The sequence below is a fragment of the Phyllostomus discolor genome, chromosome 12 (genome assembly GCF_004126475.2).
Source record: "Phyllostomus discolor isolate MPI-MPIP mPhyDis1 chromosome 12, mPhyDis1.pri.v3, whole genome shotgun sequence".
Taxonomy (NCBI): domain Eukaryota; kingdom Metazoa; phylum Chordata; class Mammalia; order Chiroptera; family Phyllostomidae; genus Phyllostomus; species Phyllostomus discolor.
This window is the reverse complement of record NC_040914.2, coordinates 36,561,257-36,632,151: the sequence shown is the minus strand read 5'-3', so window position 1 is coordinate 36,632,151 and position 70,895 is coordinate 36,561,257. Positions and strand designations below refer to the sequence as shown.

General features: G+C 53.0%; 1 protein-coding gene across 1 annotated transcript; it reads left to right on the top strand.

Annotated features, from left to right (window-relative positions):
• The first annotated feature begins 32,583 nt into the window (after nucleotides 1-32,583).
• ARRDC4 (arrestin domain containing 4) lies at nucleotides 32,584-43,804 on the top strand. The gene is made up of 8 exons (XM_028502385.2): nucleotides 32,584-33,205; nucleotides 37,101-37,167; nucleotides 37,410-37,557; nucleotides 39,478-39,580; nucleotides 40,536-40,792; nucleotides 41,331-41,493; nucleotides 41,999-42,153; nucleotides 42,541-43,804. Exons 1-8 carry the CDS (start codon nucleotides 32,917-32,919, stop codon nucleotides 42,595-42,597), a joined length of 1,239 nt encoding a protein of 412 aa, XP_028358186.1. The 5' UTR covers nucleotides 32,584-32,916; the 3' UTR covers nucleotides 42,598-43,804.
• Nucleotides 43,805-70,895: the final 27,091 nt, after the last annotated feature.

Here is a 70,895-nt window from a genome sequence, read left to right as displayed (position 1 = left end):
TTCATAAACAAGGAGGCACCCTGGCTGGTATAGCTCAGTGGGTTGAGCGCAGGCTGGGAAACAAAGTGTCGCAGGTTCGATTCCCAGTCAGGGCACATGCCTAGGTTGCAGACCATGGCCCCCAGCAACTGTACATTGATCTCTCTCTCTCTCTCTCTCTTTCTCCCTCCCTTCCCTCTCTAAAAAATAAATAAATAAAATCTAAAAAAAAAAAACAGGAGGCAAGGAGAACATTCTTGGACTCCAGTCTCTGGCTTAGCCCTGGACTAGTTCTGTGAATATCAATACACTCAGGGCGTCTCCTGGAGACCCAGTGTCCATGCCAGTGTGTGATGGAGGTAGACCAGATGACCTTAAAGTCCCTCATAGCCCTAAGGGTTCATTTGTCTATAAGAATGAAAAGAAATAGGAATCAATTAATTGGGATTAACTAGGATACTATTTGTTTCTAAACTTCCAGTCTTAGAGAGAACTATAGAACTAAGTTTTGAATCACAAGCCTGGTGCTCAGCTGCTGGCCCCTGCCTTCCAAGAGTCCTGATTTCTCAACCAGAGGCGATCAGATGCAGGGGGAGACTCTTGGGGCTCCCCAAAGCCAAAGGAGAGTGCAGGCCATGTGTTGCAATGGAAGAAGAGTCACCATTCCCACTTGGAGGTGGAAGAAGTGAATTCGACTACCCAAGTCGAGTGCTGGATGCCATATTCACCCGGGGACAGACACACAGAAGTGTCTTTGGAGGTGACAACCAGAATGAAGATTTGGAGCATCGATCGAACACACAGTAGAATTTGGTTACGACTCCCGCACCATCTGAGAGAGGGCGAATGATGAAGGTGTCAAATTAAATGACTCTTAAAACCAGTGACCTGTTGGTGTACGGGACACCTACCCGCTGGCCCCGGTAAGAATTAAGTCTCATCTCCCAAACATCATGGACGGAGTGGAGCTTGTTAAAACCAGACAATAACAATTAGTTGTCCTGGTATAAAGCCTACTAATCTGGAGCATAATATTAAGTGATATTTTATGTAATTCATATTGAACACATAACACGAATTATTATTAGTATTGTGGTCATTACTACTTTTTGAGAACTGTGCTAAGTACATTCTAGAAATCATGTCATCTGTTACTCCTAGTCACCTATATGAGAGGTTCTATTATGGGTCTTATTTTCCAAAGGGGGAACTGAGGCACAGGCAGGGGAAGTAGTCTGTGCCTAGGTCTGTAGCCGAGGTGGCATTAGATCCTGGCTCTTCTAACCCCTGCGCATACCAGCTGGGTTCAGTTCCTACTTTCAATAGTAAAGAAATCACAATGTGAAAAATAACTCCAGGGTATGTTTCACTATACTGTAATAGTTACAATCTAATTGCAAACCCACTGCATCGACGTGTTTTGTACTTCTGACCATCAATAAACAAGTGAACTGCTCCATTTCTGGCGAGTCATAATCTGGAAGCATTCATCCATCCGTGTTAGAATTCATTCTGAACTTGAAAACTACAGGCAGGGTTTCTAACCACACAACTTTAAAGGCGAGGGGGAGTGGGCACATCTTTTACACACAGCCCTTTTTTGCAGTTCTGAAACCTGCAAACGACAGAATGGTTTTTCTCCTGCCCCGGTTGCTGGCAGGGCTGCAGCTCCTGGCCGCGTGTGAGAGATCTCTGCTCGGAACAGGCTGCAGGGGCCGCTGCCTGGCTTCCGCCCCTGATGCTTCCAGAACGAGCTCCATGGAAACCAGGCTTGACAGGCTCCTGGGGGGCCCCCTGACTGCCTGATGAAGACATCACAGACCAAACGGAGCATTTAGATGCGGCGCTGGCCGCTGTGCATCCATCCCTTGGCTTGCAAATAGCCCCCTGTTCTGCCGCTGGGTTTTCTCTGGCAGTGCAGGACTCAGCGGAAGCCAGTTGCCAGTGACTTAGTTGGTGGCTGTCTCTCATTTCTAGGTGTTGAGAAATGCTTCAAATTATCACCATGTAATAAGGTTCCCAGGTTGTTCTTTGACTCTGCCTGAGGGTCTGTGTCTGGCTGGGGGTGCCCTTCCCCCTATCCTGTGGGTTTTCAGTGTGTGCTGATAAGTGTGTGCTTTGAACTTGCTAAGAATTACAAATGGGAGCTGAGCTTGTGTGTGTTACATATTATCACGTATTAGGGGAGCAACTTCACCGCAGGAGGCTAAATGGGGGGAGGAGGGGTTCTAAGATCCTACTGGAGGCATTTTTGCCAGATACTGTACTCAAAATAAGAAGAATCTGAGTTTTTTCCCACCAAATTTCTCACCTGGAGGAGGAAGACATTCAGGCACATGGCTTATAACCTTCACCTCCACATGGATGCTTTAAACTTGAATAGACTTTCAAAACCCATATACCTGCACCCTATGGTAAGATTCAAAAAAAAATCTTAAAGCTGTTGAAAGTTAGAAGCTTCTGTCAGAAAACTATATTGGGATTGTACTCAAAAAAGAAAAGTACTTTTTCATTCTTAATGCTGCTGCACTAATGACAAATATGTAATTTCTCAAAATGGTCCAGATTGCCCTGACGGGTGTGACTCAGTGGGTTGGGTGTCACCCCGCAAAGTGAAAGGTTGCAGGTTCGATTCCTGGTCAAGACACATGCCTAGGTTACAGGTTTGGTCCTGGTTGGGATGCTACGAGAGGCAACCAGTTGATGTTTCTTTCTCACATCAATGTTTCTCTCCCTCTTTTTGGAAGGAAGGGAGGGAAAAAGAAAGAAAAGAAGGGGAGGGAGGGCAGGAGGGAAGGAAGAAAGAAAGAAAAGGGAGGGAGGGAGAGTGAAGGAAAGAAGGGAGGAAAGGAGGAAGGAGGGAAGGAAGGGAGGGAAGCAAGAAAGAAAGAAAAGGGAGGGAGGGAGGGAGGGAAGGAAGGAAGGTCGGTCCAGATCCAAGAAAAGGCTGCCTGTAGCTGAGCCCACACATGTATGACGCTGAAAATTAGTCCAAGTACATTTTGAGTCCCAATAGAATCCTTGGTTGCATCAAACACTGAGCAAAGATCTTTAAAGCAAAAGTTCTTTCTGTCCGATATATTATCCAGTGAATGATCTGAGTTCCCCCTTCATGAATACAGCTATTTCCTGCGAGTTCAAACCCAATCATGCTTTCTGGACATTTTTGTGCCTCCTTTCAATAAGAAGGCGACCCATAAGCTCACCTTCCCCGTGCCCACGTTCCAAATGCCTTCACACGGATGGTGACGACGAGCTTGACTCAGAAATGTCCGAAGCGTTTCCACTGAGATTCCCATCTCTAGGACATGTACTACCTTGCACAGGCTGGGCTATAAAGGCAGGGCGTTTTGACCCCCCTGTGATGTTTCTCTGCATTTTAGCATGGTTTCTTACTTGAAATGTGTTATTTGGATAAATTTCTTGCCACCTAAACTGCAAGCTGCATGAGAGGAGGGACCATCCCTTTACCTGCGAAGATGGTACCCCGTGATTTTATAGCCTTCTAGCACCTTGCGCACGGTAGTTGCTCACTAAACATCAGCGGGAGGAAGGACCCAGAAACGGACCCTCTGGGAACGCCTCCTGCGGATGGGGTGGCACAGGGAACAGGCAGGTGCTCATTCCCAATTATGAAAGGCAGGATCGACATTACACGTTCACCAACAGAGGAACGATGGTGTAAACATCCACCCCGTGTGAACCACAGATCACCATGTGTACAGAGACATACAAAACACACACAGGCACCTAATCCTGCAAAAACACCTTAGATAAAGAAGGTATGGAAATAATTCCATGATATTATTACCTGGAAAATGTTAAAAAGAAAAGTTGCCAAAATATGTGTAATAGGCTCCCGTGTTTAACAAGAACAGGCATGTGTACTATATCTTGAACTAGAACACCTTTTTAGGTTTTGCAAACGTCTGGAAGGGTACATGCAGCATGCTCTCTAAGTAATATTTCTGGGAAGGGGAATGTGGTAGAGAAAAGTAAGGAATTGTGCTTCCTTATGTATTTTCCTGCTCCTGATCTTCTTTTTGACCCAGTATAAAAGGTTAAGAAAAATAAATATTATCTAAATGAGCGAATGAATAAAAATGGAAAGAATGAATGAATAAATGAAAGACTGAATGAATGAATGAAATCTACAGAACCAAACAGTTAAACCTGGATGCCTACTCTGGTTCTCAGGACAAGCTGAAGAACTCAGTGCTCTCCTAGAATAAAAACAGGATGGAGAAGACAGCTATTCACGGAAAGGCAACACAGCACCATGCAAATTACCCAACCTGGGAGTCCCCAGACCCCACCCCTGGCCCGTTGGCTACCTGCCAAGCTGCACGGCTACACAGCTTCCCACAGCGTGCTTTTCTGATTGATCTACAGTAAGGTTGGGTGGCCCACAGGATTCCAAAATTCCTCTGGGTTCTAAATGTCTTACCCAGTCTTTTAAGCAAGAGAGAGAAAGAAAAAGAGCATTGGAAGAGATGATGCAGGTCACAAGGTGGGCAAAACACTGAAGATGATAGCTGTGATGCAATTAGAAGACAGGTGGTTAGCAGCATCTGATCATAAAAAAAAAAACTAGGGGGAGAGCTTAGGAGGTTAACGTTCATTGTATACTTTGCTTCACGAGGGGAACGTAGTCTTTCATCTGTATTCAACCCCACCCGGCCTCCTAGGGACGAGGGGACACTCTTTACAGCGTGACGTTTCAAACACCAGATGACGGTGCATTTGGAACGGATTACACATCTGCCTTCCATTGGTGAGCCCTCCCGAACCCACGTTGCATCCACATGTGGCCGGGTCCCATTCTCGGGTCCGGTTTTCTTGCACTTGGGGGACAGCGGGAAAACAGGTCAACCGTTTATTGAGCACAGAAGTCTTTCTGAACATTCTCTCTCTCTTTTTTTTTTTGTCACTTTTCTGCATTGGAAACCAGAAAGGTATGCGACGGTCAGCAAGCCCCGTCTATCGGCGATGCCATCGCGGGAGCGGACCTGAATCTCATCAACTTGGTATGTAACTGCTTGTCTCCGAAACCATATTGATCCATGAATTTCACTCCAAATATGTACAGAAAGAAGACCAGGAGGGTCACTCCGATACAGTCTAATGAAAAGAACTGTTTTTTTTATTTTCCAGCCTCAGCTTCAAAAAAAAAAAAAAAAGGCAACTTCTTTGAATCATGACATCCTATTAGATGCAAAAGGGGCCGCCGGTTTTCATCGTCCCTGGTGAAATTATACGCAGTTCTTTTTACGGTTTCTGACAGAGGGTCTTAATTAGACCTTAGGAAGGACGAGTTCATTTTTTCAGCCAACTTGGAAAGACGCTCTTCCCCACCTAATTCTACCTGAAAATCAATAGACCCAGCTTCGCCTTGAGCACCCCAGAGAGGCACGTCCACCGGGCCCTCCCCCAGGCCCCTGCCTCCACTCTTCATTACCCAGGCGTCTCTTGCTTCCTCTGGCGGAGCTGCAAAGAGTGGTGTGGTTGGCGGGCGCTGGGAACACCAGGGAACAAAAAGTGTCCAAGTGGGGAGGACGCTGGAACGGATGTCATTTTCCCCCTTGAACCGGGAAGCTGGGGGGTTTTGGCCTCCACTGTCAGTGGGGCTGATGGGACGAGGCAGGTGATAGGCCAGCCCGGTGAGCTCTTCGCTGTATACCTGCGGGCCACGCCCTCCCCTTCCACCATCCTGCTGTCCCCTCTGGTGCCTTCCACTGGGACTCCTGCCTCCCCCATTGCAGCTCCCCAGACTCAACCCGTCTTCTTCAGCTGAGCAGAGGGACGCTTTCCTCCAGCCCTACCCACACCTGCCTGCCCTGCGTGGCCCCTACTCACCTGCACAGGCTGAAACAGTGCAACGGTTCGAGTAAGAACTGCTGTGTAAGCATTGCTACAGAGGCTTCTGGGGGTAAAACACACAAGACACCTCTTCCCAGGTCCTGTGCGACACGCCCTTCACTCATTCACTTTGGACCCGGGCACGGCCCAGCACACTGAAATGCTGGATGCTGAGCAGCAATGGACCGGCATTGGCCGCCACCGCCCTGCCCCCGAAATCAGACACTGCGGCGGCTGACAGAAGCGTGGGGAGCCGCCAGAGGTGGCAGGTGGGATAGGCACCTCATCACAGGGAAGGTGGGCCTTTCGACGAGCCGGTGAGGACACCCCACCACTTACCCGTGGAACTGAGCCCACCTCTACTAGAGCCCTTCTGGCTCAGGGCGCAAGGACAGGGGTGCCCCCTGTCTGTCTGCGGTGCCCTGCGGCGACACAGCCCGCTTCTCTCCTCCTGCACTATTCAGTGATTTAAGCCTTTCAGGGATTCAGACACTATGTTTGGCTTTGTCACACATTCAATGCAGTGGGGGGGAAATAAGTCACCACTGGCCTTGAACGCCAGGCTCATACAAGCATGGCTGTTTTCCCAGAATTCTGAACTTGGAAGTGTTTACTCAAGTCTACAGCTAACCCGTGTCCTGCTCACTTGTAATGAAAACACTGCCCGCCCAAAAATTCTACTTGGCCAATCCCCTTAGTCCCATCACCTTTGGGGAAACCCTCCTGATTTTGTTCGGGCCCACTGGGTCCCCAGACCGTTGTCCTGAATTCCCACGTTTCTTCCACGTGTACAATGGACCCGCCCCAAGCAAAGGAGCCCTCCGCAGGGATGCGGTGAATGGGACCTGAGTTATCCAGTTTCTGACAAACAAGCCAGTAGTTGGGCCTATGAACAGAAGCATCATTCCTTTCTAACGGCGTGGGTTTGTGGGGTTTCTCCCGTCCCCCCAGCACACCTACACCTGTCTGTTCACACAAGAGCCTGATTTCCCTCGTTTTACTCCTGTCGGGGCACGTCACCGCCCTTGTCTTCCGGAACCCTGCGGGATGACCAGAAGACCTCACTGGCATCCATACCGTGTCTCCGTCTCCCTGCAGGATTTCGACACATTCTTCCAACTTGTTCGGTGTTCTCCCCCGCCAAGGCTTCTGAAATTCACCTGAGCTTTCTCTGCCATGAACACGGCCTGCCTGACGCCCCTGGTCCCCCTTGTGAATAACAGGCCGTGACCCGTCCCAGCGGCGGCCGCACGCTCACTCGCAGGGCATCCAATCGCAGTTGGACGGCTCACAATGCAGCTGCGAGCGGGCTGTTCACGATCGAATCCTTTGCAGGATTTAGCTCATTTGCCAGTGAATCCAACTTTTATTAATTTTTTCCGCAAACTGGATTGAATCCCAGCGGGACACGGTAATGAGACTTAGCAAACAGTTCGGAAACATTCAGACCCGAGGGACCCGCTTAAACACAGGGATTACCCTTGATGCTACTTTTTTTTTGCCATTAGGAAATCTTAACACAGTGATCATTTCAAGCTCGGTGTTTATGTCATTCACGTGAGTTGGACCCTAATCTCTCCAAATACTTGTGGGCCATTTGGACTTTGTTACTGGCTCGAGACTGAGTGTGTCTCAGCGACGAGGACCTGAATTTTTCATACCACAGATAACACAGTGCTGCGTGCCTAGTGAATCGCTTTTAAATGCACGTGGCTTCCCGAAGGACTGAGCACTGTGTGGAAATAAACAAAGATCACCCCGGGGGGACCAGCAGAGGCTGTGCAGGCTGAGCTCGCTGCAGTGAGGGCGCCAGCCACCGCCACGTGCACTTGGCAGGGGAGCAACGGAGAAAGGCGAGCTGGTCCGTGGCAAAGCTTCACGGTGGGAATGGCGGCGGAGGCTTCGGGTGCCTCCTGATTGGATGTTGTCCGGGCAACGCTGGGAATGGGCTACCTGGAAGGGGGTGTCCTATGTCATCAGTTAGGGGGTCCTGTTTGGCTATCTCCACTCGGTCCCAAATTGCAAACAGGGGTAAGAATTAGGGAAGGTGTCAGTTATGGATCAAATCCTGGCCACCTGGGCTCCCTGTTTCCTGCTGGTCCTGGGTCAGAAGTCTGTCTTTATCCACGGCGAGGCTATGGTCTGTCCACTCAGTCTCTCAGCTGAGACACACGGAAAAGTCTCGCTTAAATCCAGCAGCATTCAAACGGCCAAGCGGTGCCAACACTGATGGGAATCCATACTTCCCATTACTTCCCATCCAATCGGCCGGCTGAGCGTTTATTGTCTGTGATTACGCAATACACCTTATCCCGTGGAGACTATTATGAGAAGAGTAAAACAACACAAAGAAGAAAATAACACCAAGTATCCCACCCCGTTTAAAAGAGAACCCCATTAACGTGTTGAGAGTATTCGTTTCCACCGTCCTTTTGATATACGAGAGTTCCAAAAACAGGGTTGAGCTGGGCACAATTATTTGCAAACTCTTTTATAACCCACAAGAAATGAACGATTCCACAAATGTCCTCTGCCTTGCCGTTGAGCAATTTTCCCTACCACCATTTCAATGACCGTGTTATTTTAATGACATTCAAGTTTCATGTACTCTGCTGATTTGAAGATTTTTACGGTATTTCTAATTTTTCACTATGATGGAAAAAAATACTGCATGAAGTTTTCCTGCAGGTAACTCTTACCATGAGGCTCTGAACCAACAGATTATCAAAAAAAAAAAAAAAGAAAAAAAAAGGAAAGTGTCAGTGTAGGGACTCAACCCAGAAGTGACAGCATAGAGAAGACCCGTGGAGGTGGGTGGTGTCCTAGCTGGGTGTGTCCCACTGTCACCTGTCCCCAGACCCCCTCGCTTCTCTTCCTTGGCCTCCAGTCCCCATCTGTGTGAGGGACAGGACCCCAAGGATGCAGTAACAGCACCGTTTTGCCATCCTGTGTCCGCTGTTCGTGAGAACGGGGTTGGGCCTGGTGACTTGGGGCAGCACCCCATAGCACCTGCTCCCCGACAGGTACCCTTGAACTTGAACCCTGTACGTCTTGGTGGAGGTGGGCAGGTGGCTGCTCTCAGCTGCCTGCTTTCCCCCCTTCCCCACCCCAACAGGCTCATGAAGGTGTTGCAGAGTTCTGGGAGCCGCTTCTGGGCCTGTAAACTTCAAAGGGTGTCGGGCGGCAGCCTGCCTGCCAGCCTGGGCCTGCGGAGCTGAGCTCAGAGGCCGAGTTCCTGCAGCAGAGACAAACCTGCTCTCCGGGGAAACCGTATGACCGCGTTGTTTCCCATCAGGTCCAGACACTCGAGCACTGAGCTCCCCAGGCAGAAACCAGCCCTGCTGCTGTGCCAGGGAAGCAGGCGCATTGGAAAGTTGTGATCGGGCTGGGCCCGGACACGGGTCCTGAGGCTGACCCCTATTCGGGGGTGCCCTCCAAGGAAGAGGATATAAAATGGCTAAAATTAGCTGTATGGTATGCAACACCCAAGCAAGACACGATGCCTGTCTTATGTCTCCTACATCAACCTGTCCTGTCTGCACAGGAAGACACCCGGTCTCCAGCATCGTGTCCTGCTGACAGCGGGCCCAGGGCCGGGTCTGTGTGCAAGAAGGCCATCATCAACAAGCTCCACAGGGTGCCCCTCTCCCCATGCCCACCCTGTGTGCAGAGTGTTAAGGGGGCCCCAGGTAGGGAGACTGCTCTCTGCTGAGGGCGCCCGGGGAGGCGGGCCAGAGAGCGGACTTCCAAAGCAGCCCGGGAGCACACAGAGGGCCATGATGCTCGCCGGAGTGGGGAGGAGCGCTCCAGGCAGAGAGAATACCGGGAACAGAGAGCGGGAGGGCACAGAAGTTTGAACCCGGGCTGATACCCAGAAGAGCTGAAAACAGGAACTCGGACAAACATCCATACACTAGAGTTCACCACAGCGTAATTCACAGTGGCCGGAAGGTGGGAGCGCCCCAAGTGCCCAGTGACACACACATGGCTGAACATGTGTGTCTCCAGATACAGCGGAGTACTGCCTGCCCTTAGACAGGAAGGAAATCCTGGCCCCAGCCACCACGTGAGTGAATCTTGGGGACATCCTGCTAAGTGAAACGCCCAGTCCAGAAGGAACAAATGCTGTGTGGTTCCACTCCTAAGAGTCCCCCCAGTAGTCAAGTTCAGCCACAGAAAGGAGGATGGTGGCTGGCAGGAGCTTGGGCGAAGCAGGGAGCACGGAGTGACTGTCTATGGGGACAGAGTTTCCTCGCTGCACGATGACGAGAGCATGGAGGTGGGTGGTGGGCGTGGCTGCACTTCCCGCCGCTGAGCTGAGCACGTGACTCTCTTTGTCCAATGAATGGGGGAGCTTGGAGAGGGGCGTTTCCTTTGCAGCCAGAACTCTCTAGGGTAACATAAGAACAGACGGCTGCAGAGAAAGGGGGGGCTCCCCCCACCCCAGCACCCCTGTGGAAAGACTCCCCCCGACTGGTGCTCAAAATTTACTCCCACCGCGTAAAGCACAGCACAGGGAATATAGTCAATAATACTGTAGTAACGGTGTACGGTGTCGGGTGGGTCCCAGGTCTGTTGGGGTGATCAGCTGTTATACAGATGTCTAATCACCATGTTGTACACCTGAGCTATAGAATATTATATACTGTGATGTGTAATGGAAAGAATTTTTTTTAATTTTTAAAGTTTATTCCTCAAACACACACATGCACAACTTTCCCAGCAAGGCTGAGACGGCAAGAATTGAACAGAATCAACCTCGAATGTCAGAAGCCCTTCCCTCACGCAAGTGCATCTGGAAGCTAAGTCCAAGGACCCCGCTCGGATTTCCGCTTCCGGCCGAGGGCTTGGCGAGGTCTGCACGCCGGCGGACCCGCGCCCTGACTCATCTCCAGGCTGCAGACGACAGAAGGAGGGGGGGAGTGCACTGCGTTCCAAACTCAGTTCTCCTCGGATTTCATGTTTACAGCCAGGGCTCTAGTTCTAGTTTCCAGTGGCCCAGAACGGCACTCAGTCCCGAGCTCTCCGATGACACCAGCGGACATCGAAGGCGCAGACTCCCTAGCGCGGGCCGTGACGTTGTGGCTCTGAGCTCAGAAAGGCCTTTGCGTGTGCGAGGGAGAGGGGGCCTGCCTCCGCCGCTGTGGAAACGAGAGCCAGAGGAAAGGGGAGTGGGCTCTGGGGTAAGACACAGGGTGCGGAGACAAGTGGGGGAGGAATCCCCGGGAAAAAGCTGCCCACACCCCTGAAGGTGAACGTGCGCACTCACGCATGCGCACATACACACACCTCGCTGGTAGGTGAAATGGTGCACCTCTTAGCTCCCAGTTACACTGCCGGATCTATAGCTATAACGCTAGCTGAGCAAATAAAACCCAGCATTTTTGCAAGCTGTGCAAGGGCTGGGCCTTCGACTCCTTGAGAGCATCCTCTGCGGGCTCCTTCTCCTTTCCAGATGGTACCAATTAAGAGGACGACCTTCGTCCTAACAGATGTTAACCAAAGAAACCCGATCCGAGGCGGGAATGAACAAAACTAGACACAATGACTTGTACCCAAGAGCAGCAGAAGTAAATATCACATGTGCAGTGGACCGATCGGGTTAATTTGAGGGGCTGGTGTGTGGAGCTGCGGCTGTGATTGGCCCCACCCTTTCCCGCGTCTTTGTAATTGGCACACCCACCGCGGACGGAGTGTTTAAGGCGACCTGATCCTGGGAATCCTTCCGCGCACTTCATTTTTCCTCGCTGGTGTTGTGGAGGCAATTTCCGCCTCCGAAATACTTCCCATTGCTGCTCATGAAATAGGAATCGTGGCTTTGTAAGATTCCAGACCAAGAATGATGAGCAACGAAGGGTGAAGTGTGCTCTGTGTCCAGATGTGGCATTTTCTTTCTTTTTAAATAAGATGTTATGTCTTTTTAGAGGGGGAGGGAGGGAGAAAAGAGGGAGACAAACATTGACTGGTTGCCTCCCATACACGCTCTGACAGGGGATCGAACCTGCAACCCAGGCACCTGCCACTGGGAATTGAACAGGCGGCCTTTTCACTTTGCAGGATAACGCCCAACCCAAAGGCACATCTCAGAGCGAGATGTGTCCTGTAGTGGAGGTGACATCCCCTCCGGCACCTGGGCCCCAGACAGGTCCAATTAGGATGCCCCTGCAGAATGGAGAGGCACTCCGCGGAACCATTTCCCGGTCTGAGCTCTAATATTTTCCTGACCAACAGGTGGCAGTAGAGAGACCCCTTCTGCGGGCGCTAATTAAAGAGGAGGGCTTGTTCCCAACGCTGCTGCAAGGAAAGGATTGGATAGCGAGAAAACACAACCTGATTCAAGTTTCTTGGCTCGCGCTGCTGTTGCTACATATGTTACACCTAGCGCTCAGCTATTCTCTCCCCGCCACCTCCTCTTCTTATTTAAACCTTGGGATAAAAATAGGTTCCTTGCTGGAGAGACGTGCAATTAGCAGACCTCCACAACCACCAACTCGCATTCCCAGTCTCTCATTCTCTCTCATATTCTCTCTCTCTCTCTCTCTCTCACACACACACACACACACGCACACACGAGAGCTCGAGCTCGTCAAAGGCACAGATTCCACAGCGACAAAGCCAAGGGGTGCTTTGTGAGAGAACTACCATATGATGGGAACATTTGGTTTCTGAACTGCCTTAAAACGGTGACCTTTTCCCCACTGCCAAATAAACATTCTGCAAGCTGCACTCAGGCAGAACAAAAGGACCATCCGCTCCCCGGGCGCGCTGATCAAAGGGGTGACTTTCAGATCCTGTCGGCATTTTGACCCGAACAGGCCCTTGCTTGAATTTGGAGCAGAGACCAGGCCGCTTTGCTCTTAATGCACACTTCACATTAAAAAAAAAAACAAAATGCCGTAGACGGTATGCAGAAAGAGAGAGAGAGAGAGAATGCAGAACTCGAGTCCCAGGGAGCCCACATGACCAACTCTGGGTGAGAAATGCCGAAGGCGTCTGTTCAGTGGAACCGCCCCAACTGTGAGTAGCTGCAAACACGAGGACGCGGGAAATACTCTCTGCAGCTCACCCAGCACACTGTGCCTGGAAACCCGAGCTCGGGAGCTGGGAGTTGCCTGTTTTGTGGCAGCGCGGCAGGCACCCAGGGCCGCGCAGCTCAGCTCTGCGGGCGCATCTGCCCCTGGCGCCAGTCCCTGCAGGTCCCCGGGCAGGACCTCGCCACCCGCCCTCTCCCCAGCCTATACCCGCCCTGTGTGGCCTGCGGTCACGTAGCTGTGGTCCACTTCTATCACTACGAATTCCAGTGGAAGGAAGGGGATGCTTTAACGTTTGGGTCAGTACCAGACACAGGAGTCAACGATAGCTCTGCCTGCCATTCTCCACTCCCTGTGTCTTGAGCACCAGAAGGTAGAGGTGTCTCTTCCTCCTTGATTAATGTGATCACTCCCCGGCCCACGGAAGTGGCCAGTTTGATGTTGTCCCAACACCCACTGTGGTCGAGTCCCTGTCTTCTAAAAGTGACTGTTCGGAAAGGCCAAGCCTAGTTCTCCTGCTAGTGAGGCAGGTGCCACGCCAGGTGCCACGCCAGTGAGGCAGGTGCCACGCCAGGAATCTACAAATGTTGAATTCCTTCTTCTGCTTCTCCCCAGGGTTCTCTGCCCAAATAAGGACCAATGGCCAATCTGCTAACGAGCGAATATAGCACCTGGCTAAGTACCTCATGCTCTTTCTTCCAGGTTCACCAAAGCATCAGTTCCTCCTAGAAGTTGGTCCCCCTTTCCTCTCCTGAGCCTAAATTAAACCCTGCACCTGAGTATTCCCACAATGCACCAGGCCCGACTCTGTCACAGCAAAGTCGTAATTTGTTGTAATTGTCTAGCTACGAGCCTATCTCCTCTAAGAGGCTGTGAGCTCCTTGAGGAATAATCGGATTCTTTTTCTCTCTTGTCCCAATGTGTGCCCATCCCAGGTGCTGGGTGGATGGACGGAGGGATGGGCATGTGGGCGGAGGGACAGTGAGGTCCCCACGAGAGGACCCTGGCTTCCCCGGGCCCTCAGCCTTGCCAAGGACACAGGTCCAGATCACATCTGTCACGAGGACATCCTCAGCCACAGAGCTTGGGCGATCCTTAAGAATAGACTATTTTTAAAGAAAATGTAATTCACTCCAACAATGGCCCTGGACCGTTATGTCAGGTGTGTTCCCCCTGAGTTCCCCCAGAACCGTCGCCGAGCCCTGCTAATGATGGAAATCGGGCACCGATCCAGTGCACAGCTGCGCGGGAGGAGAAACCCCAGGGCAGTGAAGGCGTCATCCGCTAGACCCTGTTCTGTCATCACCAGGCTTTGTGACAGCGGTTCAAGCAACCACGTGTGAGTTTCTAGACGTCCTCAGGGCCTGCTTCCTTCCCTCTGGCTCCAAGGACAGGGGCGCGGGGGCCTGGACCAGGGGAAGGTGGAAGAGGCGCAGCAGGGGCACAGTTTAAGGGGGCATGGAGTCTGAGAACAGGGCCAGTGCAGCGTCAGCACCTGGGAGCAGGAGCCTCCTTAAATTTTGCATCTCAGGTGTCTCATTGCTTCTCCTTAGTCCTGACACTGCAAATGTAGGTATTCCTCTTCCATCCGCATGGGTTTGGGGGACAAGAATTTAACTTTTCTAACAGTCATGTCACAGAGATTTCTAGGTGGGAGCAATGTGGACTCGGGGGAAGAGTCAGCAATTGTCTTACAAATGCACGGCACAGCCCCTCACCAATTGAGAAGGATACAAGCATCTGAGTGAGGCCCCTTGCCCGTGAGCTTGCCCCTGTCTTCAGCCACTCCAGGAGCACACTGGAGCAGGGGTGAGTGCCCCAGGGCTGCTGTCACCAAGTGCCACAGACTGGGCTTCAACGACAGACACTTAGCGTCCCTCGGTTCTGTGGGCCAGAAGTCTCAGATCAAGGTCCAGGGCTGTGAGATGGAATCTGTCCTGGGCCACTCTCCTGGCTTCTGGTGGCCACTGGCCACCTTTAGCATCCTCACTTTCTCGAAGCATCAACATTCCACTCTCTGCTTTCACTGCCTCGTGGGGCCCCCCTGTGTCATGTCTGTCTGCAATGTCCCTCTTCTTGTACCACCAATCGCCTTGGGTCCAGACCCACCCTGGTGATTCCATTTTAACATGGTAACCTCCAGAAAGACCCCGTCTCCAAATAGGGTCACACCCTGAGGAGCTGGGGGTTGGGACTTCCAGTTGGAATTTGTGGGGATACAGTTCAGCCCACAAAAAAGCACCTGTACTCACCTGTGCACTCTCAAGGCCCCTCAAATTTCATCTTCGTCTGTGAATATCTTTCTACGCCCCTTGTGACCCCCAAACCAACACCTTCCTGCAATCACGTCGTGAATTGTACACTCCTTGTGTGCCCGTCCCCCCACTGGGGACAGCGGAGGACACGGTAGGACACGCTGGCTCTGCCATCCCCACCACAAAATAACCATGAACAAGCCCCTAAGACACTCTCCACCCCCCCCCCCCATTATCCAGCAGCACCAGGTCTAAGTGAATTTCAAAGACCCTTCCTGATCCAAAAGTTCATTTCCCTACTTGCTTCACTACCAGCATCACCTTCTGGGAAAATGGAGATAAGGCACCAAAGCAACTCAGCTCCCAGAGGACTTGCCTTTTCCCCATGAGCACAGAGCCCAGGCCACAGGGCTCAGAGAGAGCATTGGTGCACACCCGCGGCTGGGTGGGGCCTCCAGGGAGGAGACTTGGGACAGCTGGGTGGGTGACAAGGCTCAGTCTGTAGAGGCCACCCGGAGTCCCTTCCGAACACGGGACATGTGGCATCTACAGCAGGGGTGATGACAGTTTATAAGCTCCCCAGGAGAGCAGATGGGGTGTGAAGGGGGGAGCAAAGCAGGGGGCACATTGGACTCCCCAAAAGTGCCGTTGGATTGAAAAGAAACAGCCGGGATGAGTTTGAAATGTGGTTCTTTTCCAGAGTGGCTGTGTGACCTTGGGAGAAATAGTTAACCTCTCTGAACCTCAGTGTCCCCTTTTACAAAATGGGATAATGGTAGCTGCCGCACAGGCCTATTGGAATATCAACTATAAAACCGCCACAACCTGGCACGCCTACTCCAAGAACAGCAGGCCTCAGTATACTGTTCTCGGCCCCTTCATGGCTTCCCTGAAGGAGTGTTTGAATGAGACCCATTCTTACAGAGACGTCCCCAAGGACAGGGGTGGGGCAGCAGAAGGGCGCCCAGGTGGCGTGGTCCTGGCTGCTGTCCATGGTAGCGCTCCTGCTGGCATCAAGGTTTGGGGCCTCTCGGTACAGCCAGGGCCGTGGGCCAGGATGCGAGAGGCTGACTCAGGGCCCTTTCAGAAGGGCCGGGAGTGGTGCACGATTAAAGCCACGGATTCTGAAAAGAGCTCTGCAGTTTTCAGGAAAAGATGTCACAAGACGCCAGTGGTTTCATAAACCCCGAGAAAAGGGGTTGCTGCGCAAGCTCGGCACCGAGCTCGGCCGACGCTAGGTGGCGCCGCCCAGCAAGGCAGCGGGAGGCGAGTCCTCCTCGCGGGGCCGGTTCTGCTGCGTCCTTGCCTTCCCATGTCTACCTGCTGGATAAAACACCATCTTTTCTTCTTTTTTAGCACTTCTGTTTTTTCGAGCCCCAACAAAGATGTAGGGGCAAAATTTGATGAACACAAGTCTCCGAATCATTTATCCGTTGAAATGAGATTGGAAGCACTGGTCACCAGGGAACCAAAGGATATGAAATGATTCTCAATTTTGTGACTCTTGCCTGCGGGTGAAGTCTGAGTTGGACAATTAACATTTATAAAGTGAAAAAAAAATTTTTTTAAAGAACTAGCTAGAATGTCCTCTACCACTCTCGAATGCAGTTCAACAGCCCGCCCTGTGAGCCGGGAATTCTGCTCCCAGGGAGGAGTGTGGTTGAGTCCACAAAATGTGGGCGCGGTGAGAATGCTCCAGGCAGCTTCATTCATAAGAGCCCCGGGCTGGAAGGAATCCAAGTGTCTATCAGCAGGAGAGCGGAGGAACCAATTGTGGTGTGCTCATAACACGGGATCACCCTCGGCAATAAAAAGGGCTGATCTGATCCAGGCAACCGGGTAAGCTTTATGCTGAGTGAGAGCAGCCGGCTACAGACCCTAATCCGAGTCCATTCATATCGAGTTCTAGAACAGGCAACGTCATCGACGGGGCTAGAAAGCAGATCGGTGGTTGCCTTTGGGGGTGCCATCTGCCTGGAAAGGGGCACGATGGAACTTTCCAGAATACTGGACATGTTCTAGTTCTTGATTTGGGTGGTGGCCACACAGGTGTGTACGTATGTGTACCTAAGCATGCATACACTTAGGTGAAATTGGTGTATTTTACCATAGGGAATTATACCTCAGTTGGAAGAGACAGACAGAGGAAGGGGCGTGGAGAGAGAGGAGCCCCACACCTGCATTTCCTGTGCTGATTTCCATTTCTAAAACGTCCCTCAGAAGGAATGTACCTTGGCCCTTGGTAGTGGCAGGGAGGACAGGTAAGAAGACAGGCATTTGGGGCACTTGGCTGGGTATCTGCGGGCAAGTGGCCCAACGTCTCTGATCTTCTTCAGCTGAGAAACAGCTCCCCCACCCACCCACACACACACCCACACATACACAACCAGTGTGGGGATGGTGAGGCCAGCAGAAGCTGTTCCAAGCCGTGGGAACCGGGCCTCCTTATAGAAACACATGGTTGGCATGAACCACTCCACGATGGCAAGATTTTAAACCATCCCGAGCCTGCTCCTACATCCCTTTAAAGGGTTGCTGTCAGCACGGTTTTTTCCTCTCATGTGCAGAATGTGTCCTGTATGTGGCATCTGCCCCTCACCTCCAGTTTTCTTTTTGTTTTGTTTTGTTTTGAATAATGTAGCGAAGGTCATCATTAGTTTTTTAAAGTGCTTATGCTTCCATCTAATGACTTGTCCAAATACCCATCATGTTAACTTCCACTGCGCTCATTAGAACCTTACTTGTCAAGCAGCTGAAATGATTCTTACTGTTTATTCTAGCTGCCATTAAGGAGGAGTACCAGAATTATACATAATTTATTAGTCACATAAAAATAATGAGGGACAGATAAAGTTATCTTCCCTGAAGTTATTTGCGAGGCACAGGAAGGGGCATGTTTACGCAAGGCTGCTCCGGACCACCCTAGCAGCGGAAGCCCTTTCTCAACGTCCGTCACTCTTTCCCCGCCCCCTTCGGGCACTTGGGGTTTTCAGAGATCACCGCCTGACTCTCCCATCGAACCCCACTCTCGGGGCGGATCTGGTGTTGGTCTTCATCTCTCCATGCCAATGGGACCCCCACTTGCTACTCCCCCCGCCCCGACTTGTCAGCGATCCAAGCATTAAAAAAGGCAAGAGAGCTGTCTCTCTCTGAACACCCGGTGCCAAGCTGGCTACGAAGATTAACAAGATAGAAGTAACCAGAGGACAATTAAAATGCGGGTGCAGTTAGCGTGGCTGCCACAGGAGGGCAGTCTAACACGATTCCTGCAAAGGTCCGGGATGCTTGAGGCTCAGCGGTGTCAATTACTCAGAGTTTCAGCGAGACTAACATTCCCAAGCCCACTGCGGAAATAATGCGAAATGTGAGGTCGGGGACACGTCCTTAAAAACAGTGATTGCAGGAAACATGCAGGAGAGGAGAACAGAAGGCCATCAGAACAGCCAACGATGACGAATCCAAGTAAATCATGACATGATGTGAAATCCTGGGCCTGCTTTCATCACAAACACTAAAGAACAAAATGACGGGGTTTAGTTGTAAGTGCCGGGTACGAAGTGCCTTGTAGGCGCATTAAGTGTATTTAAGTGTACAATTAAAACAATTACTCTGGGGGATAAGGGTAGAAAAGGCAACTATCATAAACCTTGGCAAGTGTTAAAAATGAAGTGCATGGCAAAAAAAAAAAAAAAAAAACCCTGTAATTCACGGCCAGAAGTGTAAATTAGAAGGGAAAAGTCAACCACTTTAGAAAGTTTTAAATTAGCTCTTAAATTGTGCCTGGTTGCTTCAAAAAACAGAATATCATCGGGAAACAATGTGTTTTCCTAGATTCATGGCAGCAAAAATATACACAGCTAAATAAGGAAAAAAAATGAATGACTTACATCTAATTTGAGAAGGTAAGAAAACCACCATAAAATAGACTCATGTCACAGATGGACGTGGGAAATAAATGTAAGAGCAGAAATGAAAGAAAATCAAACAGAGAAGAAAACTGAGCGTTTTCTCGGAAAAAAAAAAATACCAGGTACAAAGTTGACCCCAGAAGATGAAGAAAACACAAATAAAACAATAATAGTGAAAAAGCAACAACAACAACAACAAAAGAAACAGAAACTGATGAGTGCGTCCATGGAGACACGAACCAGCCAGAGGAGGTCAATCTCCTGCCCTTTCTACCAATGAGTGACCTTGGCAAAGGGCCCCCCATAATTGATGATCTGGTCCCTTTCCTAATAGGTTCAAGAGAAAAGGCCCTCAAATCAACTGAATACGAGCTGACTGCCTTAAATGAGAAAAGGGGAATGTTCTTTTTCTCTCTCCCATTTTTCCTTCTCTGAGGTCAGCACAGGCTAAGACAAGCCCCGCCCCCACCCCTTGCTGCCTGAGGCCCCGCCCCCTATCCCCTGCGAGACCTTGTGGAGGACCAGAGATCTCTGGGGAAAGAAAAAAACGTAGATCACCATCCCAGCGAGCCAAATCTCCAAACAGAATGCATCACTTTGTTTAATGCAGCCACAAAGTTCCTCCTCTGAAGAGGTGGCATCTGAATTAAGGGGGGAAAGAAAGAAAAGAGCCATTTGGCCATTCGTGTTCAAGTCGCCACGCTCACGGAAGGAGAAAATAAAATGAATGCATTCTGTTCACCTCTGTGGTCGCAGGGTAAACTATCCCAACACGCGTCCTGGGGAAAGAAAAAAGATACCAGCGCACAGGCCAAATCACCGTTCCTCCGCTTCACAGCTGGTCCTAGGCAGGGGAGTGTTAAGGCGGGAAAGAAATAGTGAAGGGGCGTGTGGTTGGCTTGGTGTGAGGTTTCGGGTGATCTGGAAAATTCTAGAGTTTTACTGCTCCGGAAGACAGCCCTCAAATCGCAGGTTATCGGAATAGCGGCGCTGCGGTTCACAGCGGTCCGTTCGCGTTTCTTTCTGTCTCCAAGTCCCCCTGGTGCACCGGCAGCTCACGGGACCACGGGATCAGGTCACCAGCCAGCGCCTGCCTCCTGCCCCGCACTCTTCTCACCCGAGTCTGCAAACCCACCCTCTGCCCCATGAAGAAGCACAACAAGACGCAACACAGTATCTATGCACGTGTTGATTAAACTCTTCTTTAAACCCAATGGCCTCAGCAGGCCTGATTTAGTGTCTTTCTTCAAGAGTCCGTGTGTTTCTCCTGCACGCATGAAGAGTTCCCGCCGGGCCACCGTCTCCCCTGCCTGCCTTCCAAACACACTTAGCATGTTCTTAGCCACGGGAGATGCAACAATTTTGATCTTCTTTGCTTGGCCAGTTTCTACCACGGATGGTAAAAACTCAACTCCCCCAACCTGAGCTACACGTAGGAGTCTCCCCGTGATCCAGTTCTGACCTACAGAGGTTTGGGCCTCTGGCAACCGAGAAGCCAATGCCAGAGAACTTTGGAGACAGACGTACCCCAGCGACTGCTAAGCTGCTGGCCCGATGCCTCCAGCTGCCCGCTTCTAGACTTCTTGCAACCTCAGGAAACCAAACTCTCCGTTTCGGTTAGGCCACAAGCCAACCCCAGACCAGAGGACACAGGCGGTGGCCTCGAGAGCCTGGCTGCATGGAGTTGATAACATCTTAAGCGAGGCAGGTGTCTAAGCAATTACCTAAATAATGGAGCAGAGCGTGAAAAGGAGGAAGTTGAAATAATCGAAAGGCTACACAACACAGAAGCAGAAAGGGAAATTCCCAGTTAGTGACCGGAGCCCAGGAAAGCCAGGGAAGGAACAGGGATTTTCCGGGCCACACCCACGAGGGCCCAGCCAGGGCCCAGCGTGGAGGAAGGGACGTGGCCTGAGGCAGCATGGCCGGCTCCAGAGCCCCCCCAGCTGGTTGGACACCCGGCCTGTGTGGGATGCCCACCTTGCCCTTGGCTCCCACTTGATCTTCGGGCATTGCCACCCAGCCCTGGCAGCCCGGGCTTCCCCACACCCCATCCCGCCTCCTCTTCCTCACTGGGCTCCTGCCAGTCTCCACTGTGTACCCATTCACTCACCGCAAGACACTAGACCAAGCCATTGGCAACAGTGTTCAATAACTGCTACATGAAAATGTAATGATTCCGCCCTGGCTGGTGTAGCTCAGTGGATTGAGCACGGGCTGCGAACCAAAGTGTCACAGGTTCGAATCCCAGTCAGGGTACATGCCTGGGTTGCAGGCCATGACCCCCAGCAACTGCACATTGATGTTTCTCTCTCTCTCTCTTTCTCCTTCCCTTCCCTCTCTAAAAATAAATAAATTAAATCTTTAAAAAAAAATGTAACGATTCCTTTCAGGTGAGTGGTTCTCACCCATAAAGGACTGCCCTGTCCATTTCCCCCTCCCCCCAGGAAATCTGGTAATTTCTGCAGACATCTGTGGTTGTCACAGCCGGGGAGGGGGTGCCATTGGCCTCTGGTGGGTGGAGGCCAGGCATGCTGCTCACCACCCTACACTGCCCAGGCCGGTCCCCGGCAAAGAAAGGTCGGTCTACAGGGACGGCAGTGCTGGGTCTGAGAAACCCTGCTCTTACACAGAGTGTGATGGTGACTCACGAGGCTGCCCACGCGTGGCTTTGTGTCCCCAAATGAGTCCATCAGAGGGCCGAAACGGACGGGCAGCAGCACCCCGAAATGACGAGGGAAGGCCCGAGGTCGCAGTGGCACAAACCACTGCCGTTTCCCCCTGCAGCTGCGTCAACCCACATTGACTACAAGCAGCCCCACAAATGCCACTGAGTGATTCTGCATTTCCTCATATCAGGGGCTTTCGGCCGGTGGGCGGCGAGACACTGGAAAACATGCAGCACCTGACTATGAGTCAGGGGCCCTGACCTCTTCTCCCTGAGGCCGTCAACTACAAAAGTGACCACACGCAACACGGCAATAGCCTTCTGGCGTGAAAGAATCAGAATTGTGCTTTTTTTTTTTTTTGTCGGATCAGCAAAAAATGTATTTTTTGGTGTGCTGCAGAATTGCGGTCATTAAGTTTATGTGTTCCATGAGGTGAAAAGGTTAAAAATCACTGTCTCCTACACACACACACTGAAATCCCTCTAACAAGACTCTCCATAAAATAAATGCCTGCTTAACCAGTGGATGAAGAAACAAAAGCCCATCATCACACAGGGTTCAAATGCATTTTTTTTTACAGTGAAGTTGGCTGGGGAAGAAGACTCTGGTTGAGCCTTTGCGTGCAAGGACACATTCAGAAAACTGTTGTCAGGGCCATATTTACTGTTTCATCTCAAAGAAGCTCCATGCAGTGTCGCAGGTTCGATTCCCAGCCAGGGTACATGCCTGGGTTGCAGGCCATGACCCCCAGCAACTGCACATTGATGTTTCTCTCTCTCTCTCTTTCTCCCTCCCTTCCCTCTCTAAAAATAAATAAATAAAATCTTTAAAAAAAAAGAGTGGTCCCATTTCCACTTAAAAAAAAAAAAAGAAGCTCCACGCAAAGAATAGGAGTCCCCTACAAAAGCCGACTTCTTAGAAAACTTCTAGAAATCACGTTGCACCACAATGGATTCAGCCTTTGTTGAGCAGCACGTTCAGACCACAGATGGGCTAGGAGAACCGTGCTAAATCACAGATGGTCTATTTTTTCCTATATTTCACAAAACGGGCAATTTCTACCATTGTTTTTTTTTCTTTTACGTTTTGCTCTTGGTAATCCTGGAGATTGAAAAAAATATATATACTCAACTGAAAGGAAACGCAGAAACATTTACTTTTAGTGCTGTTTATAATCCTATTCTTCTGTGGATGGAAACATCCCTGAATATTCTTTGCCGTAATTTACTTTAAAAAAAAAAACTTAGATTGTAATTCATTTTAGGTGAGCAATTTGTTTTATGAGCTGTGTGTTTATTTGGGGTTGCACTGTTTTTGTGTGTGTGAGTGTGTTTTTATTGAGTGCAATAAAAGCACTTCTTATCAATTGATTTGTTGTATCAGCAATGGGCTTCCTTCCAGACTGAAACGCGGCAGCTTCCCCGAGGACGTTCCCCGGCGTATAATCTCCCCGCCGACGCGAATCTGGGTTCATTAGGGCCCACGGGCCCTGCCTGGGAGGACCTCATTTCCAGGATTCCTGTTTGATGGCGGCATTATCTTTTCCTGCACGGAGCGCAGGACACGCTTGTCAAATGGGCGTCCCTCTTTTTGCTGGTTCATCGCGTACTCAGTTTTGAATTGTGCCGACTTCTATACAGAGCTGATTCTAAAATCGGAAGGTCAAAAGTTCACTGCCAATGCCATGTGACGGAAAACTCAAACTAGAAAGCTTACGCGTTTTACAAATAATGGGTTGCAATGCAGGGCAGCGACTAGAGGAACTGGGTTGTTATTTGCAGGGTGTTTGAAAAAAAAAACCTGTCTCCCTAGCTGGGGGGCCCAGCTCGTGGAAGCATCATCCTGTACACGGAAAGGTATGGGTTCGATCCCCAGTTGGGGAGAAAATGGGAGGAAACCAATCAATGTTTCTCTCTCCTCTCTGTCCTCCTCCCCCCCCCCCCCACCCCCAACAACCAATAGATATATCCACAGATGAGGATTTAAAAATAAACCTAAAAGGAGACAATTGTTAACTCAAATGTGGATTTCGTACATACCTACGTTATACAAGCCACCTGCCCTCTATCCCGCCTGGCAGGTCGAAGGCTGTCCTTTGGGGCTGGGCTAACGTGCCACAACCCACAGTCCCGGGCACCTTGCAGGGCCTGGTATCAACGTTCTCGAGTCAACGTGGGGTCGCACTAATTTGCGCCTCTCCAGAGTGAGAAGATCACGCTTTCAGCCCTAAATCATGCCGGGGGGGCAGGTCTCGCAGAAGTGCCTGTCCTGCGTCCAGGGGCTCATGCTTGGGCACTTTGGGGACCGCCCCCACCCCCGCCCCGCACGCGAAGCCGGAGTCGGTGGCGCAGGCGCACCGCGAGGGAAGCGCGGAGATTTCGCAGCCGCGGAGAGGGGCGCGGGGACGTCAAACCGGGAAGCGGTATCTTTAGAAAAGTATTTCTTTTGAATCCCCAAACATCACATCTGGCGGCATCAAAGCTGTCATTATGACATAGTATTTAAGATGATTTAACGGGTTATTGCGGAAGACGAGTCTCGGAGTCGACTTAACTACGGCGCGTTAAGAGAATGGAACGATTTACATGATGTTCTGACAAAGCAGCTAAAAAGCTGTTCTGGGTGTTGAGTGGCTTTATGATCTATATTTCTACTGTAGTCAGAATAAATATAGATATGCACCACATAAACGGAATATATAGAAAGACGAGACTGAAAGTGTGGCTTGGCTATAAAACAAAGTGAGCAGTAAATAACAAAACACAGGAAACGCTTTGCCACTGGGAATCTGTGAGGCATCCTGGGCACATGTACCTGTGCGGGAATGCCACCTGCACATGGGACACTAACCCACCGGCCCTTGTTAGCGAACGCCCTGCTGGGCCTCTGCCAGCTCCCAACCACTCCCCCTCTTCATCGCGAGGTCCCTTGGGTGTGGTTGCTTCCCTCTCATGACCCGAAACTTCCCTTCTGTAGCCGCCGCCACACTCAGCTGCAAGGAATAGGCCGGGGTATTTCATTTTGACTCTGAGCCACATGCCCAGGCAAAATCCCACCATCATGAAAGAATCTGCCCTGGCCGGTGTGGCTCAGTTGGTTGGCGCATCATCCACGGGTTCATTCCCAGTGAAGGCACAGGCTGGGTTGTGGGTTCGGTCCCCAGTCGAGTCCCGTAAAAGAGTCAATGGATTGATTGACGTTTCTCTCTCGAATCAATGTTTCTCTGATTCTCTCCCCTCAGGTGGGGATTTTTTTAAAAATGACATAATACCCCAAACAATGTAGGCAGACAGTACTATTTCCATCCTAATAGGTTTCTGAGGAGATTTAAAAAAACTATTTTTGTGATCTCTGATTTTGCAATAAAGAGGTTACGTTTTAAGAAGGGTTCCACTAAAGTCACGTAATAATGCATGGCAGATCCAGAACTTGGGTTTAGTCCGGTCAACAGCAACAAGGTGGATTTTCACTCCTCTGCACGATCACTGCATTGTTGGGAAGGAAGGGAGGAAAGGAGGAAGGGAGGGAGGGAGGGGAGAGTCTCGACCTCACTGTTGCAGGAGCAGCCGGTGCCTTGTGCTCAAATGTGACAATGAGCACCTATCTGGGGAAAAGCTCTGCCCCTCCCCCAGGGTCTCAGCCCAGCCCAGGACAAGACAGCCTCCTGAAGGCGGACCCTGTCTGGTCTAACCTCGGGTGGCAAGTGTGGGTTAAAGAGAGAGAGACAGAGATGAATGTACGAGACAGACTGGAGCCATGCACAAAACAAATGGAATCTGGTGTTTCCATTTTTAAAGAAACAAATGAGCAAAGGCCTTAACCGCGGGACGGAGCTATATTCGGTTCACATTTGAGGGACATAAACTTGAGGAATTCGTGTCTGAAGCATGACCTTGCCCCTGACTCTCCACGATGGACCAGCTCGCCTTAGCACCCCATCGTCTTGAACTTACAGGTGCCCCCGACTGGCAGGGGACCCTGCGCCCCAAAGGTTGGTTTGAAAAGCAAATGTCCTGTGAATTTGAATCTCTGAGAAGATTGCCAGAGAAGACTTTTGATAGCTTTGGGGGGCGGGGCAGGGAGGGAAGAGGGTTAAGAAGCACCAAACCTCAAATCTCTACCTACAGAAACGAACTGAAAGATGGAGCCGTTACCAGGAAACAAGGCCGATGTGGAAAGAAAAAGCTAGATCGGTTGTTCTTAACCCCCATGGGGTCCCAGACCCAAAACCTCATCACCGTGGAGAAGTCGCTGAACATGAGAGACCTGCCACAAAAACCACTCACAAAGCGACTTTCTTACAGGAGTTTCAGAAAAACCCTCCAGCCAAGAACCCAGGCACAACAGAATGCCGGCTTAAGAGCCCCCAGGCCCGGGGAACTCTCCTTTCCCTCAACAAAAACTCTGTGACCCGTGTTTCCGCCCACGTTAGCCGGACTGCCATTCCCATCATCTGGTTCCCAGGGATCCCGCCCACCCTGCCTCTGATCTCAGCTTCCCTGCCTGCAGCCCCCTCCGTGGGCTAGAAATTCCCGAAGTCTGAAAAGACACGGATGCCAACTCTCGCTGCATCTGAACCAGTGCCCACGGCACAGATTCCCCCCAACGGATCTCTAAACCTAGACTGCGTTAGAGGCCACTGCGCTCTGTTCAAGGGTCGTACGAACTTCTTCTCCTCCTGGATTCGGTGCCTGGGTTTGAACCCCGGTCTCCTATGGTGAGTGGTGGGGGTGGGGGAGTGTTCCTTAACCTTCTCTCCACTGCAAAGCAAATGATATCAAATTTCAGAATAAATGGAACTCCAGCAATGGTCTTGATTTCCGAATGGATTAGGGAAAGGAATGATTTGAAGGGGAAAAAAAAAATGACAGCAAATCCTATATTGCTGCTTCTGCACACATGGGCAGGGACTGAAAACCTTGGATTAGACCTCTGAAAGAGACCACACACCCAGTGGTTTCCAGGAAAAGGTTAATGGCATTGTTACCATGATTACCCCTTTTAAAACCATTATCCTCCCGGTTGTTGCGGCTGTATTACCTTCACCTTTCCCTGAACCCACTTGAGCAGCTGTTCATCGCCGCCATAAAGTTTGCGGAGCGTCATCGCGAGAGCAGGGTAAACGCCGCGCTCCATCAATCAAGCCTAAGGGAAAATCCGAGGCTGCGCCGCGCCGCAACGGTAGCAGGAGTTTATTGCGAGTTTCTGTTTTGATTTGTAAATTGTCCTTAAGTGAAACACAGACCTGACGCCAAGGTACAGGCTGGAAAAGCGCCGGGGCGGCACCCCGCACAAATCTGCGTCTCTGCACCGTGAAGAGTGATGGATGGGGGGGGGGCAGACGAGGAAGCTGACTGCAGGCTGGAGAGGAAGGCTCGAGGGCTGCCTTCCCTGAGGAGTGGGCGCCGAGGGCACCTCCGAACCTCCCCGCCCCTGAACCTGCACCCTTCGCTCCACACGGCCCCGGTGGTGCACCGCAGAGGAATCCACGGAGCAAAGGACGGATGTTTTGAACTTACCAGGGTCCAACACAGTTCCAGATTTGCTCTCATGAAGGCATTATTTAATCACGAGGCAATAAAATAGAAAGTTGCAATAGCAGATCTGAAACACCACTGTACAAGGGGGACTAAAAAACACGTGCCTCAATTATAAGACGTTGTGAAATATTTATAGCTACAGGGCAGCAACTGTCAAACTGGTGGGTCTCGACTCAGTGAACACTTTGAGGACAGTCTGCAGCCCTCATAAGCAAGCTGAAAGACCGGAAATCAATGAATGGGACATTCACCCAAAGATGACTTTAAAAAAAGCAAAAGAACAAATCCCAATGAGGTAGTGGAGAGAGAATAAGTATGAGAGGAAAAATTCGTACTTTAAGAAACAGATAGAAAGCCCTGGCTGGCATAGCTCAGTGGATTGAGCGCGGGCAGCGAACCAAAGTGTTGCAGGTTCAATTCCTAGTCAGGGCACATGCCTGGGTTGCAGGCCATGACCCCCAGCAACCGCACATTGATGTCTCTCTCTCTCTCTCTTTCTCCCTCCCTTCCCTCTCTAAAAATAAATAAATAAAATCTTTAAAAAAAAGAAACAGATAGAGATGGTCGACAAAACCGAAATTTTGTTCCTTAAAAAGGTGAATACTCTTTATAAGTGTCTGGCAAGGCTGACCAAGAAAAAAAAAAAAAAAAACAGAGAAGCCCAAATCACCGAAATGAGGAACAGAAAAGAAACATCGCTACCGATGAGTGACAGGTAATCCTGACAGAAGGTACATGTTGGATAACTTATGGAGAGCTATCATGAGGTAATAAGTTTATATTGTAAACTGTTCCTGCACCAGCAAACTGATTCCAAAGCTTCCACCCAGAACAGCCAGCACTACGGAAGGGGAACTGAGGTGGAGGGCTGAAATCGCCCGGGGTCAAGAGTTACTGCAAAGCGACAGTGGTCAGAACAGTGTGGAGTGGGCGGAAGAAGGGACAGAGAGAACAACAGGACGGGAGACAGATCAGAGACACAGACCCACGTATGTACGGGTACCTCATCTTTGACAGAGGGGCGCAGGCCGTACGACGGAAACGCAAGAGAGTCTTTTCAACCAGTGGTGCTGGAACAACAGGGTGGTCACATGCAAATCATCCTCATCATCTTCATCATCATCATCATCCAGATACAGACCCTCCACCCTCCACAAAAAAGAACTCAAAATACATCACAGACCAAAACGTAAAACACCAGCTATGAGCCCCGTAGAAGACGGCATAGGAAAGAGCTGAGATGACCTGGGGTATGGGGACGGCTTTTTAGATACAGCTCCTCAGGCGCAATGCAAGAAAGAAGGTGATTGGATGTCATTAAAATGACATTCTCCCATCAAGCAGCTGGCAGGGAAGAAGGTGGCTGGCAGGACCTGCATCAGCACCACCAAGCAGGAGCACGGGCGAGTGTGAACCTACAGCTGACCTTGGAAAGTGTTTTCCTCTTGGGATACAGCCGGCTGCTGTAAGCCACCGAGCTGGACCTCAGCGGGGGCAGCAGTCTCCAGGCCACACAGCCTCTCGGCTCCATCATGCCGGACCTGACTTGTGTGCGAGGCTTGACAAGGTTCTGAGAAAAGGAACAGAGGCTCACGGGACCCCCAGAGTCCTCGACTCAGACACGGCATGCCACCTCCTACAGCCTACAGCAAGTCCCCGGGCCAGCCCAGGTCCAAGGGCGGGACGTACACACCTCCCTAGATGGGAGAAACTGCCTAGTCACGTTCAAGGGCTGTGGATAAGCAGAGGGGGTGATCAGGTCACTCTGGGGTCAAGCTGTCATAATGGAGTTGTCACTTAAAACAGCCCCCCAGGAGTCCTGAGTCCCAAGTGGCCTTTGGCAGAAGCCAGGACGCTCCGGGACAGCCCAGGAGATGACTCAAGAGGAAAAATGAATGATGTCATGCCGACGACGAGCAGTTTGAAAAAGCAGATCGGGAGCTTTGCTACTTCTTGCCTCTGAGCATCAGAGGGCCAGTGACCCTGAGTTCATGGCCCCACAGTCCCCTTAGGAGGTGCCCCCCACCAGCACGGTGTCCCTCGAGAAAGCAGGAACCAGCCGGTGCCACCAACAAAGCACCCAGAGCTCCCTCAGATGATTACTGGCATTAAAAAAAAATACTTTTAAAAACGGGCCAAACATCCTTAAGGACAAATGCCAACACAAACTCGAAGAGTGGTTCATGCCACAGAAACGGTGCTGCAATGTCATTTTCTGCAAAGGCTGAATTGTCCGGTGGCACCGCCGTGTGGCAGGTCCGCCGCATGCCAGAGCTCTCGAGCGCCAGGAGAGGCCGAAGTGTTTGGCACTTGGACCAAATATTCACATTCAGGCGTGAAGGCAACCGCTTCTCGCTTGCTGCTTTCTGCAGACATATGGCGGCGCCGGGCCCTGTGCGGTCTGCCCGCCCACCGCAGCGCAGTTTCACGGCCAATCTGGGCACGGAGGGCTCGCCGCCTGCCGCTCTCTGCTGGTCACGTGTCCTTCCTAATTCGCTCTACCAATTGGGGATGACAGAAGGCACCGACTCCCTTCTCGGGGATTGAAACCGTGAGCAGTCATCTGTATGCACAGAGTGTGCCCGCGAACTTCGGAGAACTTGGCTTCTGCGGAGCCCGGAGCACAAACGCGGCGGAAGCAGATGCCTTCTCCAAAATATTTACCTGATGGACACTTGGCAGCTTCTAAAATAAATTCACGAGTGGTTTTTTATCTTATTTTATTTTACTAATTTTTGAATGAATCCTCCCCCGATGATATATTTATTGATTTTAGAGAGGGGGAGGAGGGGAGAGAAAGAGAGGGAGAAAAAAAACCACCCATCACTGGGAGAGAGAAATGCCTTCTATAAGCACCCCAACAAGGAATGAAACCCACAACCCATGTATGTGCCCTGACCGGGGATTGAACCCAAAACCTTTTGGTATATGGGACATCATTCCAATCAACAAAGCCACCCGGCCAGGGCTCATTAGCGGCTTTTTAGATTGAAATTCCAGCAGCGGTCAGCCAGGGAGGAGCTTAAGTACTTCATAGGTGAGAGAGTGTGGACAGCCTGTCCATCAAAAAAGTATGAATTCCAATATCGGCACCGCCTCTTACTGTCTGAGTGATGATGCACAAGTTACTTAACCTTTCTTGGCCTCAGTCTCCCCACTGAGAAAACTGTCTAGAATACACACTGTCCTACAGGGTTCTTTGGAGAATAGAATGTAACAATACATGCAATACACTTAGTCCAGAACTTGCAACCTAGGAAGCACTCTAAATGCTTAGTGTTACCACTGTCAGTATCACTGCTAACAATTGAACGCGCAGGCGGCTTCCAGGGCTGGGACAGCGAGGCCCAGCAGTATATGACTTACAGACTCTCAGCAGCAGAGCTAATGCCAGTCCAGGCAGGACTGACACTAGCCCCTTGGGGGCAGTCACCTGGGAAGGTGGCTCAGAGTCCAAAGTCCATCACTGGACTCGGTCACGTGTCACCTTCGCACTCCATCTGGGCTAAACCACCAGTAGCAGAAGCCAAGACAGACTTCAGAAGGAAGAAGGCAAGGACTGGGCTCGGGGCCTCAGCAAATGCTGGAGCGGGGAGCCAAAGGCAAAAGAGCTGGAAGGGCTGCAGCCTGATGCTCAGGTCAGACTGCACTGGTGGGGGCCGCGGGAACTCTCCAGGCCCCGCCCGTCAGCTGGAGGGAGCCAGCTCCCACCAGGGGGCCAAGTCCAGCCCTCCAGGACTGAAGGCAGCACTGGACTGAAGCTGCTCCTTGACTGTGGGGACACCACCATCTCCCTCCCTGAGCTAAAGGGAGGAATGACACCCCAGTGAAGGGACAGCTGGGGCCCACAGTGCCCACCAGCAGCAAGCAGAGCAGAGCTAGAACCTGAAACAGTGACTATCACCTGGAAGGTCCTGTCCATGGCGCCCCGGCCCTCAGGTGACACACAAGCCAAAGGATCTCAGGCTCAGAATCATCAGCAGAACCTTCTAGGGCCATGCCGCTCCCAGTGGTTTTCAGGGAGGGGGGCAGAACCTGCAACTGGTACTATCCCACATTTGGTGCATTCAAACCTATCCACTCTCTCAGGTCCAGGGCTGCCGAAGACTTGAACAAGCCCTCATTTCAGAAACTGTAACAGTCAGAGACTTTTGGCTCATGAGAACGTCCCTAGGTTGGGAGTCAGTCAACAAACATTTACTGGGCGAGTACTGTATGTTGAACTCGGTGACAGGGACCAGAGGGAACAACAATGGTGAGAACAAGTTCTGAGTTCCAAGTGCACGTGACGGACAATATGTAAATAAGTATACAAGGCCAGGATGTGGTATAAAGAAAAGAGTCCGCGTGAGCACACCATGGAAGATAAGAAAACTTTGAACTTGTAAAACCTTATGACAGCTCCACCTTAACTGCCTAAACTCCGGGAACAACAGAACCACCTTTAGTTGGGGATCCTTAGAAAGAAAAGAAATAGCTACAGCGGGCAAGATTTTACATCTCGATGTGAGATTAAGCGCTCCGCAACAGCGCACAAACTCGGACTTTTTGTAAGGGACAACCGGACAGGGTTAGAAACCGATGACCGGTTGCTAGATAAGGAATGGAAGATGAAACAGGAAAAGGAAGCAGAGAGCGGGAAAAGGGGCATGGGCAAGTCATCAAAACACTGTAAATCGTTGCGGGCTATGATACTGAAGTCGGGCAATCTTTCCAGGCGGGGCAGAAACTTGCATGGCAGGTGCTGTTTAGAAACCACCTGATTCGTCACACGACCTTATTTACAGCGAGAAGACTGGCCCGGTCCAGCCATTCCCAATTGAGAGAGGGTGTCACCCAGCGAGAGAACCACAGCCCCAATTCCCGCCTTAAGAAAGCGTGGGAACTTGGAAACTCCGGAGAAGAGGGTCTCAGGAAGCTGGAGGTTCGGGCGTGCCACCTTGCCTATTCAGGTTCCGAGGATTCGGCCCCCAATTCTCACAAGGAAGTGCTGCTGGACTCCCTTTTCCTGCACATCTATTTCCCCTGGGGCACGGCAGATGTAATCATAAACATTGCCGGTTCAGCCACAACTTCTTGTTCTTGGACGAACCCAGTGACTCTGGCGAAGGATCCCACGGTGCCAAAAAGCCCCGCCCCCATTCGTAACCATAGGAACGGAGACACGCCAAGCCGGGGATTCCCGGTTCCGCCCCCTCCTACCAAAGATTGTTTCCCACTATCTGTCCACATGGGCGCACCGCCCCACTATTGGTCAGCGCCCCGGCACTGTGCCTCGCCCCAGCCAATAAGCGGCCTGTGCACGTGCACAGCTGCGTATCCCCATAGGTCATCACTACCTGATCACGCACTGCCTACCTGCCACAGCCGTTGCATGGGTCTCCAATGAAGTGACTCAGTAGCGACTTACAACCAATCGGCACCAGCCAGGGCTCGCGTCCGACCTATGGGCGCGCGCCGGGGGTGGGCTGTCCCGGCCCGGTTCCACTCCCAGCGGGGTTTGTTAAAGCGACAGGAGCCACGGCGCGCTAGGGTTCCTCTGGCCACCGCACAGCTGGCACTGCGGCCCTCCATGTGCGGCTGGCGCCTTTGACAGCGGCGCCACTTTGCTTCCGACCCCCGATCCGGGCGCTGCCTACCTATTTGGCGCGGGCACGGCCGCGTCGCCCGGCGGGATGGGCGGTGAGGCGAGGTCTGCGGAGGCCGTGGGCTCCGAGGGTCGCGTGAAGAGCCTGGGTCTGGTGTTCGAGGACGAGCGCAAGGGCTGCTACTCGAGCGGCGAGACAGTGGCGGGGCATGTGTTGCTGGAGGCGGCCGAGCCGGTGGCCCTCCGCGCGCTGCGCCTGGAGGCCCACGGACGCGCCACTGCCGCCTGGGGCCCCAGCGCGGGCTCCGCAGCCCCGGCCTCCGTCTCGGAGGTGGAGTACCTGAATGTGCGCCTGAACCTGCGCGAGGCCCCGGCCGGTGAGCGCGGCGACAGCCCCGGTGTCCCCTCCGGGCCGCGGGCGCCTCCAAAGAGGGGGTGGGGGGGCGGGCTGGGAGATGCCCACCTGCCAGGTATGCGACAGCGGGCGTCCGGGGGTGGGGTCCGCCTGCGGGGTGACCTGAGCCTCAGTTTGGTCACTAGTGACCCGCGGGTAACAATGCCTGCGCCCCCACCTTACAGCCCGGGGTGGGGGTGGGGGACAGCGTGCGCGTTGGGTGCAAGCCTCTTACCTGGCGCCCTGGGACCTTCCAGGACCATTCTGGGAGGGAGCCGTTGTCAGGGAAACCTATGATGAACAGTCAGGAATCCAGTCCCCTGGGGATCGGGGTTTTGTCCCTTCTGGCCAAAGGAACGGAGGGCGGAACCAGAGTCTGAGGTTCCATGCTCTGGTGCCCCGTGTTTCATGGGCCTCCCCTTCTTCCCACCCTGAATATAGAGGCTCCTCCTCGGTTCCTGATGAATTAGCAAAACCTCTGGAATGGGGTAGTGGGTCCAGAGGGGTAGCAGTTCAAAGGAAGTGCTTCTTGACCATCACACTTGGTGTCCTTTCTCTGGGGAGCACGGGTAACTGAAGGGTTCACCTCTGCCTTACTTTCTTTTTTATTATTTTTTTGCTGCTTTTGTTTCCTTTTCACCCAACCCCCCTCCACCAATAGGCCTTTCCAGACAAACGGTGTCTGGGGGAAAGGTCACCGTTCCTTTCCACTCTTGCGAGGGCCGGTGAATGCTGTAGGCCCTTCCAGAAGTCTCCATGTGGGAACCCACAATACGGGTGCACCACTGCATGCATACGCTGATGCCCATTAATCATCAAATCACTAGGAACGTTGAGTCCTGGCCTTCTTGTATTGGGTGGACGCGATCCTGCCTTCCTTCCTCATCAGCCCGAGAGTAAAATGCACTGTATTTTTAACCCTTGCTGGGCCTCCCACAAAATCAATAGAATGTGCAGTTTTGCCTGGTCCTACTGTGGAGAAGGAGGCTCAAGTCCACAGTTCAGGGCTCAAGGCATGGGAGAACGGAGCCATGCCCACAATTGCTGTGAGGAGAGACACGCTTGGCACCAAAGCCCTGCATTGGAATACCGGGTGCAGGGCGCCGGGGACCCTTGTTACCTGCCTGTGTGCGCCTTCATCGGCAGTATGGCTCCCAGGCCCAGTCAGCTCACACCCGTCCCCAGAGGCAACAGACTACACCGATTTTCAGAGGGCTGCCTGGAGGAAGGGGCCAGGGAGGCAGAAACAAACTGGCTTTTGGCCAGGACTTTGGACTCTGTCTCGGGGCCCATGAGAACTGAGTAAATAAATGTAAGGTTAATAGCAGTTAGACCTGCTTAGCAAAAAAAAAAAAAAAAAAAAGTAGCCCAAAGAACAAGGAATTGCTTTGCTAAAATCTGGGCTAACCACGAGCGTTTCGACCCACAAGTCAGATTCTGTATTTCCTTCTGATGGAATAGGATGTCAAATCTAGACCACTTGGATGGCTTGCTTTTAGAATGGATCGTGACAAATAGTGGCCAAAACTAATGTTTTCACTTTAAAAATCATGGTTTTAGTTGATTTCACACAGAGGACAAAAAAAAAGATCACTCCTGTTATCTGTAGCTTGGGAGGAGTAGCAAATTTGCACAATTGTAGATTCTCAGGGCCATTTGATTCCAAACCCTGAGTTTTAATCACTTGAAGAAATGTTTAGGACACTGAGAGTTGGGGGGAAGTGCAGCTTTGGGGTCTGTTCCAGATGCCTCTGCAGATCACGCTTTGGCATCGCTAATCTCATCCCACTCTTGGCTGTCACTGCGATTGAGCTTCTCCATACTTCTGTTGAGAGACTGTGGCAGCGAGACCAGACAGACCAGAGAGTTGGCTTCGGTCCTCGGGCACCCACCAGCAGTGTGACAGTGCCCGGGAGCCCCTCTTCCTGCCCTTAGCCTGCCCCTAACTGTGCAGGGGTCTCCCAGCCCCCCGCAGTGCAGGACCCTGGGCTGATGAACCATCTCTCTGGGACAGGTGGTCCTCAGCGCAGAAGGAAAGGACTCGCCATTCTGCCTGGGAACCCTTCTAAGTAAATAGATGAGAAAGGGAAAGGAAGAGAACAGCCTCGATTCCAAGTACTGTGACTCACATGGGTCAACCCTCTCCACGGTTTTCCCTGCTTATGTGTTGAGGTGATTGAAAGGCTTGTTTTACACGCCACAGTCCCCATGCTGATCTGTCTGGTCTGTGAGGCTGGAATATCCTCACCCCCTGACCCTCTCTCCCCCCATCGGGCTGTCATGCCTTGCCAGCCTTGACACCCACCACTGTCCTCAGGGGGCCCGTCCCCACCCCCACGGGCTCCAGGCCTCCATGGCCCCCGCTTGTGCACAAGGGTCCAGGCTTCTCCCCCCCACCCCCGGCCCACGGCTCTGTTTGAGGACTAGAGTTGCTGATCCTTCCACCCAGAGTGCCTGCCACCCACACACCCCAAGTTCTGACCCCAGACGGAGACTGCAGTTTCCATCGGTCTGCACCCAGGGTGGCACTCGCACTGCCGTCCAACATGGGCTCACACCCCGGCGGCCTGTTCACTCTGCCTCCCGGTCACCCACCCGTGCACTGGTCCTGTTTGAGTGACCTTGAGTGGCAAATATTTCGTTTACCCCAGTGTGTCCCACACTGAAAACTGGGGACCAGCTGGGAAGAGAGGGAGCCCGTGGGGTGTGCCTGCTTTCTGAAAATGCAAGGTTCAAATGCTCGCTGAGATGGTAGAGGTCTCAGAACTCCAGTATTTAGGTGAAAGAAACGCCCCATTTCACTGGGGATTGCTGCCTCTTAGTTCTGTGCATGAATGGATGCAGTGGGCATCTCCATTGGGTGCCAAGGGACCAGGCAAGCCTTAGAGGGCGTTCTCAGTCTGCGCTGCCCTGTCTCCACCTGAACCACCCGCCCCGAGGGAATCTCGCTGTCCACCGGAGTCTGTGGGCACCAGGCGAAGGGGAGGTTTACAGGGGTCTCTGCACAGCTCCCCAGCCAGCACTACAGCACTGCAGCGGGGAGCTGGCCCTGGGTCCCAACAGCACGCAGGGCCTCTGGCCTCGCTGGATCCTCCTGCACCTGGCCACTCGGCCTCCTCACCATCATCTGGGATAAGCCACTGCGGGAAAGCACGCGGAGCTGGCTGACCCAGGGCGGGAGGAAGGGGCCATGGCCACACTTGGCCAAGCCCTCTGCACCCCGAGTTAACCGCCAAGAGACCCCACACGTCCGCAGACCTAGAGCGGAAGTGAGTTGCTCGTAAGTTACTTCCTAGAGCGGAATTAACTTGCCCTGTTGGTTGGCCGTTCAGTATTGTGCTCAGTCTGCACGGTACTCGGGGTGAAGTTTCACCTCCTTGTCCCCGTCTGCCCGAGGTGCACGCAGTCTGATTTTTAGGGCATATTCAAGAGAAATAGAACAATTTTTTTTTTGCTTAGTGTGCAGTCAAATTTAATACTGGTGTCTGTTAGTGTAATAGTGTAGTCATGCTAGTGTAGGAGTGGACTAAATATGTTTGGGTGTATATATACATACATGTGTATGCATGTCTGTGTGTGTGCATGTATTATGTACATGGGAGCTTTGCACTCTGACACTTTATGGTAGTTACTTGTGTAATTGTCTATTTGAAGACAGAAGCCTATATATGTGTATATGTGTGTGTGTATATATATATAGTTAAACTTGGTACAAACGAATTCAAATTTTAATTCTCTCAATGTCAGTTTACTAAACTTTTTGGAGTAGACTAGATGCGACAGCCAGGAAAACCTCCTTTAACAAACACCCGATTTAGGTGGTGAACTTCTTCCCCTCGTGCCAACCCCAGTTAAGTAAAATGCATTCTCTGTTTCAGGTGAAGGCACCCTCTCCCTACCGCCCGGCAAACACGAATTCCCCTTCAGCTTCCAGCTGCCGTCTGAGTAAGTGGAACCCCCGAAACGGCTGCGATCGCCCCTCCTGCCCCATGTCCCCCTCCCGCACTCGTGGGTGCGAGTCTCTTCTGACTCTGAGGTGGGCGTGTGTGTACCCTGCAGGGCCCCGAACACACCAACGCTGCTCACACTCATTTTTCTTTTCACCAAACCAACGTGTTAGGGGCCTTCCCTGGTTTTGGTCGAGCTGAAAAGGAAACTTAGACATTCACTTCTTTGTCTTGGTTCAGTCTCCTAGTCACGTCGTTCACCGGGAAGTACGGGAGGATCCAGTACTGCGTGCGGGCGGTGTTGGAGCGCCCCCGGCTGCCGGCCCAGAGCGTGCAGCGGGAACTGCAGGTGGTCGGCCACGTCGACGTCAACACGCCAGCACTGTTAGTAAGTTTTCCTGCCTCCCGCCCTCCCTCCTGCTCCTCCTCCTCCGCAGCGGGGCGCATCCGCCGTCGGCCAGCTCGGAGCTCCTCTGTCCTGTGCTCACTGATACAGTCTTGTCACCCACAGCCATTCCCTCCAAACACGTGATTCCGGGTTGAGCGGGTTCCAGATCACGTGTGTCCATCCCGTGGATTGCGGCCCGGCTGTTCTGGGCTGCTTCTGCCAAAAAGTGACACAGGCTCGAATCGCATTCATCAGGCTTAATAACAATAATGCTCGCACGGAGAGGGGTTACTTTTCACCAGCGCGGCCACACTCCCAGGGCTGCGGGCATTCTAAAGTCTTCAATAATAGCAGGTTTGGAGGAGCAGTAATTACGGGAGAGTGTTAATCACGCCCAGCCCGCCATTGAGGCCCGGGCCATTATCCTGTGTCCTTCCATCCCGCGCGTCATTTTATGACATTAAGTAAGTGCGCGCAGCTGTCTCGGGGCCCCTTTCACCCATCATTTCCTTATGACAGATTTGGCCACATGAAAGCATTGAACTTGTAATAGTCCCCAGAAATACTGGAGACTGAGCAGAAAGATGAGGCTTTAAGTAACAACAGAATAGGCAAGATGGGAGCTAATGAGCGAGATTCTTTTATCTCAACCCATATTATCAAAATAATATAAAATTATACCTCATGCTATCATGATAGCTACTGAGACCTAATGGTTCTTCATTTAAATATGAATGAATGAATGTGGGGTGTTTTTTTTTAAACTCCCTAGCAAATACTGGAATAATTTGAACTTTCCATTGTGACACTGATGTTGACAAAGATGGATTCTTAGTGGTGGAGGTTTCTTTTTCTGGCCAATGATTTTAAAGATAAGGGAGGAAAAACGCCCGGAGTTAAAAGTTGCTTAACTCTATGTTCGCACGAAAGTGGAAGAGAATTGACTGTGATGTTTACCTTTAGAGCATGAAAATACAACAAGTACGCCCTGCTGGCACACTTGTGGCCCGAATCACAAAATAACCAGCACCCAGCTGACCTGGTTTGTAGCGGTGACCCGCTTACCACTACAATTGGTTTTGCAATCAGACACGGCGAAGTGTCTTGTATTTTTAAACACTGCTTAGAGTTGGGAGGTTAACTAGGACTAAACTGTTTAGGAGGCCCTCGTGACAAATGATTTAAAGAAATTCCTTTTCTGCCAAAAAGAGATACAGTTTATCCTCTTCTGTCCTTTCTTTAAATAAAAGAGAAAAACATTGGATGAACTGTGGTTTGTAACCTGAGAATGGAAAACCTGAGGTCCTTTCGTTTGAGGCTGTGGGACAAGAGGGAGGGGCGGTGCTTGGGGTCACCTTTTGTATCCGTGACACTGGGTGTGATGTGCCCACCATGACACAAAACCCCAAATCCACTCACAATTAAAGACACTGGAACTATAGGCCTAATAATGCATTTTGAAGTCAGCAAAAAAAGGGGGGAGTTGTTTATTCCACATTTTAAAAATGCCAAAACAAACAGCATGCTCTGATGATTGACTTTTGTGCCATTTCTCCTTTGACCTCATCTAAATGGAGTCTTAAAATAGTGCTTCTGACACGTTAATTGGCACTAGCAGAGTTTGTGATGGCTTTCGTAAGGAACGGTGTGTCATTTCCCAGAAAAACCATGACTGTGGGGTAAAACAGGATGGCGTCACCCTGATTTGAACCTGGAACTTCCCCTCTGTTGCCCTGATAAGGGAACGACTTGGAGTGCGCCGTATTTCAGTAAACACTTTACCCAGTGTGTCACGTGAGAGAAGAAAAGCCTTAACTTGTTTTTCGGAAAGACATTGCTTAATGAAGAATAACAGTCAAGTTTTATGGATTTTCTAGAGCTGGTTTCATTAAAGTTGTCTTCTTCTTTGACATTTTCAAGACGCCTGTGTTGAAAACTCAAGAGAAGATGGTGGGCTGCTGGGTTTTCACCTCCGGCCCCATCTCGCTGAGCGCCAAAATCGAGAGAAAGGGGTACTGCAATGGTAAGTGAGCACAGTGTCCCCCAAGTTCAGATGCAATCCATTAAGACTGCTGGTTAATTTTAAGTGATTTTAAATAGCGTGTTTTGTCAGCTATTCAGTATATATTATGTTAAAGTCCAAACAGATGCTCCTGTTCTCGATATAAACCACTGATGTCTGGGTAGCTTTGAGCGGACTAGCCCGTTCCAGTGGAAGTCCCAGCGTTCCCACTTCCATCCCGTTCCCTGAGTGTCGAGGGTGGACACTGGCTGAGAGGGACATGCCAGAGCCTCAAGTCCAGGCTGTGGGAGAATGTCCCCAGCAGCACCACCCGGTGGGGGCGGGGGGTTGCTGTGGGAAAACACGGCTGGGTGAGCTCACTGCATGCTGGTGTGCGGGGCTGGAGTGGAGGACATGAGCAAGCTCCACGGTCAGACTGATGTTAGCACTACCGTGGGGGGAGGGCCCCGTTCTCTTCAGTGGGCCTGGGCCCCGCGGCTGGATGCTGGGTCCCGGCTCGCTGGAAGGGAACAGGAGCAGTGGGGCGGTGGGTGTGAGCCTTGCCCGCCCCGTCCACGGCTTCATTTGTCCTCACCATCCAGCCTTTAAAGGCAAAGGCTGGTTCTCCCGCCGGCCAGGTGCTAACAGGGTGGGCACGAACGCATTTGTTAGTGATCCTTTGTACTCAGCGTGTTCCCCTACCGTGTCCTGGTATGTCCTGCCTTGATTTTTAAAGGTGCCGGTAACTGGCATCACGTGAGAACTGGTGATCTAACACCGCAGCATCAGGAAAGGGAGGAAGGCAGTAACTGGAAAACCGCGTCCGCCCCACCCCGCAGTCCTCGCTTCTCCAGCTGGGCCCCTCGGGCTGCCACCCAGCTGTTGCCAGCCTCCCGGCTTCACCCCGTGACGGCGCTGTCGCGCTGCGGTGAGAACCCTCCGGAACATCTCTGAAGGCTTCTCGTTTCCTCTGCAGGGGAAGCTATTCCAATCTACGCAGAAATAGAGAACTGCTCCTCCCGACTGGTGGTCCCCAAAGCTGCCATCTTCCAGACGCAGACGTACCTGGCCAGTGGGAAGACCAAGACCGTCCGGCAGGCGGTGGCCCACGTGCGTGGGAACCACATCGCATCCGGGAGCACCGACACCTGGAACGGGAAGATGCTGAAGATCCCGCCCGTAGCGCCCTCCATCCTGGACTGCTGCATCCTCAGAGTGGACTACTCCTTAGCTGTAAGCACAGCTCGAAGTGTGCAGGGTGGGGCGGTGCCAGCCTCACGGGCCCGTGGGTGTGCACGCCGGGCACCTGGGGAAACGTCCTTTTGGGTCAGCAGCGTGACAGCGAATGGCGGGACAGGTGGACCTTGGCCTTTGTTTTTCATCAGAAACTAGCCCCCTGGGGGGTCTCATTAAATGGCCTAAGAGAATCAGGGTGCATTCCGGGTGCCGGCTGTATTGAAGTTGGGCTTCTTTTGCTGTAGTGCCTACGTGAGCCACACTCACACAGTGAGGTGTGTCCAGGCCACGACCCCCATCCCTCAGTGTGCCCCGTGCTTGGTGGGCTCGTCCTGGGATTGGTCCTCATTTTATCTGGTCTGGATGACGCACAGCTGTCGTGGGTGGGGGTGGCAGGTGACAAAGGCACTTCTTTCTATGAAAAATAATCAGCTCTTCTGACTGTGAGGTTTAACTGCTTTTGTTTCTTTCTGTCTGTCTTGTGTGTGTGTGTGTGTGTGTGTGTGTGTGTCTCTGTCTCTCCCTGGCCCATCAGGTGTACATTCACATTCCTGGTGCTAAGAAGCTGATGCTGGAGCTGCCCTTAGTGATCGGCACGATCCCGTACCACGGCTTTGCCAGCAGGAACTGCAGCATGGCCAGCCAGTTCAGCATGGACATGAGCTGGTGGGCCCTGGCACTGCCCGAGCAGCCGGAAGGTAGAGGTCTGGGGCCATACTCACAAAGAACCTACTAAGTGCTCAGATGCCATCCTGCTTGCTACTGTGACTGTCCTCACTCCCACTACCCAACACCCTCAAATGTCCCCCCTGGAAGGGCCTCTGGCGGTTGAGCTCATCCCAACCATGAGGCCATGCATGCCAGACCCAGGAGTGAAAGCCACACCTCCTGACTGTGATTTGCACTAGTAAAACAACAGTCCGAATGCAAGCACAGTGGCCCACGTGTTCTGTAGCCACAGTTCAGTGGTTTTTTCAACCTGGGCTACAAGATGTATGTCTCAAAAAGCAGGATATAATCAGTGTTAGTAGTTCAATCAAAGCAGACTCTCTTAAATGGGCAGGGAAACTCACTATCAGAGGGAAGGCTGCTGCCGTTTTACCATGAACCTGAGAGAGCTGTCTCATTTCTGTAGCGTTCAGAGGGGTCAGTGTGGGTGGGTGTGGCATGGGTTTCTCAGCCCGAGCTCCCTCCTCGTTGCAGCGCCCCCGGAATACACAGACGTGGTGTCAGAGGAGGAGCTCTCCAGGCACGGCCCCCCCAACCCCGCGCTGCCCAGCTGGGGGCCAGAGGCGCACTGCCCCGCCTTCACCTGCATTCCGGACTTCCGCTTCCAGCCTCCCCCTCTCTACTCAGAGGTGAGCGAGGCAAAGGAAAATCTACCCCACTTGCATTGCGCTGTTCCTAAGTAATCCTTCATAACTGTCTGTGGCTAATTCCTAATTAGTAGGGGATGCGTGCTTTAAAACAGCTTCTTAACGGCGATGACAGATGATCACTGTTGTCATTCAGCACCGCCGTTTCAGCACCTTCCTTGTCACCCACAGCATGCTGGAGCGCGGAGTGCTGTCTGGGGGTCTGATGTGGCCGTGGGGCACGTGGAGACTTGGAGTGGCCTCCTGGGGCTTAGCAATGACCCCAGACTCTGAGCCACTCGCCCGACGCCCAGGTCCCCAGCATGGAATCTGAGACAGAGTCGTCTCAAGGAACGCTGCGCTAGTAACCCAACCTGCTCTCTCCTGCAGGTTGACCCGCATCCTAGCAACACGGACGAGACCCAGCCCGTCTCCTTCATTCTGTGAACATATCTCGGAAACCACTGTGACCGTCCCCCCAGGAGGACGCCGGCTCTTTTCCCTGCCTTCTGGGCAAGCGGGAGGGAAGACTCGCTTAAAGAACCCCAACGAACATCAGCACCAAGAAATTAAAGAGTACGCGGACTGCCCGGCAGGCTGGCGGGATTGTTGCCCGGGTTTGTGGTGGGGCCACGTGTCCCCTTTGGAGAACGGAAGCCTGTGGACGTCACAGAGTGGAGCGGGAGCCCCGACGGGGACGGAGTAAGAGGAGGGCCCTGTGCTGACAGCACTCTGTGTGAGCGGGAAAAGCACTATGCAAGGGCTCTCAGGGTGGAGCAAAGGCAACCCGGGCGCCCTGGGAGGGGACCTGACTATGGGGAAGTTGGGGTGTGCAGGGGCAGAGGAAGGCTGAGTCCAAACACCGACTGAGACCCCCCCCAGGGGGCGGGGGCTGCCGATCCCCTCCCCCACACATCCCGTAGGCCTGCGGTCCGTGGAAAATGGGTTCCTGAGACCGTGGTGGTCAGAGGCCCTCAAAGAGGGATTGTTGGGTTTCCACCCTTTCTGGGCCCATTCGAAACAGTTGATACATTGGGGGTCCAATATTAGGACCCCAAGAAAGGGTCCCTTGAAAGGCATGTGAGTGCGAAGGGGAAAGATGAATTCCCGCACGAGGACACCTCTTGTCAGAGGCTGTGATTTCTACCCTCTTGAGTACTTGAAGAGGACTCTCGCGTGACTTCCTCGAGTCCTATTTACCTAAGAGCATCCTGGACAGAGAAGGGGAAAGGTGCGTCCTTAGGACGCCGCGGCACCTACACAGGAAGGCGCGCCAAGGGCTCGTTCTCACCTACCTCCGGCGGGCGATCGGAGTGGTTTTCAGACTTGGTCTGATGGGTCTCGGGGGGCCCCAGCCCTCGGCAGGGGCGCCTCGGGCTCGCCTGTCACCATGTCTGGAACCGAACCCCGGGGAGCCCCTGCACGGTTAGCAGGAGATGGGAGTTAACGCAGGGAAACCAAAGGCATCTCGAAAGAAACGCAACACTGAAAGAGGGTAGAAATGCCGTTTTTTGAAAAGGCGCTCAGACTGGGTCCGTGTCAGGAGACACACGTCCCCCGAGGGCGGGCCCTGCCCAGTGCCTCATCAGTCCCATTCCTTAGTCATTCTCTGGAAACTGTGATTCTATTGTTCTGGTGCAATATTTTATTAGCATTTAACCTCAGGCTGTCGAGACCAACGAGATGATGTTGCTGCCGAGAGTCCCAGGAGCAGTTCCTCCTGCCGCCTACACCCTCCTGGTCAGAGTGGCTTTGGCCTCTCAGAGCAGCTGCTGGCGTGGGAGCTGAGAGCACTTCTGCACGGGGCAGGCGAGGCGGGGGTGCCCGTGGTGGGTGGGTGAGGGGGGATCGGGGACCCCCTGAGGGTTTTCCCTGACGGAGAAACCCTGGTGCTTCCCGTGGGAACGCTGCAGTTCACTCAGCAGAACGGTACCTTCAGTGAGAAAGAAAAATACTTCCAAGGTGAAATGTCATCTTTAAAAATGAGGTGGCCACTAGGTGATCCGATGAGAGGATCGGGGATTTTTCTTCGAACGGGAGGTGTGAGTGGGCGTGTCTCAGCCGGCTGGGCACGCCTCTCCCCTCTGCGGTACATTGGTGTGACACACGTGTCTCAGCACAAGCCGCCGTTTAAGGTCGATGCTGACACTCAAGGTACCGAAACTGCCACCAAACCGTCCCCTGCCTTGGTCTTTGATTTTCCTTGTTTTGGTGTGTGTTTTAAAACAGGTGTGTGTACTGACCACTCCGTCCAAACCATGTTTACTTTTAAAAAGATCCTCTTCCCCTATTGGCTGACTTCTAATTAGTTGGTACAACTCATGAGAGACACCGTCCATCCCCAGGACGGGAAGACAGAGTGAGGAGGCGTGTGGCGGAACAGTGGGGTGGGGGGGAGAGAAAGTCTGTTTAGCTCCAGGTAGAAAAGCAGGTACTTCCTGCCGTCCTTCACTGGGCTTGCTTCATCAGCTTTATCAGTGGGGTCAGGACGTGAACAGGAAGCGGAAGCAAAGCCAATGGACATTGTAGCTCTTAAGGGAACAGCAGAGTCAGTTTGCCTTACTGAATTCCCACCGGTGTATCTGACCTCCGGCCGTGGGCTACAGCCCCACACACACCTTTTCTTGATCACGAAGTTGTGTCTCTCGAATGCAGCCAGTTCTGCATGGTAACAGAACACTTGGACACGAAGGTCAAAATCTAGCTGCTGCATTTGCTTCTCTAGTCCATTGTGTCATTTGCAAACAAACTGTGGCCTTAGAACTTTCTTTTCGATGCAAAAAAAAAAAAATGCCGAAATTGAAAATGTGCAGCTTTTGGCACCCAACATCCGTCCGTGGGCAGAACTCACTGATTTTCGTCGCGTTTTGCACAGTAAGAAACTCCATAGGCAGGGGTTATGTTTTCCGTAAGTGGACCATGAAAGCTTTTTTTTTTTTTTTTTTTTTTTATTGAAAATGTAACAACGCACAGGGGAAACAAAGATTGTATTTTGTACTCTTGTTTGAACCCTATGGGTTCCTTTTATTAATAAACCGATCCCACTGAGACTGGGAGTGGCCTGTTTTGTTTCGTGGCTGCAGGACTACGGCTTAAATTGTTGCGGATGGGAGGGAGGTGGACACCACACAACGAAGCCTTGCAGCTGGACAGACACTGCCGTGCCTGGGGCTGTCCCGAGGCTGGGAGTGGCCCCTGGGGGGTCAGGCCCAGTGTGCTGGGGGGCTGAGTTTCCCCAGCATCATCAGCTTTCAGCATCCCGTGAAGAAGAGCGGTTAGGATGCGTGAATAAGCTCTGTTGGCGGTTGGGAGAGCATTATCTGCCTTTATTCCCAAAGGAGAGTGGCTGCTTTTACAGTGTCTGGAGTTTTCGTGGTCTTGGACCAGACTCTCCCCGGGACTGATTTAGTGGGGACCGCTGGGCAGCCGGTGGAACCTCAGTGACCTAAATAAACCTCTCCTCTCGCCCTGAGCACGCGCATGGACAGAAGACATGTTCTATACAAGGAATCCGAAAACCGCCCAGATCCTCTGTCTTAGAAAATTAGCCTTAGCTAACTGGTTAAAAAAATAAAAAAAGCCCAGTAATTTACTCTTCAAGTGTTTGTAACGTGAGATCGTGCTCAATCATAAATAAGTGGTGTCTGTATCGGCACTTGGAATGAACATGAATTGAGGTATGTGTCTCGTGCAGTGGGTATTGAGATGAAATGCAGGTTTCTGTAGTTGATCCTGTAGAGTTGTGGATTATAAAATTTAGAACTAGGCAGGCCGTTACGGGCAATCGAGCACAAAGCCCTCACATGGCCCGGGAGGGCCCCCAAGCCCAGAGGTGCACCCAGGAAGTCTGGCCTGTATGCCCTGCGAGATCCTTGCTCATGCCCACATTTGCTGATTCCACGGCTTTCACAGAAGCTACGGGGCAGCGATAGCTTTAATTACACGGTCGGGGCCTCGCAGACCTGGACACGCAGCATGGACGCGCAACCAAGTCTTTGCTGTTTGCATCTAAAAGCCCCGACTCCTGAAGGGATGCCCGTCTCGGACTAAATTGCTTCCTGAGTGTGTTTCATGAGTAGCTGGCACCCTTTCTGCAGTAAAGACGTGCTTCTCACTCTAGACTTTGAAATAATTACAGACTCTCCAGAAGTTGCAGGTTCAGTAGAGCCATCCTGTGTATCCACCGCCCAGTCTCCTCCACAGGTAACACCTCACCCTACAGACACGTTCTCAACATCAGGAAACTGATGTTGACACAATGCCTGCAATCACCAGAGCTCGGGCCTCGCCTGGGTGTCACTCGGCTTTGAATGCACTCATTGTTCTGGTGTGTGCTCGTGTGTCTAGTTCTGTGACATTTTATCACACATCTCAATGCATATCATCCCCACGATCAGGACACAGGACTCCATCGCCACCAGGAAACGCCCACGGGCCTGTGCAGTCTCACCCTCCCCTGCCCAGGCCCCCCATCCACCTGTTCTCCCCCCTGTAATGTTGTCACCTGGAGGACGCTAGGTAATAGGAGTCACTCAGTGAGTGTCTCTTCGGTGGGCTTCCCCACTCAGTGCAACGCCCTTCAGATCCAGGCGAGTTATCTTATCAAGAGTTTGTGCTTTCAAGCCCTGGCTGGCATGGCTCAGTGGATTGAGCACAGGCTGCGAACCAAAGCATCGCAGGTTCGATTCCCAGTCAGGGCACATGCCTGGGTTGCAGGCCATGACCCCCAGCAACCACACATTGATGTTTCTCTCTCTCTTTCTCCCTCCCTTCCCTCTCTAAAAATAAATACAATATTTTAAATAAATAAATAAATAAAATCTTTTAAAAAAGAAAAAAAAGAGTTTGTGCTTTTGTGTTTCAGCGGAGACATGTTAAAAGAGACTGACGTGTAAATTCCATTTTGCAACTTTCACTTGCAAAAAAAATGTGTTCACAGTTCTGGGCACACGGTACCTGTGTAAGTAGTTCAGTTTAGAATTTGGGAACTACTTTTTATGTTGAATATGTAAAAAGGCAGATCTCCACAGACTTAGGGGCTCCCTTGGAGCTTGTCTAAGCACCTGAAGGATTCTTCCTTAAATAGTAAACTACTGTATTATAAGGAGCAAAATGCACTCAAGTTTTTTTGCAAGTATAAACCAAGGAGAAGCTACCTTGGACTATGTATCCCATCAAGCCCCTGAACATGGTGAGTTTAATGCAGATTTCACAGGAAAGAAACTACATTTGCCTTTGTGGGGTGTGTTTTTTTTTTTTTTTTGCACTAAATTCTGTTCTTTTTCTTCTTTGCTGTCTGATCTTTGATTCCCTTCTTCCCAGAACCATTTCCTAATATCTGTGATGAAAAGCCCCATTAGAAGCTCAGGAAAATTAACGCTAAAATACACACTGACCCTTAACGAAACAATACTGTAAAACACGGACTTCCTCTCGAACAGTTTTCAACTTTTCTGGACAGAAGTCACTTTACACAGCGGCCATTAACATATGAACGTAAGGAGTGCTTCTCTCCCATGCAACATGACTCTCAGCAGTGGAATGAGGCAGCCACACACACTCAGCGAGTGGGGGAGGGCAGACAACGTGGTGACAAGAGCCCGTGCCCAGAATGCCACTGTCACTGAATCCACGGGGAAATGCTTCCTAGGTAGTAGAGCAGCCTCTGTGTCCCGGTGGGAGGTGCTCCCCCCCACTCACAGTTTGGAGGAACCGAGAAGCCCTGCACGGGCAGGAGGAGACGCCTAGAGAAGCACCTCTGGGTGGGAACCAGTGAAACCGGAGTGGGTCCTCTTCCACTTGCCAATGCCCTCCCACCCTGTGTACATTCACACATGCACACACACTCAGGCGCCCCAATCTGCACCCTCTCAGCTCACCTTGACCTTCACACCTGGGTCTGCTGGCTCACAGGGGAATGCGAGTCCTGTTACACGAGGCAGAAACAGGCGGAGGCTCCCTGCTCCCATGGGGACTGGTGGCCAGCGCCCTGCCTGTCTTCCCCGACATACGAGCCCAGTAGGGGTGTCAGGGAGCTCGTGCTGAATGGGCGAACTGCGGGTAGTGGGCGCCAGGAGTTGACCTTTTTCTTTAAAGAAAAAGTGACTACGTGACCCCACCATCACTGACCCACCCTGCCCGCAGCCCCGCCTCTGGGCTATAACTGAAGGACACGGTGCTCCCACACAAAGTAACAGTACTTGTGCACACCGTGTTCACTGTGCAATGCTCACACACACACTGCGCCATGCACACACACACACTCCCTTCCCCAGACGGCGAAGGCGCTGTCCCGGAGTCCACGTGAGAAGCCTTCGAGGTTTGATCAGCTCGAGGATATGTGCGTTACTGCAGACACTGGTGTGCTGAGAGGACTCAAGGACAGGATGGAGGGTTATGGCCTGCAGGCAGTTAGCTTCCTCCCAACCACGGCACCAAGCCACAGACGCTGCGCCTCTCGAGTGGAGACCACCTCACGGGCAAGACAGCTCGCCAAACACGGCTTTGCTCGCACAGCAGGGGACTGGAGAGGGGGCACGCAATCGTCACCGATTCGCCTCACTGCTAGGGAGAACCCCACAAAGGATGTGCCTGCTGTTGGGGCTGATACACTGGTGGGTAGAGAACATGCGAAGGGCATGCAGGCTTTCCTGCATCTCACACACCCCGGCCACTGCCGGACAGGGTTCTAGAGCAAAACTCTGCACTTGAAGCACAGTGGTCCATGGCACAACCACGGGGGGATGGGAGTCCGAGGGGGTCAGTGCCAGGAGCCACACACACTGCACGATCGCTCTGTGAGAGCTTTGCTCTGCATCAGCAGTGCCACAGTTCTGAGGAAGCCGAGATCACAGAATAACAGCTCCGGGGCCCGGCACGCTTATCTCGGTCTTCTCCTGGCTAACCCAAAGCAAGCCGAGGAAGCGCGTACGTGCCTACGGGCAGGAGGACAGCGGCACTGAGAAAAAGCATCCAGCCGCCTCTGTCTTCCTTGAGGGAGGATGACGTCAGAGACCCCTGGCGAACCTCCCACGAGAAGCTGCTTCTGCAGAGGGGGACCTGAACGCAAACCTCAATGTTCGCTATTCAACAGCTGGGCCTTCTTGACAAATGCAGAAAGCCGGCACCGGAGGGAACCGTGGCAACCAATACCTAGTTTTCTCTCACCCGACAGAACAAAAAACCTAGGGGAAGACATCAGAAGACAGCTTATCTCCAGAGAGGTGCAGGGTCTCTTCGGGTAGAGAGGGCGTTTGTAGCAAAATCGGCACCCAAAGCCGCTTTACGGCAACCAGCGCCGGCACTGTCCTCCCCCAAAGGAAACGCAACAAAACGAACACCCCCTACGCCCACGCAAAGATGCCTGACACCGTGTCTGCATGGGAACGTCCTTCGGCCCCAGCTTTGCTTCTGGCCCCGATACAGAAGCCTCCCGGGGAAGCACGGAGTGGGCGGGTGGGGGCCCTGCAAACAGTGGGTTAACCCTCCTCACCCGGCCCCGCCCAGCAGTGGACACCAGGGCTTCAGCTCCCTGTGACCAGTGCAAGACACACAGCCCCTCAGCCGCTCCCAGGCTGATGCTGGAGGGAGCTGGTAGGGCACGCCTGGCCCCAGGCCCAGCCTGAGCCTGGGCCCCTGAGTGCCCGCCTGGCTCCGCCACTGCCTCCCACTGTCTTCGCAGGAAGGACTGGGTGCGTGCCCCTCCTCCCCAAGACGCCCCCCCCAAACCATCTCCCAGGTGGCCGTATCCACCAGCGAGCCCCCGCTCATGGTGGGCAGAGTCACGGAAAAGCAGGGCGTGTCCCCGCGTGGCTGCAGGAAGGAGCTCTGAGCGACAGACTGGGCAGAGGGGCGCACCAGGCCACTGTTAAGTCCACACAAACGTGTCTTTCTGAAATACCCTAACCCCATAGGGAGGAAGCGGGGAGAGCCTCTGAGCGCACGGTTCTGACCACAAGGTCAGGTTCAGCAGCACCCCCAGGCCACTATGGAGAAGCACAAGGTCACGTGGCTTCTGTAGGAAAGGACTGGGCACCAAGGTACCCACAGCCTTGCCTTGCACTTCACCTTGGTTCTCACTGCCTCTTCCGAGGCAGGCTGGGCTCCCAGGGAAGCACCCAGGGCCCCGCTGGGGGACAGCAACGCTAGGAAGTGAGTGGCGTCACTCCGGTCCTGTCTCCTCGTCACCTACTTGGCTGGCCTGAGGGGCTCCATCTCTGGCAGGGTTTCTCTTACAAACGGCCTCCCTGGGCGCCTCACACGGACTCAGAAGCTTGGGGGACTTTTATATTTATTACAGAGAGAGGCAAGCATCCGTTCTGCCTGTTTCCATAAACACAGACTGGCAGTTAATGCGTTTGGTTCAAAAGCCTCCCAACATTGGTACACCCATTTGCACGTTTAAATGGCTCCGCATAACAGCCAGGCAGGTGGTTAACTATATGTATATTAAATTCATAGAGAAGCTGGTGATTTTCAATTATGATTGTCAGCGCACAGTTTACACGGTAAGGGTTTTCTGAATAGACCCATTAGCCGAGTGAGTGAGCGGGGGTTTTTATAAATCACGGTTTATCTGCTCGTGCCACCGACGCAGGCGGAATCTCCAGGGCTCCCTCGCGAACCAATAAACGTTCGCTCTGGTCTTTATTCTGCCCGAGCGCCGAGTTCGACAACGGATGACATATCGTCGGGTTTCTCGTAAGTAGCTGTTTGAATGCGGCTGCTTTATTAGCCGCTGTCTTTAGTATTATTACTCCGATAATGGTCGAAAAGTCTGTTCATCGGCCATTAATGTGTTTTTGCAAATAAAGCCGGAACGCGGCTGGATCGCGGCCCCTGGAACTCTGTGACACCCCCCACTTCCCCGGTGACATCTCCCGATAACAGAGACGTCGGAACCCACGAGGGTCGGTCCCATTTTTCCAAATGATGCCCTTTCAAGGCGACACTCGAAAATGTGTGGCTCTGGCTGGCGCATAGTAAAACTTGATGGTTCTGTCGCCACGGGTGATATTTCTCTTTCCCAGGCAAGAGAAATATTTGGCTTTTACAGCACGAGAGGCAACAGGACACGGGGCTGTGGGGAGAGCGGGCTCCGGGGCCCAGACGCTGGGAGCCATGGAGACGCAGCCTGGCCCTCTCCCCTTGTCACTCCCTGGAGCTGTTGCTGGATTTCCCCTTTAAACGGGATCAGGCGGCACTTCCCCTCCCCCAGGCGTGTCGGCGGGGGGGGGGGGGGGGGGGGTGGCGATAGTGGACGATTTTCTGGTAGTTTCCAAATACCTGGAGCCCCCCAACGATCTCCTCCTAGCTCGCCATGTCTGTAACTGAGTGCCTCCGTGTCCCCATCCTCTCCTCGGTCCCCAGCCACCTGGGCGCGGACCCCTTGAACAAGACAAGGAACGGGAGGCCCTGCCCTGGCTCCCTGTGGCCCTGCCCGAGGGTCTCCACACTGCACAGATGGACTATGTAGTGACAGACACCTCCGAGGGGGCACACAGGGGCACTTGCCAGAGCTCCTCAGCCACAGATGGACAGGCAATGGCGGGCGGCTCCACGAAGAAGTGCCGGATCTCAGGTCCCCTCCCGGGGGCGTCACGGACCGGGGACACCCCCTGCGCTGCCCTCTGGTTTGGCAAACACGCGTGGGTAGTCTGGTTTCGATGTGAACTCCCCGTGGCTGCCTCCCGCTGGCCCCCGAACAAGGCGGTCACTGCGGGCGGCCAAAGCCTCTCTCATTCTGCAGCTCCGCGCCAACCCCACTCGCCGAGGTCGAGATCCAGAGGCCTGTCTCCAGAGGTCTCTCTCTGCTCCTGTCCATGGAGATTCCCAAGAAGGAATCCACCGGAGGAAGAGGGTGACACTCGTCTCGAAAGACAGGCTTTCGGGCAGAGCACAGCAGCAGCCACGTCGGAGGGTCAGCTGAGAGGGAGGAGACCCCACACACCAGAGACCGGGCTTTGCCTGCTGGCCCTGCAAGCAGGGGAGGGCCTCGGCCCGCTCGGCTGAGCAGTGGGGGCCCGGACGCAGTCTCTCGGTGTTCAGGGGGCCAGTGCAGACCTCGTGGGTGCGGAGGGAGCCAGGTGGGCATCCAGCAGACACCGGGTGAATCTGGAAAAGTCACGGCATTCGCTCGCTTCAACGGTGACAGGGGTGGAGTTGGATGCCAGGAAGTTTTAACATCCAGATGCCTCCTCCTCTGCTTTTCCCAGAACTGCCCCAAACTGCCCTCTAACTTCTCCCTCAGCTGCTCTGGGGGGATGGGGTCACTGTCATCGAGGACCCCGGTGGCCGACTTCTCCCGAGCACCCACAGCACTGAGGGCGCCAGGCCTTATCAGCACCTGATAGCCTCTCTGTGTTGGGTAGAAAGTGAGAAAACAAAAGAACACAGAGGTCACCTTCCACAAGGAAGTATGTCCGCAGCTGAAAGGTCAAAGCTTTTTAAATAACATTTTTAATACTCTCTCTGGGTGCCCCTGCTGCCGTCCATTCGAGCACGTTGCTGGAACGTTCTGGAAACAAACATCTGGGCACAGCTGGAACTTGGGCAGGCTGGTGCCTGAACGCAGCTGGGTCAGGGCGTCCGGCGGGAGGAGAGCTTGTGAGCAAACATCACTCCACTTTCTGAGCCAACAGCTGATACAGCCTTAAGACAATGCTGCTAACTCATTACCATGCTTGTCCTTTCACTCGAGAGAAACCCAGAGGTCCAGGGCTTCGGAGACAGCTTTAAGGTTCTCAGAGGCGGTCACTGTTGGAATTCCACGATGTAAATGGCAGATTGCGCTGACCTCGCCACCGTTAGTCTCTGCTCCCCACTGCAGCGCCCCCCGCCGGAACATGTGCTCAGAGTGCGGAGCCTCCTGCTGCTGGGCAGGTGGGAGTCACGGGGCAGGGAGGACGGTCAGAGAGCGAGGGGCCTGAGGCCCCCCCGAGGGGTGCAGACACAGGCGGCTGTCCCCCAGCGCTCTGCAGAAGGAAAGCAAGCTTCCCCGGGGCGGAGCGGTGTCCCGTGACAAGCCGAGCGGCGGGCCAGGAGCCTCTGCTCCTTCGCCCGCGGAAGCTGAGCAACAGCAAAGCGCCGACGGGACGCATGCGCATGCGCGCACAGGGGCGAGGGCCCGTCTGACCCCCGCTGGCCGTGGAAACGTGCTGCGTGGGCGTGTGGATGGAGGAGGGGGCGCAAACACGGACGTGCGACTCAGGGAGGCCGCCCCGGAGAGGTCACTGTGGCAGCCGGGAAACCAGAGGAGGCCACTAGGTTTTTCCTTTCCCCATGCCCGTGCGCCTGCCCAGGTTTGCACTGGGGAAGGGTCGGAAGGGGTCAAGACCGTCACCCGCTCTCTGTCATTACAGGTCAGGGCCTCCTCCCGGGTGTCCTCCCTGCGTCAAACAGCCGTCCCCTCTCTCTCCCGTCGGGGGCTCGCCGAGAAGGGGCCCGAGAGCCAACCGACGCCGGTTTACCCACAGATGGGGAGGACCCCCGGGCCAGAGACGGTTAGGACTCTGCCAAGGCCATGCCCTCCCGTCTGGAGGTGAGGTGACCTTTCCCCACTGCCGAGAGCGAGCTGCCCTTTCGCTGTCAGAGCTGAGACGCTGGGTGCGCAGGCCTGGAGGGGAGGAAAACAGAGGGGTGTGGCTGCCTCACGGATCGTGCTCCCTGACTCCATCCAGACACCACACTATGGGACAGGGGCTAGAACGGTGAGGAGTGGACAACCAGACGGACTGAAGGACAGGGAACTTGTGATGACTCTTGGCATCTGTTCAGGAGCCGGGAGATGACCAGGCCCTTTGAGTTCCTTGTCTCGGCTTGGCTGGCCTTGACACAGCAGCCTGGGGACACGCTTGCCCTTTGCAGACAAGGCTCAGGACACTGCCAGCTCATGCAAAGCCCTCGTGGCCACATGAGTGACCCTAGGGCTCAAGTCCCGGTCTCCACCTGGCTCCCTGGCCCTTTCTCTCCTGTCACTGTCCCCACGGTGCCCTAGGTGTCCCCACAGATCCCTCTCTGGGGCCTAAGGACACTGCTGCTGGCCATGGGAGCCGTCAAGGAGTCACGCATAGGGCTCTTCCATCCCCGTATGTAAAACACCCTCTGACTTCTCGTAACCTAAGATGTAAACTTTTGAAAAGTTAAGCACAGATTTCTGGTAGGCAGAGCATTAAAAAGGAAATCACAGCACAGAGCCATTTCCAGTCAAGTCGGAAGGCAGAGAAGGGTCCCAGGGACATGAAATGGAGAGGTCTTGTATTGTGAGATGATGATCCACTATTTCAGTCCGAAGAGCTTCTCGACGATGACATCGAGGTTCAGGGAGGGAGGAGCAGCAGTGGGGGGGTCGGCCCATCCACTGAGAGGAAGGCAGGCACTGGAAGTTTCAGACGCTGTTCTCCCCCCTCCCTCACGCTGTCCTGCACAAGAGGAGCCTCAGTGACAGCCCCCAGGCCCCAGGCATCCCCTGTCCACCCTTGTATGATGGACACAGCATCTCCACGAAGCCCCGGCCACACCTGGCTTCCTGTGCATGCATTTCCATGGCCGAAAGCAGTGTATGTCCATGGGGGGGCTCATCAGAAATCCTTGCCACCATGGCTGCTGCTGAGAGGGGAGATTTAAAACAGAAGACATGGGCCAAACTTCCAATCTCCCCAGAGTGTAACAGGCCAACGAGAACAGTAAGTGCAACCCCCAAACCCGCACACACAGCTCGGCACGCCGGGACCGGCCCCTGGCCTCTGTCTGACCAGCTGCTGAGTCCGTTTTCCTGTCTCCCTCGCTGGCGACTGCCATGCACTTTTCCGGGCACACCACTCCTGTCTCGGGGGGCCACACGGGCTTCCGGGAGCCCGCACCAGCTCAGGTGTGGGAGGGACGCGCCTTGCTCTCCATGCCTTTCCTCCGGTTGTCAGCGTTCAGGCCAGTTTCTGTCACTCCGTCGTCCTACCCCTGGCGACCGGATTTCAGCTTTGGTTTCCTCCAGGGGGCGCGGCACCAACCTTGTCCCTGGGTCACCCTCTGACGCAAATCACCTGCTGTCCTGTCGGGAAAGGTGAGCAGCCCGACTCTCAGAGCTGAAGCGTCAAGTCAGGACGCCTGAGCAGTGTCCAGCGGCTCGAGGCCGTGGGGATGGGCACACAGCCCAGAGCGGCAGCAGGTGACAGGGCAGCACCCGCAGGGGGATGGTGTCCAGGGACGTGGGAATTTCCGCTGGCACGGTTCACAGAGGGTTTCCCAACCCCTGCCGTGGACGTGCTTGCAGAGGCAGAGCCTGGCTGTGACGATGAGTGGGAAAGTCCCGGCACAGCCGTCTGCCCCGCCCCCGAAGCATTCCTCACTGGAATCCTTCCCCACCCGACCTGGCTCTGCCCTGCGACTGGCGGTTTCTGAAAGCCCAAGTGCAAGGGCTTGCCGGCATGAAAACAGTTCTGCCGGAGGGCCTTCTGGGAACTCCCCCTCGCTCTGGGCTCTGGGTCGCTGGGAGATTTCCCATCCAGGCTGCCGGGAGGGAGTCCAGGCACCCTCCCCCCCCCCCCCCCCCCCCCGCCTGGAACAGACTGGAAGGGCGGGGTGACTGCCTCGGTCCCTCAAAACAGACGACGTGCCTGAGGCAGACAAACCAGCTCCTCCCGTCCCCAAAACAGCCCGGCACGGGCTCGCCACCCGCCACCTTGCTCTGCAGAGCAGGACAGAAGCTCAGGGGCCACCAGCACCCGGCCCAGGGCCACCCTGGCGAAGGGACACAGACTCACAGCCCCTAATGAAACCCCCAGAGGCTGCTGGGAAACTCCTGGGAAGGGAGCAACTCTGACCCAGGTGGCTTCTTACTGGCCTCAGCCTCTCTGGTGTGAAGCTTCCGTACGTTGGATGAAAACCAACTCTTCTGCAGAGCACCGGGGAGGAGGGATGAGAGTACCAGCTACTCTGAGTGGCTCGTGTGGGCACTAAAACTTGTCGGTGGAGGCCGTGGTGCATGAAAGCCACCCACAGCACGTGCCAGACTGCGTGCCGGTGACCGCCCCGTCTTGCAGGGACGCCACACAGCACCCACGGGCCGAAGGGAGACCGTGACGAAGGAGTACGGCCCTGACACGTGTGTGGGAAGGTGCGGGCACCACCAGGCCCGGTTCCAAAGGCCACTCAGGTCTGAGCAGTGGGTGTTAGACCCCCCTGGGCCTGGGGCCTCCACCTAACAGAGGATAAACAAAACATCATTCCCTCTGGCTGTTTCCGGGAGCGCCCGGTGGAAGTATGAAGGTGGGCTCAGGAAAAACGCCCCACACCAGTCATGCCGTGGCTCACTCCAACCCACTCCCGACGGCCCCTCGTGAGAACGGGCGTCGGGGTCTGCCTCTGGGAGGCCACGGAGCAGCACAGCCCACTGAGGGGCTGCACTGCCGCCGAAAATGTCCCTCACGCCTGCCACGTCCCCGCCCTCCTCTCCTGACGCATCGCCTGCATCCAAAGACAAGACCAATGTGGGTGTGTGGCGTCGGCACCTGGAAACAAATCGCGTGCCCAGCTCGCCCTGATCTACGGCAGTCCGCACCCCATTCCGACGACAAATGAGGATGACAGAACTAATTATCGCAATTGTCTAAGGGGCGAGTTGGGAGAGAGCGTGTCACCCCTCCGTCATCGGTGCCCAGGACAGACCTTGCTTCGGAGCGGGGCTGCCGGGGAGCTAAACATGTGTGTGTGCACACGTGTGCATGTGTGTCTGTGTATGAGCGTCTCCAGGGCACAAGCACGGCCTCCCAGGGCAGGCTGCGGGCTGGCGGGGGGCGGGAGGTGCTGCTGCTCCCATGGGCCCTTGCTAAGGAGGCCTGCTACCCCAGTCGCCCTGGGAGGCTCCCTGGGTCCCGGGGCAGCTCCTCACTTCCAATCGGCTGGGAGCACAGGACAGAAGGAGGGAGGGGGCCGCGAGGGGCAACTGCAGGGACAAAGGGTCTCCGTGACGAGGCTGCCCACCACGGCCCGAGCATGCCGGGTGGACAGAAGGCACAGGAGACCACGGGCCTGCAGGTGGAGCAACAGAAATCCATCTCTCCCTGGCCCGCTGGGCAGGGGCCCCACGTTCAAGTGCTTTGCTCCCGCCCTGGAAAAACCAGAAGGTTATCCTCCTTCATGGTGCTCGGGACAGGCGCGGTGTTCCCGAGGGACCTCGTCGATGGTCCGAAACCTGCAGCTCAGCTCCTGCCCCACTTGAACTTGTTGTAAGGTCCAGGGCTGTGCCAGCAGGCCGGGGAGACTTGTGGACACACTCGGACAAGAATGTGGGCCCAGGGCCACAGCAGGCGGAACGCAGTTCGGGTCCGCAGATGTTCATGGAGCATCTACCAAGCATCGGGCCCCACACGGGGTGTTTGTTACTCGGAAATAAACAAGACAAGGGCCCTGCCCGAGGAGACTTTACAGGTTCATCCAGGGCTGAGGCACACACACTCTTAGGATTAGGGTTAACCGGGAACAACGCCCAGGGCGCCGGGATTAACCCAGGTGTTTCCGGGAGGAGCGCTTCCTGGAGAGCATCACCCCGAGCTCATTCCTGATGGATGAGGGAGGGCCAGCCCGCTGAAGACAGGGGGCGGGGCACTCCCTCGGGGAGGGCGGGGCCACTGGGCACTGGAGACAACCCATGGAGAGGTGCAGGCAGCCTGCTCCTGGGGGCAGGAACGGCAGCAGGTGAGCCAGGAAAGAAGACCCAGCAGGGCAGTGGGTGTGGGCACGGCGGGGCACAAAGGTGGCATATCGACTCAGGCCCACCCGGGTACAAACCACAGAGGACCCCTCCACGTGCCAGCCTCCCGGTGTGCGGGGTCGGCGGTTCATTAGCTGCACCCCGGCTGCCGCACAGTGGGGGGCCACTGTGAGTCTCCCCTGCTCGTGGCCAGTGCAGTCCCGCTTGGTGGTCACTCGGGGCCTCTCGCTGCCCCTTACTGCCAGCCTACCTAGGGGACGAACCTGTTGGAGCTCTTTAAAAAAGCCTAAACATTTTTTGCTTATGTTTCAAAAGCTCTATTTTAAGTTGGATTGTCTGGAAACTCAGCCTCCATGGGCCAGCACGGTGCAGCAGGTGCGTCTGCCGTCCGGGTATTTTTTCGCACAGATCACCTGCCTGTGCACATCATTTGCCTATTTCCCCAGCGAGATCAGCCGTCCCTTCATCTCGATTGTTAAGTGCTCCTTATCAGGTTGTGTGTGTCCATAAGGCGAACATCTCCAAGGGTCGTCTCTGTCTACGGCTTCCTCTCCCCTTTTCTTCGGCTGGGTTTGAAAACACCGCCCTTTTAAAAAAATGTTAAGTAAGAACAAGAGCAACCAGACCGGAAAAAAAAAAAAAGGAGAGACAGGGGAAAAAAGAAAAAAAATATGTTTTCAACAGAGCAAATCAGTCCCCCAGGACTCATCCTTTTGAGCGACCAAGAATTAGCCAGTCTATCAGATGCGCAGTTCAAAACACTGGTGATCAGAAAGCTCACGGAACTGGTGGATTTTGGACGAAATCTAGATGAAAGAATGCAGACTACCATAAAACAGATGCAGGAAGACACGCGGAGGAGAGCCAATAGTGAAAGGAAGGAATATGAGTCTCAAAACAATACAGTGGACCAGAAGGAAGATAGAATCAACCAAGCAGGAAAGCATGATGAAATAAGAATTCAAAAAATTGAGGAAAAGATTAAGAGCATCCAAGACACCTTTAAACGTTCCAATATCCGAATTATAGGGGTACCAGAATCGGAAGGGGAAAAGCAACAGATTGAGCACGTATTTGAACAAATAATAAAGGAGAACTTCCCCAATCTGGCAAAGGGAACAGTCTTCCAAGAAATCCAAGAAGCTCAGAGAGCCCCAAAGAAGTTGGACCCAAGAAGAAACACACCAAGGCACATCATAATTACATTAGCCAAGGTAAAAACGAAGGAGAGAATCCTAGAAGCAGCAAGAGGTAAGGGGACAGTCACCTACAAAGGAGTTCCCATCAGACTGTCAGCTGATTTCTCCAAAGATACCTTACAGGCAAGAAGGGGCTGGAAAGAAATATTCCAAGTCATGAAAGACAAGGACCTACATCCCAGATTGCTCTATCCAGCAAAGCTCTCATTTAGAATGGAAGGGCAGATAAAGTGCTTCTCAGATAAGGTCAAGTTAAAGGAGTTCATCATCACCAAGCCCTTATTTTATGAAATGCTAAAGGGACTTATCTAAGAAAAGAAGATAAAGAAAAGACATGTATAGTAAAAGGACAGCAAACTCACAAATATCAACAACCACACCTAAAGCAAAACCAAAAGAAACTAAGTAAACAATTAGAACAGGAACAGAACCACAGAAATGAAGGACACATGGAGGGTTAGCAGCAGAGGGGTGGGGGGAGGAGAGAGGGGGAAAAGGTATAGAGAATAAGTAGCATAGAATGTAGGTTGAAAATAGATAGAGGGAGGGCAAGAATAGTACGGGAAATGTAGAAACTAAAGAACTCATAAGTATGACACATGGACATGAACTAAAGGGGGAAATGTGGGCGGGAGGGGGGTACAGGGGGGAGGGGAGAGAAGGGGGGAAATGGGACAACTGTAATAGCATAATCAATAAAATATATTTAAAAAAAATGTTAAGTGAAATGGATCGATCATCGTTCTGTTTCTCTTCTTCGTATCTTAAAACGATGAAGCCCGGAGGATCACAGGATCCCAAAGGTGTTTCCTGCCATGTTGTTATTTAAAGAAGTAGAAGTTTTTACTTTCGGATGCTATGTCCATGTTCTCCTTGGGGTGGATTCTTGTATACGGTGTGAGGTAAGGGAAGCTCATCTTTTCTGTAACAGACCCCCGCTGCGTGGGCCCCCCCCGCCACTGACCCTGACCGGCAGTTCAGCCCCCTCCCGTGTCAACCTCTGCACCAACTCCGGTTCGTTTCTGGGGTCCCTCATCTGTCCTGCCGGTGCCTCTGGCCCTGCACCAGTACCACAGCGGCCAAATTATGACAGTTTCAAAACGGGTTGTGCTCTGGAGACACAGCTTTAACTGTCACTCGGGCCAGAGCGGGGACTCCTTCTCCCCTACGAGGACGCGTGCCGGGGACGAAGGTACATGGTCCACCTGAGCTGCTGGCCGAATGAGGAATAGCGGTTCCTTCGGTGGCCGTGACCCTGTACAGGCCCCCGTCCTCCCTCCCAGCAGACACGGCATGGACGCCCTCTGCCCTAAAGACTGGAGTCCAATGGGCAGAGGGGCCCTGACCGGTGTGGCTCAGCTGGTCGAGCCTCATCCCGCAAACTGAAAGGCTGCAGGTTCGATTCCTGGTCAGGGCACGTGCCTGGGTTGTAGGTTTGGTCTCCGGTCAAGGCATTTGGGGAAGGCAACCCATCAGTGTTTCTCACACCAATACCTCTCTCCCTCTCTCCCTTCCCCTCTCTCTAGAAATAAATAAGTAAAATCTGTAAAAAATATTTTTTTAAATGAAAGGCTGAGGGGAGCTGGCTGTGCAGCCTCAGCGTCCACTCCTGGCCGTGGGTTCTGTTTCCATCTTCCGGGAACCAGGAAGAAGGAATGCGGCGGCCCCACCCACTTCTGATGCCGAGTGCTGCTTGCACTGCCTGCGTGAACATTTCCAAAACTCTAGCTGTTCCTCTCCCCCTGCCACTTGCCCCTGCCCTGGGTTTCCTGAGTGGATTGTGTCCTGATGTGCTGTGTGTGCTTTGGAACCCTCCTTGAAGCCCGTTTCGAAGAAGGTGAGGGACGAATAAACACAGGTGCTGTCTCAGGCGCCCCCTGCACCCCTCCCCAAGTTTAGACTCTGCCGGTGCTTCGGGCCGAGGCCCAGGGGGACACCAGTGAGTGGATCGTTCCGTGCATGTCTCCTGAGGACGGTGGGGCCGCCGAAGGTGTGGATCGGACCACCCGAGGGCTGTGCATGCACAAGGAAAATCCGGCCCGACGATGCCTTCTTCCAAATCTGTACTGACGTTCGTGGCTTAGGAAGCACCTCGGGGCCCTTGGGGGTAAGAGAAGCTGCGTGAATCTGAGCAAATATTATCACACAGATGACGTGGCGGTTGCTAACGAGTGTGAGGCCCCCCCGGGAGCCACCGGAGGAGAGTGAACCGTTTTCTGCAGTCTGCACCGCTTGTGATGGTGAGAGTCTCTCGTTGAACCCCTGGCACTGCCCTAATGGTGCCCGCTCATCCTGTTGCTATGGTTACGACAATTAATTACATGCTTAAGTAGCCTGACTAGTATGCTGTGGCGATTCAATTAAAATTTGATTTTATCCTGCCCGGCCTTTCGAGGCTTTTCCCGGGCCTCCAGCTCTGACAACCGCCCACAGCACGGAGGAAAGGGTCCCTGAGGTGGTAGAGTCCACCCCCCAGGGGCATCTTTGGCCCCGACGTGACGGGACCAGGCTGTGTCGCCCTGAAACAGACCTTGGTCCGAGGGCTATTCGGGAGACTTGAACCCAGCAGCGGAGCCGATCATGAAACTAGCACGCAGGTGGGGGGACGGCGACCACAAGGAGACTGTCTTAGCCTTTTTAATGTTAATAACACATTTAGACCAGCATGAGGGCGCGCAGGGCTCCTAACTTGGCGGCCGGTGCCAGCACTGGTCAGACACCCAGAGACGCACCCTGTGGACCCGGCCCCCTGCCTCCCCATCAGTTCAGGGGCCGAGAGGCACCTCCAGGAGCCAAGGGCATCTCTGGATCTACCCAACACCACCCCTGAAGGTGGCCAGGACCACTCACTGCCCTTTGGCTCCCCTGGGGGCCCTGAGGACCCTGGCACAGGGGGCAGGTGGGGGAGTGTTTGCCCAGGTAAGCTCCACGACGCTCACCACGCTCCGGGGTTGTCCTCGGCCACCGCAGATGTCCCGGAGTCCCGCCTGTCCTCCTCACAAACTGACGCTCCCACGTGGGCGGGCTCAACCCCACCAACTGCGCCGAGGGAGAATTAGATGCGGAACATGTCCCCGGGACAGCTGTACCTTATGCAATCGCCATGGCAACGCTGCCACCACAGGGCGATGGAGCTGGGCCAGAGCAGAGCAGAAAATGGGGAGGCCGTGGTGGGCGTGTGCCTGCGGCCCCCTCCACCCCCATCCAGGCCCCCACAGCAGCCGGTCACCACAGGCGAACAGAGACTCCAGTGCTCTGCTGCGGGCTCCAGGCGCCTCGTCCTGCGGCGCCCACAGCCAGCTCTCCGAGCACCGGGTTACATGTCATCTGGGCCCCTGGCTCCCTCCGGCTCCTTGCCGGGACGGATTCTGTGCTGGCGACAGCTGCAGGCGCCCGGGGTCCCCTGGCGGCAGGCAGGCTGGTCTGTCCTGTGACCCAGAGTGCCGCTCAGGAGCTGCAGGTCGGGAGCTGACCTCATGATGCACCTGTTGTCTCCTCTGTGTGGGACATGGGCCACAGGCCACGCTCCCCTGGCTCCCAGGGTTTTGGAAAGCGGGTCACCCCCCCCGCCGTTCAGCCTTCTCTGTCTTCATACAGCCCCCGTTCCCCCAGGTGCTAGGGAGGCTCCCGGCTTGAGTCCCCTCCCACCTGTGCCCCATGACCTATGTCCCGGTGTCAGTCAGCCTGTGTCTCGCCCCTCTGCCTCCGATGTTTTGGGTCCTTTCTTCTTAAAGCTTTTTAAAATGGCAATTAGTGAGGGCAACACCGGTTAATAAAATGCACTTTGTAGGTGCAGATTTTATAACTCATCACCTGTGTATTGCATCGTGTGCTTCTGCACAGCCAAACAAACCAGCAACAAAAGGGCTCCAACTAAGTGGAAGAAGATATTTGCAAACAATACCTATGGTAAGGCGCGAATATGCAAAACATATACAACTCAACAACAAAAATAAACAAACCAATTAAAAACGGGCAGAAGACCTGAGTAGACACTCTTCCCATGAGGACGTACAAACGGCCAACAGGCACATGAGAAGATGCTCGACCTCACTACCTACTGGGCAAACGCAAATCCAAACCACAGGAGATGCCAGCCCACACCTGCGAGAGCGGCTGCTGTCGGTGAGACAAGGAGTAACACGTGCTGGGAGGAGGTGGAGAAGAAGGCACCCTCGTCTGCTGATGGAGGAGGGGACGCTGGGGCAGCCTCTGAGGGAGCAGCCTGCAGGGTCCTCAACGAGTTAAGAGCAGAGCTGCCCTACAACCCTGCAATCCTCTGCTGGGTACCTGCCAGTAAAATGTGAAAACACTTACTTGTAAAGGCACGTGCGTATGCTGATGTTCACTGCGCTGTTATTCAGAACAGCCGAGATAGGGGGTCTTTCTTGGGCACCTCCCAGTTCTTTAGGTAATTAACCCCCCCCCCGGGGCCATCTCTTCATCTCCTCCTTGCCTGGGCCTGTTGCGTCCCTAAATGAGCTTATTTTTGTTGCTCCCTGCTTAAAGCAACTCATCGAAGCAAAGTCACATGGCTGGGTGATCTGAGGGAACTTCTGGGTGTTACAGGGAGAGCCGCCCCTGAGTGTCACCCCTCACAAACAGGGGGGGTCCGTGGCACCCACTGGTCAGAGGAGAGATGCTGTGTAGACAGAATCAGTTGAGTCTCGCCCAAATTCTTACGCAGAGGTGACCCCAGTGTAACTGTCCCTGGAGTGAGGAAGTCATTCAAGCGGGATGGGTCTCAAGGGCGGAGCCCTACCCCTGGGAGGATCGGGGTCCTTAGGAGAACAGACATCAGTGCCCCCTCCCCTCTGGGCCATGAGAGGGATCCGCTAGAAGGCAGGCTACTCTGAGAGCCAAGAAGAGAGGCCTCACGTTGGAAGTGCATGAGCCAGCACCTTGACCTTGGACTCCTCGCTGGGCAGCCACTACAGCAATGAGTGGAGCTGATAATAACAAATCTTGTCTTATTTCTGATCTTCGGGGAAACACTTTCCATATTGCACCAGAAAGCATAATGTTTGCTATGGACTTTCTGAGCTGCTCCTTATCACTTTAAGGAGGTTTTTGTTTTCTTTTCTTTTTGTTTTTGTTTTTTCTATTACTTGTTTGCTGAGCCTTATTAGATTTTATCGAATGTTGAATCTGGGCCCATTGAGATCATCATATCATATCATTTTGTTCCTTTATTCTGTCCACGGGATGAAATACACTGATTGATTTTCCCACATAAAAATGAATCTTGCATTCCTGGAACAAACCCAACTTCAAGGTGACACATGCTTGTTGTTTTTTTTTTTATGTGTTGCTGGATTTATTTCACTAAGATTTGATTTAAAATTTTTGTATCTATGTCCTTGAGAGGGATCTATCATTTTTCTTCCTTGTAAATAAATGTTCACGTCACATTTTGGCTCTAATGCAATACTGACCTCAAAAGACAAAGTGACGTGGGAGGTGATACATGGTGTTCTGTTTTACTCTTCTGGAGAAGTTACTCACGCTTGCTGCTGTTTCTCCTTTCAGTGCCTGCAGGGACTCACCAGTGAGTCTACCAGCTACGCACGTAGGTTTCCGGGTGGGGATGTTGTTCATTACAGATCCAATCTATTCCATCAATATGGAATTGTTTGGATGTTAGAAACTTCCTTCATGTTTCCGTTTTGGTAAATTGTTGTTTTCTAGGAAGTTTCTCACTTCGACTGTATTTTAAAATTCTATTGACATAAAGTTGTACACAGTATCCTCTCGTTCTTTAAGCATCTGTAGAATCTGTAGTAATTACTGTTATATTCCCGATATTGGTAATATGTGTCTTTTTCTCTTCATCACTCTTCCTAAGGATTTAACTTTCCAAAGAACTGACTGAGCTTTGCCACTTTTCTAATGTATATTTGTTCTGTATTTGACTAATTTCTGCTGTCAGCATTGTTACCATTTTTCTTCTTTCTTTGGTTTAACTTGATAGACTTTTAAAATTTCTGATCCACGTTTCAGGATGGTTTTAAGTGTCTCTCACTCATTTTAGTGTATCACATTTTTATTTTCATATAATTAAAATAACTTTTCATTTTCATTATGATTCCATCTCCATTCCTGGATTATTTAGACATATATTACTTCTCAAATATTCCGTGGTTTGCTAGTACCCGTCGTCATTGATTTCTAGCTTTATTTCACGGTACTAATTCAAGGCGTGGGATTCTGCCGGCACTTGATTACCGCCCAGCACGCAGCCAGTTTTGCTGGCCGCGGCCACGCCCTCCTGAAACTCAGGAGAACTCGGAAGTGGGAGGCTGTTCGGCAGGTAAGCCAGGTCACTCAGATTTTATCTCGAAGGAGTTGTTTCTGTTTGCACGTTCCAGCAGTTACTGGGAGCATGCCCAAATCAGCCCATACGGTTGTGCGGTGATCAGTTTTTCTCTTTTAAATCACAAGCTCTGCTTTTTCATATTGCGATGCTACATTATGGAGCGCATACAATGGAGAAGGATGGCATCATTCTGGCGGACTGATCTCTTATCGCTACGGGAATGCGTGTAGCCTCGAAGACTATTTTGTCACATAGGATTATGCCATGTTCCTTTTGTACTTTCTTTATTTTGTCTTTATAGCTTCATTTTACTTAGTTTCAGAGGTTCTGTTTTTTAATTTAGTCCATTTATATTTAATATAATTGCTGATGTATTTGGGGTATTACCTACTATTACTTGTCATAAATGGTCTACATGTCTTTCTTGAAATGCTTTTGAATGAAGTATTTTAAAATTATTTTCTAGTTCCTTCTTTCCTACCTTGTTAGGGAGAATAACTTTTATTTTCCTTTAGTGGTTACAAAGTGATTAGAACAAACATCCTTGATGTGTTCGTCTATCACAAATCCGGACTTGGGTCCCTGCCCAGGTAAATGCAAGAATTCTACAACATTTAAATCCATAATCTCACCCCCATCTCTTGTGTGCTGGTTCATATATGTGTTCTCTGTATACTATATGTCATTCTGTGTAGTTAATGTTCATGTAGACCTACATATTTCTCTTTTTATTTTCTCTTTATTTCTTCTTCCGTCCGCATTTCCACCCAAGGTAACTCACCCTCATCCTCTCTTAGGAAACGTTTTAGTACTTCTTCTACTGGGTGCTTGAAAGTGAAGCATTGTTTCCGTTTTTCTGAAAATGTTATTTTTTGCTTCATTTTCAAAGGATGTGTTTCCTGGATGGAATTCCAGCCGGCAGTTATATTTATAAAATCCACTCAGAAATATTTATCTGGGAACTCCAATTTATCTATCCAAAACCTGCATTGACTGAGCTTTTTTCCATGTTCGGGAAAGCCACGGCAATAAGTTTAGAATAAAAATCAAAGCAAGATGTACAAAGATACAAATTGCATCATCATTTACAAAAGTGAAAAATGGGAAACAGCATGAAAGCCAACATTCAGGCCATCGCTGGGTGAAGGATGGCCCACCCATACAATGGGATACTGTGGAAACGTTTAGATGACATTGATGGAGAATATTTAGTAAAGTAAACTGTGTATGCTATTGTTATATATGGGGGAAACAAGATGCAAATGCCTATACGTTGTGGGATTTTGGCTAAATAACAAGGTTATTCAAAAGATGTCTAAAAGGATATACGTAACTCAGTTAACACTCTTTGTACATAGTAAATGGATGATGGGTGGTTACTTTTCTGTAATGGAAATAAATGATTCCCGTATGCGGCTTCCTTTTCTTTTTCCCTTCCACTTCAGTTTAGAAAGAGGATGGATGATACAAATGACAGCTCAGTTAAGGACACTTATCTAAGAGGTTCAAGTTGCCGTCACCATCTCCCACGCACAGCATCTCCCATACAGGGAAACATGGGAAGGCACAAAGAGGCCCATTGGCGCTGTCATCGGTGGTTCCAGGTCTCCAGCCACCGAGGGGCACGCTCCTCACACAGGCGGCCGTCACGCACCCAATCCGCACGTAAATCTTCACCTTGAAAACCGCACCCCACTCGCAGCTCCTCTGCAGGTAGAAGATGTGCACCCGCCTTCCTCCATGCACGGCCGCCAGTCACCCCCGGAACCTCATTAGAGGTGGTAATAGTGCTTCCCCAACAGGAGTTAATTGCATGCTGGTCACACGTGTCAGGGCCTCTCACGGCTGCTCCACGGGAGCGAGGGCTTTGCAACCCAGTCGCTTTCTTATTCCGGGAAGCTGTGGGGTGGCCCAGAAGCGAAGGCGTCACCGGGACTCAGGGAATGTTCCCGGACTTGTTGATGGCCTCCGAGTCTCGTTACCGCACTTCCTTGGGAGATGACTGGGGCCACAGGCAGCCCTGAGGTCATCACTTCTGACTCAGCTGATTAACACCAGATCATCTGCAAGGCCAAAACACCGTGTCTCGTCTTCCTCCTGAAGCTAAAACGAGCCGTCATAAAGAATTGCTGAGAGATACTCCAGGAGTCTCTTCCTGGAATTGGGCATCTCTGACCTTGAACCCTCGCTGCCTGCTCTCTGCTGCGTGGCCTTGGGAAAGGGCTTTTCTCTGTGAATCTGAGGTTTCTTCTCTGTGACAATGGGAAGAAGAGGCCCACGGGGCCCACGGGGAGGGACAGGGGGAGGGCCAAAGCGAGCCCACGCTCACCGAGTTTAAAGACCGAGGAAGACGGTACGCAAACCAGACCAGAGAGGGAGTGTGCTGCCCAGCACACACAGCAAGCGAGGGTCCAAGACATCATCTTCCCTCCACACTTCCTGGAAAACCGTGTCTATTTGGAAGGACTGAGATTCCATATCTGAACTAACTGGGTGTTTTTGAATCAGGTGCGGACACTGGTGCCAGGAACGGGTGGGAACGGTCGAGGGAGAGAGGCCGGTGCAACGGATACTCAGGATTCAGGCAAAGCACGAAAACCTTAATAAAAAAAAAAAGTCCAGTGCAGAAATGGTGCATGTTCATTTTACATATTCAAGCAACTGCCGTGTATCGACCCCTCCGGTGTGATGGGCACGGCATGTTCCAGAGCACACGGGGGGAACGAGGTAAGGCCCCCATTGTTCAGCGCTCACTCACAACCGGCCTGGGGTAGCAGGGGTGGAGGCAGGGCCATGCCAGCTGTGGTGCGGGGTGATCTATGGGCCAGTGCGACCTGGAGGGTCTTGGGCTGGAAGAACCTCGGAGGGGGAAGAAAAAAGGAATCAACTATTTCTTTTCCGAGACAAGAGAAAGCCGGCTTCGCCTCACCCTGCCTCTCCTGCCGGGCAAAGCAGGAGATCAGACAGATCTTCCCGGCCCTGCAGAGAGAGCTCAGAAAACTTGTCGTGCAGTTGCTGGTCTTTCTGCTGTGCTCAGAGTTTCTTGTTTTCTAGTGAAATCCTCTCGGCTATTTTCAGGCTGACCACAAGCAAATACGGGAAGTGCCACGGAGGGTGTATTTCCCAATAGCCTCTCTCCTAGAACCTCCGTGACATTTTGCTGGAATGCACATTTAAAATTCTTTCTGGTTAATCTGTACAGAAAGGGAACAACACCACAACTTTTAAAGAGGCCAAGCTGATGCCCTGCCAAATGCAGGTTTCAGAAGGTCAAAGTGGGGGTGCTCTGATGCAAGAGTCACAGAGTTGGAACAGTGGGGGCCAGGGGAGGGTTTTTGAACTCCCAGTCCAGGGCCGGGGGAGGGACAGGAGCACCTACCCTCACCTCAGGTGCAGTGACATCACACTGTGGAAGACACTAGAAGTCACGGTGAAGTGTTCCTTACAGTGAAGTGTTCATTTTTTCTTGCCTCCCCTTCCCCACCACACCCCCCTTAGCCAGTCTTGCTCACCCCCTCCAGGAAGGAGCTGGGCAGGGTGAAGGCAGGGGCTCCCTGTGGGGGCCCCTGGCATTCCTCACCCCAGGGAGCCTGGGGAGAGTCAGAAACAGCCACGCTTTGACCAGAAACATAAAGGCACGCAGGGAGAATTTCCCGGAAACTGGTGCAGGGGGATGGGGAGAGCGCCTTTGTGTTTTGAGCAGCACGGGCCAGAGAAGGAGGGACTGAGGGTCCACGTGGGCACACAGGCCCGGGTTCGGAGGGGCTGGCTTGGCAGGACGGGGCTCTGGGCCAGAAGGCGCTCTGCAGCCCCAGAGGCAGGCAGCTCCGGGGGAGCCAGAGGCTCCAGAGCCTCTGAGCCACTTGGGAAGGAAGAACCCTGAAAGGTGCTTGGAAGAGGAGCGCCCTGGCCGAGTAGAGCATCATCCCCATACACCAAGGCTGCGGATCCGATCCCTGGTCTGCACACAAACAAGAATCAGCCCACCAAGGCATCAGTGAGTGCAACAACACCTCAGTGTGCCCATCGGCCCTGCGAGCATCGGTGACAGGGTCATGCCGCCCGCAGGCAGCAGTGTCCACAGTCACGCGGGACTCCTCACCCACACGGGTCCCCGCAGCACCGACGGCCCTTCTTTTAGGCCAAGGGGACTCTAATAAAGCCCGTCTTGGAGAGCTCCACGGAGGCAGTGACGCGGCTGCGCACAGAGGAGCAGGCGGAGGGATGTCTGTCTCTCTAACAGCCTGCCCATCGTCCCCTTGCTCATCCACTCGTCTGCGCCCGCACGTGGAAACTACCTGCCTGGACTCCCAGAGCGAGGTCTGCATGTGCAAGGTGAGAGGCCCCTGCCTTCGAGGCTCGAGAACACACCCCACCATGGAAAATGATGACTGCGGCTGCACGGATGCCGCTCACGCGCCCCGCGGCCTTCCGACGGGAGCCCGCGGGCCGGTAGGGGGCGCTCCTGCATTCTGAGCGCGGCCCAGAGAGAGAAGCAGGGGTTGCCTCCCGCGGGGGGAGCCCCACCAAACCCGTGCCCTGCAGGGGACAGGTTTCCGGCTTCGTGTCACTTGCTGCTATCAGCTCTGACCTGGTGTCACAGTTTACAGAACCGCTTTCCCGCACTGGGGTGCCTCCCTTTCTCTGTAGATTGACACTCGAACGTAGGCACAAGGTGTAGGAATGACTTGGCCGACGTTAACAACAGTGGACCCAGAGCATGCGCTCCCTCGCAGCAGCACCCCGGGCTGATCCTTTGGCGGAACAGCAAAGCTTTGTGTCCTCCCTGGGGAACCATGAGTTACCGGAAGCTTCCATTCCAGGGGCTGCCTCTGAGAACCCGGCTGCCTGACCCGCAGACAGCAGACACATCGGCGAGGTCCATCCCCCGCACCTCCTGCCTGTGATGCTGACGACGACCGTGTGGAATCCTGTTAACGGGGCCTACTTTACAGTTTACAGAAATGGCCGTCAGCCTCACCGGCATGCGCCCGCAGAGTGGGTTCTGACAGTCAGCACCCTGGGGAGATAAGGCTGCCCTGAGTGAAACACGGGAAACCGAGCATCAGAGAGTGATTTTTCTCGAGATGCACAGCCAGCAAGGTGTGAGGACACGCGCCCGGCAAACCCCCCTGGGATGAGACGGCCTGGGCAGTGAGGCGTAAACACACACTCGCTCCACACCCCACGCGCCCCACACCCGCCCCCTGAAAGCCGGCTGGGGGGCTCAGAGGGGCCCACGGCATCTCCCTCTCTGCCTAACTCGCTGCAAATCACAGCATGCCAGAGAAAGGAGGCCAGGCAGCTCTAAACATGCTGACCACCATAGCTAGACATGTGTGGCTTCATCATTTTTGTTTAACTCCTTCTTAGACCCACAGAGGCGAGTCTGCGAGTCTGCGAGTCAGGGCAGTCCTGCCTGGGACCAGGCTGTCGGCCTCCAGACCATGCTGCCAATAGCCCCCCACCCACCAAGAGGAATTCGGAAAGAATCGTGCTCCAGCAGGCACCTTGGTCCACTAAC

Excerpts from the sequence above, each read along its gene's own strand:
- ARRDC4 (XM_028502385.2), top strand. The coding sequence starts at position 32,917 with ATGGGCGGTGAGGCGAGGTCTGCGGAGGCCGTGGGCTCCGAGGGTCGC. Across the intron at positions 37,168-37,409 it reads AGCTTCCAGCTGCCGTCTGA|TCTCCTAGTCACGTCGTTCA; the intron begins GTAAGTGGAACC and ends GTCTTGGTTCAG. Across the intron at positions 37,558-39,477 it reads TCAACACGCCAGCACTGTTA|ACGCCTGTGTTGAAAACTCA; the intron begins GTAAGTTTTCCT and ends GACATTTTCAAG.